Here is a 71,870-nt window from a genome sequence, read left to right on the forward strand (position 1 = left end):
AGAAGCCTGAAGTGCCCCACATTTCCTTAACTGTGTCTAGAGAGAGAGAGCCATATCCCCCAAAGAGTGGTAGGTGTGTCTTTGTTCACATGATGCAGATTGTAATCAAATACTTGGAAAATTCACAAAGTTTTTAGGAGGGCTGTGTTTGCAAAAGGTGCCTCACAAACCCAGAGTATTAAAAAAAAAAAAAAAAAAACAACCCCGAGGGTGTTCACAATGAATAAGGATCTGTGAGCCTCTATATTTTAGAGGCAGGGAGCAGGTTGAGAAGGCCACTCTGCCACCAAGATGGGCATGTTCCCCTATGGCCTCTTCAGAAGAGGCTAAGGAGAATGATGGAAAGTGAAGGACCTCCCAGAGTGTGGAGCCATAGTGGCAAAGGACATGAACTTTGGAGTCACTCCCAGAAGCAGACCCAGGGCCTAACCAAGAGACATTCCCAACCCCCCAGGACAGTGAAACCTGACAGCACTTGCCTATCAGAATTGCCTTTCAGAATTGCTATAAATATGACTGCTCAGCCTCTCACTCCTCCCTCTTTCAAATCAAAGTGTGCACTGTGGTTATCCTGTCCCTGTGCTCTCATTCTATACAGGGTGTGCAGAGCTGGGGAGGAGGATAACTTGCCATCTTAGATCACAGGTCTCCTGATCAAGCAGACCTGATGTAGTCATGAAAATCTGGACTTTGAGCCGATGCTGTGATTAGATGAGACTTGGGGGTGGGGATGGATCTTGGAATGGGTGTGACTATATTTTGCACAAGGGAGGGTCATGAATAATTTTGCAGATTGAATTACTGTTTCCAATTATTTATCCCTTGTGGTAGTATTATACAGTGATACCTACTGTGGACTGAATTGCCCTCTAAAAATTCATATATTGAAGCCTTGCCCCTCAACATGACTTTATTTGGACATGGGGTCTTTGGGAGGTAATTACGTTTAAATGAGGTTGTAAGAGTGGGTCCCTAATCCAATAGGACTGGTGGCCTTATAGGAAGAGGAAGAGAGAAAGAATTCTCACTCTCTTTCCACATGCAGCACTGAAGAAAGTGCATGGGAACACACAGTGAGATGGCGGTCTCCTACAAGCCAAGAGAAGAGGCCTCAGAATGAAACCTACCTTGCCAGCACCTTGATCTTGGACTTCCCAGACTCCAGAACTGTGAGAAATAAATGTCATTTGTTTAAGCCACCCAATCTATGGCATTTTGTTAAGGTAGCCTGGGCAGACTGAGACAACACTCTTACCATGGCCTCATGGTGGAGAGAGAGTATTTCTCCAGCTCTTGACTTCGGGCCTGGCCATGTGACTTGCTTTGACCAACAGTATGTTAGTAGTTATAATATGAGCAGAGGATTGACTTGTACTTACACAGTGGGGCTCGCCTCTTATGCTCAAGTGATCAGCCTGGTCCCATCTCCCAAAACCCAGTGGTTTATGTAAAACGTATTTATTTTCATGTTCACTGGTCTTTAGGCCAACTATGGATCAGATGATCTAGGCTGGGCTCCACTGGCAGCTCTGCTTCAAGCAGTGAATTGGTTGGGCTTGGTTCCAGGCTGCGGGTTGAGTTAAGGTCAGCTCCACATGTGGTCCAGAGACCAGGCTCAAGGAGCAGCTACCCAGGGAACACTCGTCATAGCCAACCATTGGAGTATCAGAGGCGAGCCCCACTGTGCAAGCACAGGTCATTTCTCTGCTCACATATGTCCACTAACATCCCATGGTGCAGCAAAAGCTGACAGCTACATTATTTGAATTTTGAGACTACATTTTCTCAAACAATGTTGTTGAGGACAGTATTATGTCATTCAGTTTCCCTTATACAAGACACATGAGAAACTGACCTAGCATTCACTGCTAGGGAAGAATTTGTTTTTTGGCAAAGAACTAGTTTGCTTTTTCCTTTCCAGTAGAAAGACTCTTCTGAATGTAGAAAGAAAACTAAATACACACAAAAATATATGTGGGAAAATTACTTTGAGGATTATGGTATTACTAAGATCTCAGGAAAATCCTGAACTACAATAGATCATAAGTAATCTCAAAGGACAAGAAACTTGAAACCATGCCCTATGAGGAACTATTGAAGAAAACAGGAACATTTAGGGGAGATTTGAAGGAACAAAACAGAAGTTTTTAAATATCGACAAGGCTGTTATGTTAGATTTGTTTTGTGGCACCTCAGAGGCTGAGACTAGGAGCAATAAATGAATATTATAGAAGGGAATGAGAGAGGGTTGTAGACATAACATATTAACTGAGAGATAAGAAGAACCAGCATGAATGGGCTGTACTGAGCTCAACTCCACTGGTGTAAAGGAAACTAGCTATTGAATTGTGTCATCTCTGAGGATAAAGGTAAAGTAGGAGATTTGCCATAGCCTTATCTGCAAGTTAAAGATAAGTAGCTTCCTTATTTAAAGAAGCCCTAGCCAGTCTGACATGTGAAGAGCTTGGAAGTCATCACTCCTATCCTCACAAAAAGAAAAAAAAAAAAAAAAAAAAAAGCTGAACAAACTGAAAATCAACAAGTCTTAGATACATCAGGGAATTGAGGTTTCAGGACAAACTGTCACCCTGAAAACTGGAGAGACAGACAAATATGGAGGATTATAGTTTATTAGGAGCAGAGCTGCAGCTGGAGCCTTGCAGGAACATGTAAAGGGCAATTGACTAATTATTGGCGACTGGGCCCAGACTAGCTTAAGAGAGAAATTTGTCTGGGGGCCCCCACACTTTCCTGAGTTTTATGTCCAGGAGCCTCACCAGGTTCTCAGGGTGAATATGTGAGAAAAATCCCTTCATACATCCAGAAGGGGAAGGGGAAAACTAACCATTTTTAAATAAGCCCAGCATGCTCTGTTCTCCTTAACAAAAGCCTGCTTTTAAGGAAAACTTATTTTACCAGAACTTAACCAACTCGGGTTTTACCAGAGCCTAACTGACCTGGGGGAAGGGAAAAACCCAAGTCCAACTTCCTCATCGTGTCTCAGTTAACGGGGAAGGAGGAAAAAACTGAGAAGTACTTGTGAAGGTCATAGCTCAGGAACACAGGCTAAACCAATGAGACTTAATCATAGATTATGAGATGCTTATCCTCCCCCAAGAGTTTTCAACATATCAAAGAGGCCCCTATGTAATAACATGGACTTACAGCTAAAAGAACTGCAAGCCTCCAGTCCTGTTTAAGAGAGTCTCTAGGGAAATCCAAAGACAACAGGGGAGACAAAAACAAAGACACTGTAAGAAATTTTAGCCTCTAACACCTCAGCTAGAGCAAACAGTAAACACAGCCTAACTCCTAGCCCAATAAATATTAAACCTCATACTAAAGGTCCATTTACCTCAGTTCCTTTTACCCAATAGCTCATTTCTGGCTTTTAACAAAAAACTACAAAGCATGCTAAAAAGAAAAAAATACATTTTGAAGAGACAGAGTAAGCATCAGAACTAGACCCAGATATGGCAGAGATTTTGGAATTTATCAAATTGGGAATTTAAAATAACTATGATTAATATGCTAAGGGATTTAATGGAAAAAGTATACAATGTGAAAGAAAAGATGGGTAATGTCAGCAGAGAGATGGAAACTCTAAGAAAGTATCAAAAGGAAATTCTAAAAATAAAATACACTGCAATAGAAGTCAAGAATGGTTTTGATAGGCTCATCAGTAGGTTGGACACAGCCAAAGAAAGAATAAGTGAACATGAAGATATGTCAGCAGAAACTTCTTAAACTGAAAAGCAAAGAAAAAAATAGGGAAAAAAATAACTATGAAAAGACTACAACAGGTATAACATACACATAATGGAAATACCAGAAGAAGAAGAGAGAGAGAAAGGAACAGAAGAAATATTTGAAGTAATAATAGTTGAGAATTTCCCCAGATTAATTACTGACAGCAAACAACAGATCCAGGAAGCTCAGAGAATACCAAGTAGGAAAATATCAAAAAACTACACCTAAAAATATAATTAAACTACAGAAAAACAAAAACAAAAAGAAAATCTTGAAAGAAGCCAAAGAGGGAAAAACTATCTTTCCTAAGGAGAAACAAGGATAAGAATTACATTGGACTTCCCTTTAGAAACCTTAAAAGCAAGAAGAGAGTGGAGTGAAATATTTAAAGTGTTGAAAGAAAAAGCATCCCTGTGGCAGAGACAAAAATCCAGGTCCCCCTTTTCAGTGTGTGGAGCTGTCACTGGAAAGTGACTGCCTAGATATACTCTATATTTCCCAGCCCCTTCTCATATAAATGTAACTGATCCTAACCAATGGAATGTAAGCAAAAGAGATATGTGTCACTTTAGGGCTAAAAAAAAAGGGGGGTGTACATTCTCCATTTTCTCTTTCCTCTTCACTCTGATGGTTGAAGAAAATCACAAGGCCTGAGGGTGTGGCAGAGCCACAAGATGGAAGGAACCTGGGTCTCTAAATCACAGCATGGAGGAGAGTCACCTGTGGACCAGGAACACCCACAGAGGACTGTTACATAAATGAAGGATAAATTTCTATTGTTTGAGCCTTTAAACATTTGGGAGTCTGTCTGTAGTCTCTACAGTATGCCCCCCTTATCCATGGTTTCACTTTCCACAGTTTTAGTTACCCATAGTCTACCATGGTCTGAAAATATTAAATGGAAAATTCCAGAAATAACTCATAAGTTTTAAATTGTGCACTGTTCTGAGTAGCATGATGAATTCTTGCACCATCCCCCTCCATCTTGCCTGGGACAGTGAATCATCCCTTTGTCCAGCATATCCTGCCCATTAGTCACTTAGTAGCCATTTCAATTATCAGACTGATTGTCTCAGTATCTCAGTGCTTGTTTCAAGTGGTACTTATTTTACTTAATAATGGCTCCAAAGTGCAAGAGTAGTGATGCTGGTAATTTGGATATGCCAAAGAGAATCACAAAGTGCTTCCTTTAAGTGAAAAGGTGAAAGTTCTCAACTCAATAAGGAAAGTAAAAAAATCATATGCTGAGGTTGCTAAGATATGGTAAGAACGAATCTTCTATTCATGAAATTGCCAAGAAGGACAAAACCCATGCTAGTTTTGCTGTTGCACCTCAAACTGCAAAAATTATGGTCACAGTGTATGATAAGTGGTCAGTTAAGATGGAAAAGGTATTAAATTTGTGGGTGGAAGACATGAACAGAAAATGACTCAGTACTAACTGTGGTTTCAAGCAGCCACTGGGGGTCTTAGATCATGTCCCCTGCGAACAAGGGGGGACTACTGTACTACACTCAGTATTACAATTCTCTTTGCTTTTTTTCTAGAGGAACTTCTACCTGTTCCTTAATCCTCTGAGTTGCTCTAACAACACACTGCCTCTCCAGGAACCTTCTAACCCTTCCAAGAACTGTCCGGAGCAGGGTTTTCCTTACCATTTTATCAAGATCTCCCAGGAATAGTTTCAGGCTTTACTGGGAATATGAATGTAGACCTCATATCTTGATCTTCCTCTGAAGTGCCAGAATCCCAGGGAAGAGAAAGATACAGCCAGCAGTTACATGCCCTCCCCCCATTTGGTTCTTTATTTCTCCACTCCCAATCTCGGATTCCCTTGTCCACATATCTGAGGATTTCCACCATGAAATGGCAACTCTCCTTTCCCCTCCCTCAGAGCATCCCCAGGAGGGCCAATGATGGGAGCTCTGAGTCCAAGGTTGCCTGTTGTCACTGTCTCAATTAGCTTTCACCACAAAAATGCTACCTAACCAGCCACCTGAGGACTCAATAGCTTAAAACAAAACAGTGATCTCTTCTCATGTTCACAGGATGGCTGTGCAGCACAGGTCTAATTCTGGAGCCCAGGCTGGAGGGGTAGTGACTAACTAGGCATGATTTTGTCATGGCAGAGGACAAAAGCTACCAGAGATATAAGTGAGAATATGTGAGACCTTCTATGACCCATGTTCAGGATTCACATGTAGTCACTTCCACCTACATTCAATCGGCCAAAGCATGTCACATGGCCATGCCAAGTGAAGGGGCATTGAAGTACATTCTGCACAACTGAGACCTCAGCAAGGTGTGCTATGTAACAGCAGGGTGTACTACCACAGAAACACAAAGAAGCAAGACCATTAATTCAATCTACCACAGTCCCTGAGAGATGGAGCAATGGGGGCCAGTAGCTATGCTGTCTGAGGGCCATGGAGCCTGTACTGAAGGTCAGAAATGTGTATTAACCAGCAGACACTACAGTTCAAGAGGTATTTTGTGGGACTTGGGCTCTTTGGAATCCCTATGGTTTGTGTATTGCAAAAATTCAACAGAAGGAAAGATGAAGTCAGACCAATCACATCATTAAAGAACTATCATGTTGATTCCATAGGTGTTCTGTTCATAATTATTAACCACTTACTAACAGATATCCATCCTACCAAAGTACCAAAGCCATGCACCATTTCAAAGACTAGCTTCAGTCACTCCCCTTTCAGACTAAGCCAAAGTCTTACGGAGAAAGGAATCACTGAATGATAGAGCTGAGGGGAAGCTCAGACAATTAACTAGCTCAACCCCCTCTTTCTGAAGATGAGGAAACTCAGGCAGAGACAAGTGATGTGACTTAGCCACAAACATGAATGTCTTCAGTGTGTTGTGCTGACCCCAGCACTTTGTTCCTATGAGTAAGTCGTGTTAGCAGTTGTGGACTTCTACAAAGGTGGGCCTATGACAATAACTGAGATCATGGGGCTGTGGGTTCAAAGTCAAGAATTCAGGTGGGACACTGTTGGTTGGCCTCTTCCCAGGGAAAACCTAATCAAAGCTGCATGAGAACAGTGGGGCTCTCAGAACCTAAAACCCTAGCATAATATTCCTCTTTGGTTATCTCATAACCTGTATCAATACTTTTTTTGTAAGAAGGTGAGCTGTCAGCAGTGCCCCTAGCACCCTTCTCCTTCCTGACTCCCTCCTCACCTTTCCATTTGAACCAGCCATTTTCTCAGAAAAGATGGGAATGTCAATCAATTTGAGCTAAGATGTCACACTTGCTCTAAAAATGTTAACTTTATACACAAAAAGAATTGTGCGTAAAAACAAACAAAAAATCCTAATATCTACCTCTCTCCCAATATTTGAATCTACTGTTCTCCATCGATTAGACCTCTTTGGTCTTGGTCTTTGGTTGTCCGCCATAATTACACTTCAAAGACGCGATTGTCATACTACATTTTATATATTGAGAGCTCCACAGTTCCACTGTAGCCTCTCCATGGCAGACAGAAATCAAAGTCACATATAAATAAATACAGGAATGGCGACAAAAACTCGGAGAAATCTTTCCCTGCAGGCACTCAGGTCTCAGGGACAGTCTGAAAATTTTGACAAAATTCTCTCCTTGACCAAATTTTAGTCAGGCTCCTCTGAACCCTCTTTTCCACTAGGCCTCTGCATGGGACACATACACACCCCCTACGGTCCTCAGCCCTCCCAGCCCAGTTTTAGCAAGAATCCTGCTAAATCAGTTTAGAGAGAACCCCCCACCCTGGATATCCGATCAACCTGGCTTGCCATCAGCAAGCATCCCGTTAAATCGGTTTAGCAACAGTCCCTCTACCCTTCTTGTCTCCTCTTAGTATTCCATCCACTGACCTCCTCACTCCGAGGTGGGTGCTAATTCCCCAACTAGTCTTTGCTGTATTCAGAGTTGAGCCGGAGAGCTCAGCTCTATTGCGATAGTCTTGCCAGCTATCTCAATAATCCCGAATAAAGTCCTACTTTTCCGCTTTAACAATTGTCAGAATAATTTCTTCTTTAATGAGTTCCCAACAAAAAACCAAACCCGGGATCTTTTTCTGGAATGAGAAGAGATTCAGGGCTTCTCCGCTCACTTTTGTTGTATTGTCCACAGAGCTGCACGCAAATTCTTTGAACATTTTGGAGAAGATCCTTCTATACAGTTACTTCCTCCATGGCATTACACATTTGGGATTTAACACGCAACAACTACAAAAATCAGGAAGTTCCTTCCACATGTATATTACGTACGAAGTTCTGCCAGAATATGCATATGCATGCTTCCCGAAAGATCCTAGACCCCTCCTCACTCCCCCCAACCCCCTCGCTGGTCTACTCTTCATAACACATTCCTTGCAGCATGCCTTAGCGTGCCTCGAGTGCTCGTCCAAGCAAGTGCAAAGCAGTGGTTCATGCAAATAAGCGCATGAACGTGTGCACCCTGGCTACATTCAGTTCAAACATAAATCCGGGCTCTTCCTGCCTCATCTATGCTGAGGTCGCACATGGTGCACAGGAAACTGCACCAGGGGGAGCGGAGAGGGCAGAGAGCACCACTACTCAGGCCAGCGAGGCGGAGCCGGGCGGAGGGTCGGGAGCTCAGCCAGGAGGAGCGCGCGGCGCGGACCGGCCGGAAGCCACGCCGGGAGGAGGGTCGGGAGCTGGCGCGGGCGCCGTCCCCCGGCGCCGCAGCGGCCCGCTGACATCAGCCGCGCTCCTCCCCTCGCCTCCCAACACCCTCAGCTCCCGGCCGGACCCTCCCTCCTCCCACCACGTGTCCTCCCCGCTCCCTCCCGAGGGGCCGCGCGCACGGGAAGCCGGAGAGACGGGAAGGATGGCGCTGTGACAGCCCGGCCGGAGCCCTCGGCGTCTCCACCGCGGCCCCGGCCCACGCCCCGGCTCTCGGCCCGGCGGTGAGTGCGCGCGGGCCGGCGGGCGGGCGGGGCGGGGGCCGGGGGCGACACGGCCCCTCCCTCGGGCCCCCGGCGGTTGGGCCGCGGCGGGGGCGGGGGGTCCCGAGGCTGCAGCTGCAACTGCCGCCGCCACTGCCTTTGTTGCGGGCCCGCCGGGGAAGGCAGGCGGCGCCGGCCCCGGCCGCTTGGCAGGTGCGCTGGGGCCGGGAGCGGGCCAGGCGGGGAGACTGGCCGGGCCGGGCGCGGGCAGGGGGGCGGCAGGAGCGCTCCCGGCGCGGGGCCGCGGAGAAAGGGAAATGGGACAAGATGGCTGGAGAAACCGGAGCGCGCCCGGGGGCGCGGCAGCGGCGGCGGGCGGGGCGCCGGGCGGGTGGGCGGTGGCGGCAGAGGATACCTCTTCGCCTGCACCTTCGCCGCGGGGCGGCGCCCCCATCCCCCCATCTCCCCATCTCCCTCCCGGGAGCCGGCGGGGGAGGCCGCGGCCAAGTTCGGGCCCCAGCTCCAGGGATCTGAAGCCTGTTCCACCCGCCCCAGACCTATCCTGCCGCATTCGCCCGTCCTTTTTGAAAATATCGAAGCAGACTTTGAACTCCGGAAGGATCTTTTCTTTGGAAGCCCGGGAGGATGCGGCCCACAAGATGCACGCTCACTCCACACCTAGGAATTGCCCGCGCCCCTAGAGGGCAGGAGCGCGGCCCTTTGTACTGGCCTAGGAGCTGGGCGAGAGAATTTGCAGAAGAGAGGGAATTTGCGGCCCAGAGGCAGCGAGTCTTCCCAGTGGCGGTGGGCCCCAGAGCCTGGCCCCAGCTGATTTCTGCACCTTCTTGGGTGTCCAGGCATTACCCCTCACTAAGGATCACCGACTCCTGGGCTTGGAAAGTCGCTTAAGGCAGAACACTCTTATTTTCTGACCTGGCTCATGGACAGAACCTTTGAATCTGGAAAATCCAGGCACTCTGGGCCAACCAACCTCCTGATGCTGAACTGGCCCTGTAGGAACAACCCAGTTGAGCGAGTGCTCTATCTGTGTTCAAATGCCTTCACTGAAAGGAAGCCAACACCGCTGTCTTGCTGCCAATTCCATGTTTGGGTGGCACTGGCTGTGAGAAAGTTCTGCCATTTGATGCACTCTTTAAAATCTCTTCCTGGAATGTTTACTCAGCGGCCTGTTCTGCCTTTGGGTCTCTACAGAACCAGTCTGGTCTCTCTTACACAGATAGCTTTTTAAATATTTGAAGGCAACCAGGTATGCTATCTGCCTGCAACCCTCTTCTTATCATAATTAAATATGTCACCTTCCAGCTTCCTGGTGCTTTCCCTGAAACCCTTCCTCCCCAGGCCTGGCCCTGTCCCCTTCCATTGTTGCAGCTGAACTGTGCTTGGGGCTAAAAAGGTTTGTGTAGCCTGAGCTGCCCCCATCACAGGCTTTAAAGAGTTCACACTAGCACCTGATTTTTCTGAACTGAATCTTGCTTGCAGAGATGGAGTCCACAGCCTACCCTCTCAATATGACCCTGAAAGAAGAGGAAGAAGAAGAAGAGATTCAGAGCCGGGAACTGGAGGATGGCCCCACAGATATGCAGAAAGTCCGAATCTGCTCAGAAGGCGGATGGGTAAGTAAGAAGGTGTGGAGTCCACACATAGCTGTGAGGGGCAGGCCTGGGAACCAGGCTTGTATTAAGTCTCTTCCTCAAGCAGACATAGGAAGTAAAAATAGCCTAGCCCGGTGTGTTTGCATTCCTGAGAAAACAGTTCTGTGGCTTTAAAAGGCACAGTGAAGAATGGAGGAACTGGTTATGGGAACAGTCCCTTCAGGCATGCAGCTTCAGGCACGCCATCAGGATCCGAAGTCCAAGAGGCCACGACTGTGTCTCTCTCCTGTACCCATGGGTTCCCTATGTCCTGCTCAATGCCAGGCACCTTGTAGACACCAACCAAATCTCCGCTGACCTATGTGAAAGAAAAATTGTTCTGGCATTTGTTAAGATGATAAGGAAGACTATTCAGGACTATTGAGATAGGTTTCAAGACTGTCACAATAGGGGAGAGAGATCGGGCTCAGCAAGTGGGGATTTATAGCCAAGGAGCAGAGCGGAGGGCTCAGTGGATGGAAAATTACTAAGGGGAGACATCCACGGTGGGGAGTTCTTTCTAAACTGACTTAGCAGGATTCTTGCTAAAACTGGTCTGGGCAGACTGAGAACCGGAGGTGGGTATGTATGTGTCCAAGACAGAGGCCTAGTGGAGAAGAGGGCTCAGAGGAGCCTGACCAAACTTTGGGTGAGGAGAGAGTCTTTATCACCTACCGCTGGTTGAAGGGAACCATTTAAACCATTTAAGTAAGTCTTGGGGCACTGAACTGACGTGAGGAGAGCTTTATGAGACGAGGCCAGTTGGTTCTGTGTGAACACCTCTTACAGTAGTTGACACAGGAGAGAGCTGCATTTCCAGCTGGTCCTGGATGGAGGGATTGGGATGGTAGGCAGCAGTGAATAGGGAGCATATCCAGACAGCATAGTGTGATAGCATTAGAGTAAACTTATAAAAGTGTAAATGCAATAGATATTTATAGTCATCGTTATGTACATTATTCACAGTACTTACTGGACTTCATGATAATTGGGCATGAATGGTAAACATTTTAAAGAAGCAACAAAATGACATTCCTTTTCTCTGCTTAGTTTTCCACTGTGTATGAATGTCATCGGTATACATATCCTTTGTTTCCAATGAGAGATCTGTATTCATAGAATCATGGTCCTTCCAAACCATCCAGTCCCGCTCCGCTCCCACTGCACGGGGTGCAGCAAGGTTATCTACCTTGCCCCTAGGATACACATGTACGCTGACATTTGTTCTTAAAAACACCTCTTGAGGTGGAACCTTAAAAGTAGTGCATTTTGTTGTATGTATGTTATACTTCAATAAAAACAATTTAAAGCAATACAACACCAGGCTCTGGGTTTGCTTATCTAGCTGTGGAGGCTGGATTGCATTTGTCTCTTCGGCCCACCCTGGCCTCCTCCCCAGTTCAGATCCATGCAGCTGGGGAGATTTTGGAGAGCAGGCGTCAGTCCCATCTAGCCCTGAGCAAGAACTCATGGCTTTGAGGCTGCACTGGCCAACTGAGAACATCTACACAGAATGGAGAAGTGCGCAAAACAGGTGCGGTAGAAGCGAACATGTGAGTGTATTGGGACAACACAGAGAGGAGCAAGGTGAAGCCCATGCTTGGCTGGGAAAGAAGGAGGTAACCAGAGGAGCTGGAGGAGGGGGACTGGCATGTGTGGCACCCAGGCAGTCTGCCATCCTCCGCAGCTACTGAGCTCAGTGCTGGGTGTTATTAAGGCAAGATCCCTAGTCTCGCGGGGGTACTAGTCTTGTGAGGAAGATAGGGAAGTAAATCTAATTAACTGCACAGTATCTGGAGTTCTGTGGGGGAAGTCAGCTCAGGACGGGCTCTGCTGCAGGCTGGAGAACTGGAGAAGGCAGGCAGGGACCTGGTCTGGAGCAGTAGGCAGTTTTGCCCCCAGCCCCATCCCTCCCAGGGGCGTCTGGGTGGAGACGTTTTTGGTTGTCATGACTCGGGGTGGGGCCTGGGGAGTGGGAGATCCTACTGGCATCTCCTGGGTAGAGGCCAGGGACGCTGCTACCCATCGGTGATGCACAGGACAGCTCCCACAACGAAGAATTATCTGGCCAAAAATGTCAGCAGTGCTGAGGTGGGAAAAACCCTGCTCTAGAGCATTAAAACTAGGGGAAGAAAAGAATCGAATATGTATTTTGGTTGTTTGGGATTGTGTTAGAGTGATCAGTAAAAGCTTTTCAAACCAAAGAGTCATGCTGTATATTAGGGTAATATTTCGTGGGAGAATTGGAGTAGAAATCCAATTTCAAGTAGAAAAAAGGGAAACTGTACTTCGAACCAAGGCTTAGGAATAGGTGGAAGCAGCCAAGGGAAGGGAGGGTGTTGCCCTCCAGGCAGCCAGAAGCAAAAGCACTGGAGAGGAAAGCTGGTGTGTGCAGAGTCAGGAGCAGCTCCTGCAGCTGGAGCCTGCAGTGCGTGTCAGGGAGTGGAGGGGATGGGCGAGAGAAGCAGAGGCGGCCAGGGGACCCAGCCAGCCCTGCGGGGGAGTGTGCTGCGCCCAGGAGTCTGAGCTCCCTCCCTAGCAGCTCTGAGGGAGAAGTCTTCGGCTCGTCTTTCTAAGGGACCCTAGGGTTTGGCTCCTCTTTCTAAGGGACCCTAGGGTTTGCTACCGCCACCAGGCAGAGGCCACTTGGCCTAAGTGGCCGGCCGAGAAAGCACGGGCTTGGGAGTCAGACTTGCTAACTCTGTGACCTTGGGCAAGATACTTATCAGCCCTGTTTCCTCACCCATAAAACTGGGGTGGTGATCCCCGTATCCCTGTATTATTTAAAGGATTCAGTAAGATAACACATTTAACCACGTAAGAGGGAGCACCCTACACAGTGCCTGGCATACAGCAGGCACTCAATCAGTGCACCGGTCCCAGCCCTCTAAGTGCTGTCTTTGCTGGGTGGTCGTGCAGCTCTGTCAGCGAGCCTGGGCAGCGTGTAAGTACTTTAGGACGGTTACCCTTGGAGATAAGCGTTGGAACGCCAGCTCGTGGGACCGAGTGAGGCAGCGCACAGAAGCTGAAGGAAGAACACCTGTCTGATGAGTCCTTGACCTTCTGAGGGAAGGGAGGAAGGCGGGGATCGAGGGCCTCTACCTGTGAGGCCAAGCAAGGGTGTCCAGGGGTTGGATGCCGGCTGCCTGATTTCTGAGTTTGGCCCAGGGCTGGCCCTGTTTACCTTCTGCCGTGCTCGGCTAGATAAAAGGCCTCTGTGGAGAGAGGGGAGGCCTGCACAGCAGGGCTGGCTGAAGGCTTGCTCAATTCTCACAGAAGGTTGCTGTGAGGAGGATTCCTAAGCCACTGCACTGTGCGCCTCTGGAGCATAATGTGGGCTTGTCTGAGGATCCTCCGGGGCTCAGTCATAAATGGGAGGAGATGACTCCAGCCCCAGCCTCCAGCTGCCTTCTCACCACTCCAGGGCTGCTGATATTTTTACCAGGCCCAGAACGTGTTACCTTCTACAAGGATCGATACGGGTAGCCCCTCTGAAATGACAGGCATAGCCAGTCCTGTGTCCTGTTTTATCAGCAAAGGGAAAGGGACTATAAATAGGTATGGCCTAGATGTGGAATTTCCTAGGGAGAGAAAAGGCCAAAGGGAGAGTTGTTTAAAAGCCTGGGAAGTGGGATGGGGTGGGATGGAAAATTCCTGGCTGCCTGGCTTTCCAGATTGATGAAGCCTGAGCGGAGCCTAGAGACCAATCCGTTTGTACCTCCTGGTATTTTACACTAGGGATTTTTGTCCATTCTTACTCCAAAGAGTAAGTTCAGTTTTGTGACAGATAAATTTTAACGATTATTTGAAGCTATTCCAAGTGGAATAAGAGAAGGGAAGTCCAGAGGTTATTTGCTTAAATCTTTGATTCAAGAACACATTTTTAAGGGATTACTACCTACAGGAAGTGTTCTAGGCTTAGGGAAACAAAACGGAATAAGCCCAGGTTCTGCCCTCAGTGAGCCAATATTCTAGTGGAAGAAGCAGACAGGTAAACCAAGAGGACTCTGCAGCGTGATAAGTGCCACCAGAGCCTTGAGCCCAGGGCGTCACAGGGCACACAGCCTGGGTTGGGACCAGTTCCCCGGGGAGCAGGACGTCTGGGCTGAGTCTTGGAAGGCGGGTGGGTGTCAGCCAGGCCAAGAATGGGGAGGACCTCCGAGGCAGCGGAGCACCATGTGCGGGGACACGGAGGGTCTGAGGATGGTTTGTTCAGGGAACTGCAGCAGCTGAGTACCGCTGAGCGTGTGCGGGGTGGGGGCGGAGGCCTGCAAGCTGGTTACCTGGGAGGCCCCTCTGCCCTCTGTAAGGGCGGGAGCCTCGAAGTCAGACAGTGCTGTGTCCCACTCTCAACCCTGCCGTTATTGGCTGTGTGACTTTGGGCCAGAAACGGGGCTGCTCTGAGCCAGTTTCCTCCTTAATTAAATGGGGCTGTGGGGGGAAATAAGGGAAGCAGTTACGGGGCCTTTCCTAGGAGGTTCTCCCTATGTGGAAGAGGCTGTGAGGGTGGGGAGGGACGAGGTGGGCTTCGTGAATAAGGAAGAAGGGCCAGGAGATCTAGATGATTGATTGATGGCCGGGTGCCTGAAGAAGCTGCAGGCGGTGCAGACACTGAACTTTTCTAAGCAGATGAAAAACAGTACTCTGATCCCCCAGGCCCTAGATTCAGCTATGGGGAATAACTGTGAAAGCAGCAGCCCAGATCCCTTACCACTGAATACGATGAACTTTGGAGTAGGATTTTTAATGACTGAAAGAAAACACATAGTAAAAAGAAAAGCAGATAGTTGAACAAGATGGGGTCGGTCTGGGTGGCTTGGCTGCGTTTGGCTGCTCAGGCACCCCCTGTCCCACTGGCCCATGGGGGTGGGGAGGTAGGTGAGCCGGGAGCAGGAGTAGAGCCCTCTTCTCTGTCCTTAGGGCTTCCTGCTGCGGGTCTAGGCATCAAAGCAAAGCAGTCTGCTCTAGTATCTCATTACATAAATTGAAGCTCTAATTAGCCCTTCTGTCCTCCCCCTCCCCCTCCTCCTCCTCCCCCTCCCCCTCCCCCTTCTCCTCCTCCCCCTCCTCCTCCCCCCACTGGCCCCTCCCTGGCAGCTTTGGGTTCTGAGTCAAAAACTGGGGCTAGTGCCCTGCAGATGGAGACTAGTGCCCAGGAGGCCCCCAACACCTTCCTGGGCTGAGGATCTGTGACCAAGGGAGAGCAGGGTTGTGTTGAGGGGGCAGCTGTCTCAGGGTGTTTCCTTGAGCGTGGTTGGTTCTGGCTCTGGGTGGGGGCTGAGCCGTGATCAGCTCTCCCTGCTGTATGTGAGGATCCAGTGTCTCCCAACCAGTACGGGGGGCTTTTCTTCTCAAGGCGCTGCTCTCCTTATCTGTGGATGCCGGGGGAGGAGAGCACTCAGCAGGGCACGGAAGACCTTGTTTTTGTCTTGGTTTTGCCTCTCGGAGGAGCCGTGTGACTGAGGACAGACGTTTCCCCGGGCCCAAGCCCTCGCCTGTGAGATGAGGGTGTGTGATCTGTGTGTGCACGTGCCTACTAGTCGTTGAGAAAGGCCTGTTCACTGTTCCAGGTGCCAGCCCTATTCGATGAGGTGGCCATATATTTTTCCGATGAGGAGTGGGAAGTTTTGACGGAGCAACAAAAGGCCCTCTACCGGGAGGTCATGAGGATGAATTATGAAACTGTCCTGTCCCTGGGTAAAGCTTTGTTTTCCTTTGTTTCCTAGAAGCTCTGAGCCCAGAGAATTGTTTCCATGTCTCTCTTCTCTGGTGTATCCAACATGCCTCTCTCCTGAACTTGGAGTCTGTCCCCTCAATGCCTGTGCCCATTTAATTTCCTGTTTTTGATTTAGGCAGGATATAAATATTGTGTCCTTCTACTCAGCAGCTTGTGCCAGCTCTCAGAACCATCCTCATTCAACCCAGGCATTCTCATCAAAAAAAAGAAAAAATAAGATATAATCTAAGAAATGTCACCATGGGTCTGGGCCTGTGCTTCATATGTTCCTTAAGAGGGAAGACAGGTCTCATTGTTACCCTGTCAGCCTTAGAAGCTTGGGGACATATTCTCAAAGAATCCTTGCTCCCTTCCCAGCATTGATATCCATATTATTAGAATGTAACCATATTATTAGAATGTAACCATTTGGAGGGATTTCCCCATTTGCTCATCAGGGTACCAGAGTGCTCATTAGATCCATGGCTGCACTCACCCACTTCCCTGCTAAATGCAGTTCCTTTTTGTTGTTGCTAGTACATTAGCAGAGATTCATAAATCCCCTTGGACAGACCTATTTCCCATCATATTTTTTCTTTAAGTATCCCTGAGCCCTTTCCCCCCACCTTTCATAAATCTGCATATTGAGAAGACTGTGGTGGGGTGGGAGTGGAGGGGAGGGTTTCTTAAGTATTATAAAGCACTTATTTTGGCAGTGTTCCAAGACAGTAACACACAGCTGTTACCTGTTTTATTTCCTATAAACAGAATTCCCATTCCCTAAGCCCGACATGATCACTCGGTTGGAAAGGGAGGAGGAGTCTCAGAATTCTGACGAATGGCAGTTCCAGGGAGGAACCTTTGCAGGTACTATGATTAACCCAATTCAACATCCGTCCAATGGGAGAATAATGAAGACGAATTTTAAGTTTCCAGGTACATTCTGTGGGGTATTTAAGAGTAAGGCAAGGTTGTGAGGCAGAAAGATTATGGGCTTTGGAGTTTCAGAATCTCCTTTCCTATGCTATGTGACCTTAGGCGACTTCATCCACCTCTCTGAGCCTCCATTTCTTCACCTGTCGACTGTCAGTAATAAATCTCAACATGCACCTTTGTATGCAGGTGACCCAAATTGAAGTTTGTATGGCTTTGGTCCAGCGCACATCCTGGGTGCCTTGGTGGCACACCACACACCTCTGAAAACGAAGGAAAATAGTGTGACGAAGCATGCATCCAGGGTTATTTACTTGGCTTCCTGTCTACTTAATCTTGAATAGAAAAAGCAATAGCAGCTGTAGTACATATTTGAGCAAGTATGTCTAAAGAAACACTTGGTCTTATATCAAGATACATAGTTAGAGGGCAGGAGTTGGATAAATACAGCTTCCCAACAGCCAGAGTGGTTTGATTTGCCTTCTCTCTGTAAGTAATAGTTTAAAATGCTGTATTTCATTGATTCCAAGACACGTTTTTCCCTCATCACTTTAACATCTCTGCAATTGAGAATGCCTCTTAAAATTGATGGCATGTTATAGTTTCACTAGTAGCTTTTTTTTTTTCTTAATGGCATATAATGGTGCATCTTGCAATTGATGGCATCTTAGTTTTGGTGAGATATGGTAATTTCTGTGAGTCGTATTCAACTTCTGTGGCCACCTTCTAAACAGAAACATACAATGAAACCCAGTTCTGACATTGGTATGCAAGAACCATACTTCTGCCTTATAAGCTTAACTTTGCTAAGTGTGGTATTGCTATAGATTTTCTTGGTTTAAAGGATATGATTCAGCCCATGATGATACAAATTCTGTAATATTATGTGGTAATATGGGTTATAATTGGCTTCTCGTCCAGGTAAAGATTATTTTGACCCAAGCATGGCCCACACAGTTAGTATGTGATCCAAGCTTGTTGCCTGTATTCAGTTTCCAGCTCTGCCACTTCCTAGCTCAGCTACCTTGATGCATTACTTAATTTCTCTAGACTCACCTGCAAAGAAGAAATAAACAAAATAAATAAAAAAGTTATTGTGAGAATTAGATGTGGTAATCCATGGGAATTGGCACGGGGGTAAGGACTTTGTAAGTGTTATCTGTTATTAGAGCTACTGCTTTTAGTGAATTTGAGATTAAGGTATTCTTGGTATTTCGACCAAAAAAAAAAAAAAACCAGGGAATGAGCCAGAAATCATTTTACTTACGGGCACTATCTTTGCCCCTCCCTGTCTGTCTGCCAGAAAATGAAGAATCTGACGTGAAGCCCCCAGATTGGGTGGGCCCGGTGAACACGGCCTCCCAGTTTCCCCAGCCTCAGCACCTGGACAGCTATGGCCTCCGTCTGCCTCGGGACATCACAGAGCTGCCCGAGTGGGGCGAGGGGTACCCCTTCTACATGGCCATGGGCTTCCCCGGCTATGACCTCTCGGCAGACGACCTGGCCGGGAAGTTTCAGTTCAGCCGGGGCATGCGCCGCAGTTACGACGCGGGGTTCAAGTTAATGGTGGTGGAGTACGCCGAGAGCACCAACAACTGCCAGGCGGCCAAGCAGTTTGGGGTGCTGGAAAAAAACGTCCGCGACTGGCGCAAAGTGAAGCCGCAGCTGCAGAACGCCCACGCCATGCGGCGCGCCTTCCGGGGCCCCAAAAACGGGCGCTTCGCCCTGGTGGACCAGCGCGTGGCCGAGTACGTTCGATACATGCAGGCCAAAGGGGACCCCATCACCAGGGAGGCCATGCAGCTGAAAGCTCTGGAGATCGCCCAGGAGATGAACATTCCGGAGAAAGGGTTCAAGGCCAGCTTGGGCTGGTGTCGAAGAATGATGCGAAGGTATGACTTGTCTCTGCGGCATAAGGTGCCGGTGCCCCAGCAGCTGCCGGAAGACCTGACCGAGAAGCTCGTCACCTACCAGCGGAGCGTCCTGGCTCTGCGCAGGGCACACGACTACCAGGTGGCTCAGATGGGAAATGCTGACGAGACGCCCATTTGCTTAGAGGTGCCCTCGAGGGTGACGGTGGACAACCAGGGAGAAAAGCCCGTCTTGGTCAAGACGCCAGGCAGGGAGAAACTGAAAATCACAGCCATGCTTGGTGTCTTGGCAGATGGCAGGAAGTTACCTCCGTACATCATTCTGAGGGGCACATACATCCCCCCCGGGAAGTTCCCCAGTGGCATGGAAATCCGTTGTCACCGGTACGGATGGATGACGGAGGACTTGATGCAGGACTGGTTGGAAGTGGTGTGGAGGCGGAGGACCGGTGCAGTGCCCAAGCAGCGAGGGATGCTGATCCTGAACGGCTTCCGGGGCCACGCCACTGATTCGGTGAAGAGCTCCATGGAAAGCATGAGCACCGATATGGTCATCATCCCGGGGGGCCTGACCTCGCAGCTGCAGGTGTTGGATGTGGTGGTCTACAAACCCCTGAATGACAGTGTCCGGGCCCAGTACTCCAACTGGCTCCTGGCGGGGAACCTGGCACTGAGCCCCACGGGGAACGCCAAGAAGCCGCCCCTTGGCCTCTTTCTGGAGTGGGTCATGGTGGCGTGGAATAGCATCTCAAGCGAATCCATCGTCCAGGGGTTCAAGAAGTGCCACATCTCTAGCAACTTGGAGGACGAGGATGACGTCCTGTGGGAAATCGAGAGCGAGCTGCCAGGAGGAGGGGAACCGCCCAAAGAATGCGACACTGAGAGCCTGACAGAGAGCAACTGAGGGATAGCCAAGGTAAGCAGTCGGGAGGAACCGCCCAGCGCCTACCCTGAGGGACGTGTTGGGTTCCGCAAACACCTTTTCTCTTGCCGTTATTTTCCTCTGTTTCCGAGAACTCTTCGAGCCCACAGTGCAGTGCTGTAGGTAACAGGCCATCAGCATTTTCTCCTTTATGTGAAACTTTGGTTGCTTGGCTTATTTCGTGGGTATTTTGTATAATGCATGAAGTGAACAAGGAGTGAGCTCCCAGAACATTTAATCTGAGAGCCGTAATTATCGCTGAAATTATTTGGGCCTGAAAGAGTGTAGTCTGACATGGCTCCGATAAGAAAAAGTTTTGTCTGCAAAACCAAAATTTTTCTTCCCCTTATAAATCGTGCTGAACATTTAGGGCCAGTGTGTGTACCTGATTCACTTGGAGCGGCCGTGCTCGCCTTGGCTAGCCTGTAGGGCTGGGACGTAAGGACGCATGTGCCTTCGGACTGTGTCCCCTGGGCCTCGGGTCTCCGTCCTGGGGTGGTGTGCAGTAGCCCAGTGGGGAAGGAAAGAAATAGCTTATGCCTGCTTCTCCCTGGGAGTTCAAAAGTGTGTTTTAAACCATCATCTTATTCTCATGACATTCACATGGAGTGAACAATTATAATAATTTCACAGACGTTTGAAGGGTGATATTTTTAAATTGAAACTGCACCAAAAAATAAAAAAATAGAAAAAACCAGAATGCTTATCTCGGACTACAGTGAGTAAAGTCTAAGGACTGAGGACGACAGGCCCGAGAATTTTCAGTTGAGTATAGGAGGGCAACAGCTTTAAAAGGAAGTGGGGAGTGGGGGGGCTACCAGATATCACTAGAGGAGTGAGCCTCCCCACCTGGACCCCTTAAGAGAGGAGAACGACCACCTACAGTGGGCAACGTACAGAGAGAACAGACATTTCATTTTACCTTCTTGTTCTCATTTCCCTAATTGTCAGTTCATTTGTTCCTCCAGACAGTGTTTAATATGAAGAGAGCACTCCTTTTACAGAGGACCTAAAAGTATCTTGACGGTTTCTTTTTCTTTCCTTTAAAGTATAATTAGGTATTTCCACCCTACTTGCTTCTTTCTCCAAATGAAATGCTAAGAGAAATCTTCTGTTACACCGCCCCCCTTCATGCTGTGTAAGTTGAAGAGTGACTTATGTCTCCTTCCCTGCCCCCAAATCAAACTGTACTCCTAACATTGAACCGCAGTGTTATTCTGAGACCCCTAGAATTACAGAGCCAAGGAGAAGTTCTTACTATTACAGCCAAAATCACCAAAATTGCTTTTTTCCCCTCATGTTCCCTTATTCTTTCACTCTGTGAATTCAGCCTCCCTTTTCTGGTAATCATTACACTGCCTCCACTGGATATCAGGCTTTGAATTATAGTGACTTTTTATCCTTTTTACCTTCCCGCCCGCCCCCCTCCCTCCTTGTTAGATAACATTTTTGTGCATTTTTAATTTTCTAAGCTATTTGCTACCCAAAGGACTGGATCAAAAACTGCCAGAAGAGGAAAGGGAGAAAAACAATGCCGGGCTACAGCTATGTACGTAGGCATTTATGTCCGATCCCAGCCATGAGCTTTGGCTCATCTTGACAGCCACAGTTCTCTTCTGTACAGCTGCCCTGTTTTTGAGCTGAGGAAGTGCTAGAAGTAGACAGGGATTTTCATCGAACAAGACATTTTGGAGACAACATGGGCATAAAACGGCCTCTTCTCATCTGTTTGGCAATCTAATGGAATAAATATGTTCTTGAAAAGTTATACAATGTCTAAAATCCAAGGGTTAACTCACACTTAGGTTCTCTCTGTTTTCCAGCAAATGAACTGTATTTGGGACAGTTGAGGAGGAAGATCCTCAAGAAGATTCCTCACAGCGTGGATACACAGGGAGCAGCAGGAAGAGGCCACGGGGCTCAGAACAGCCCAGGTCTGGACAGCGGCCTGAGCATCCTGTCCTGGGACACCGCCCACCCTCGCCCCACGTCCATGAGGTGGCAGAAAAGTCTAGGACCCTTCACTTCATCAGAGACATGATTAGAAAAGAAACGGCCTCTGCCTCATTTCTTGTTTTAGAGATTACTCCATGTGTCCACCAAAAGAAACCTGTAGATAGATAGGAATGAACAAAGGTATTTCCTGGAGAAGAGGCCATTTGTTCAGCACCAATAAGAGACTCATCATATGGGCCCAACTCCACTGGTATTCTTTCTGTGGAGAAAACCTCAAGTCAATGTTTTTTCTTCTGCCTTTAAAAATGCTTCCATTAGTAGAACCTGTCCCCACACAGGTCAAGACTGCAGAGAAGGCTTTGTAGAAATGGTCATTTATGTACACCTGCTACTTACACATTTCCTCTTTTGGAAAAATGAGATGCTAATAATAACAACAAAATTCAGACATACTGGCCTGGTGCCAGCAGATGGCTTTTCTATAGACAAACTAGGTTAGTGTGGAAGATACAGATTAAAATAAACTATGCCGTTTCATTTATCTTCCCAATCTGGTCGGCAGCTAGACTTTTCTAGGGTCTCATTTAATGGCCCTATTTTTCATTATTATTATATTTAATGATAGGGTAGCATCTAGTACACAAGCTCTTCTGTTTCTCAGGCTGCCTGCAGAAGAAGTCACCGTAAATTATCTGCTGTCTACATGGTACAAAGCTCACTGACTCATCTGATACTTGTTTTGTTAATTCCTTTAATATTTTTTTCACAAGCGTGGTGAGAGGGCGTGGCCCTTTAGCCACAGCTGTTTGAAGACTTCTTCTATCCTGCAGAAATAGGTGGGAGGTCTTTGAATTTCTACACTAAAGTAATTTGCATTCCCACATAAGTTGAGTGTTATGAAAACATTCCTTCAAAGCTACCTGTGCTACGAAAAATATGCCAGAACCTCATAGACAAAGCCATTGTTAGAAATGTCATTCCAATGTCAGATCTGGTTAACAGGCTACCATAACCACTTTTCCTTCCTGTAGACCCAGCTCATTTGTATATTATACTGTTCCTGGCATTTTGAAACACCTATTTCTACTCAGGTATTCAATTTCCTATTAGTGATTCACCTTCCCCATTTTTTAAAACCAGTTTTCCTCCAAGAGGGGAAATTTCACCTAACTTCTGATATCTGAATAACTTTCAATGTTTGAATCATTTCCCCATTTGCTTTTACCTGTACTGTATTGTCATATCAAACGGCATCTAAATCCAGCTACTTTTCATTCCAGAAGTTTTCATTCCCTCCAATTCCACTTAATTTATCCTCCACTATCCTGGTTCCTAGCCCTTTCCTCTTCGTGTCCTACTTTACTTGCTTTGGGAGCTTAAAGGATTTTATAAGACCTAATTTTTGGTTCTTGCATTGGAGCCATAGTTGTCTTGCAGGGAAGAGTAGAAAATGGGTTCAACTCCTGTTTCATTCCACCAACACCTCCTTGAGTCTCATCGTCAGCTGATAGATGATGCCTTACAGGTTGCTTAGCACTGGAACTTCCCTAGAGTAATGGCTCTACTGTCAGGGTTCTTCTGGGCTCATTCTTCCACTGACTTAATTATGATCTATGCCTAACAGAGCCCCAGTACAACTATTTTGCAGAATGGCTATTACCCTAGAGTTACTATAGCACATATTGAGACATAGTTGTACTCCCCAGTAGATAGGAACTGACTCCGACAATAAACTTTGATAATAAAGACGATAGGCTCTGGTGGTTTTATTATCTGCTAGCCTTATGAAAAGTCACATTTCAAACTCTTCATTTACACTTTATTCTCCACTCAGTTTGGTACCAATATATTACACCCTTGAAATGAAAAAGTCTGTTCATGGGATGGCAGTGTAAGTAACGTTGGTGTCTTTAAAGACAAATGTTACGTGTGGTTTTAAACTGGCTTTTAAAGGTGGGGGAAAGGGCCCTGGCAAAAATAGCTTTTTCCCTCAATCAATCAGTCATATTTTGGATGCTCTCAGGAAAAATCACACGAAGGAAATTCACAAAGGGATATTAATTTTAAAAGGATGGAAACATGCTAGCAGCTTGATGAACAGAAAACTTGTGTCCTGTTTTCATAAATTTCTCTACAAATGAAAGTACGATGAACCTGTATGCCCTTTCACGGTGTGCTTTTAGTCTTGACAATTTACCATGCCCGTAGATTCAATTAAATATTAATCTACTCTCCAAGAATAATCTAGACATTTTTCCTTTTTTAAGCCGTGAGAATTAAATGCTGAACCAATCTGTTGGCCACAGCATCTAAGTCTGACCCCTAAAACCAAGCTTCCTTACCATTATTCAGGCTGGAGGCATTTTGGTCTGAGTCAAAAGACATGATGAAACACAGGTATTTATCTACGGTCAAAGTGAGCAATCATTTAGAAGACACTTTGTGAAATTCGATCAGGAACGTCGTGATCACTTCAGGCAATGGGAGAAGTGTTAGAGAAATTGTGTGCTTGGTTGATCCCAGCAATGGGTGTCAAAGGTGATAAGAATGTGTGCTAAGCCAGCACTCTGGTACCTGGTAGAAAATAAGGCGGGCCTTATCAAACCTGGTTTTGCACAATGATACACCTACAGCTAAAAGACAATTAATTACTGAAATCCCTACAGGAAAACTAAGCTCTATTCTAAGCCTGAAATTATCTGGTTTCTAGTAGCTTTTTTCCTCTTTGTAATAGTTATTTTTCTAAATGATGCTTGATAATAAGCACTCGTGATTTCTTAAGAACCTAATTATAGAAGAGACTGCACTCAGGATCCCACAGTTGACCACGGTGCTACGGCTGGAGGCCACCTTTGGTGGAACAAGGCCATTTGAACTCGGGGGCTCTCTTGAAAAATCCTAAGAAGTATCACTCTATCTACCTGACTGCCTTGCCCTCAACCCAATCTCTCCACTGTACAAAATGATGCTTGAGGAAAACTGGCATGCAAAGCGTATCTTGGGGTGTAGGCCCGAAACTTGGGAGGCGAAAAGAGTCCTCTGGTGTCCTGTGGTCCCACCAGAGTAGGCAACTAGGGATTTAGGCCAGGCCCTACCGAGTAGTGAGGGATTTCTCTGTTTGGAGGTCCCCCTGCTACACGGACTCCTATGGAACCTGCCACTGCAATGGGCAGCAGGGCACGTCCGAGGCTTCCAGCTGCCGCGCCATCTATGGAACACATGAAATTCAACACACACTTAGCATTAAGGCTCACATACATGGACAGGCCAAACCCAAACCACTATATGCAGTTAGGTACCAGTTCAAATTCTTACAAACCCTAAAAATTCTTGAGTTACCTAAAACTCTAAAGGACTTTTCAGACTTGTGCCGAGAACCGAAACTAGGCTGTTTTTTCTTTTTAGTCTTAACCTACATATCACAAGAGGAAGAAATGACATGCCTTAATTGGAACCTGCTTTTAATCTTTCTCATCTAGTACATTCTTTTGAAAAGTCTCTGCTAAGATCTCATAAAGCGAGGTTCTTCATACTTCTGTAGAAGGCAGTAGTCCTTATGTGTTTACTTTAATAAACAAACAAAAAAATTTTTCTCCCAAAAGGTTTATTTGTTGCATTTAAAGTACAAAACCAAATACACAGATCCAGATATTGAACCATATATACGTATCTATACATATATTATTCAGACCTACTTAAACCCATCTGTACATTCTAATGTATCCACCAATAACACCTCTTGACTAAAAAGCAACATATCTCTAAAGAAACAAACAGTTATTCGTAACACTGCCATTTGAAAGTATAGAAAAAGGTATCTCATAGGAATAGGAGAATTACCAAGTATAAATCCAATATGTTTACATGGACTTCTTAAAACAGTCTATAGGAATAATTAATAGATGAACCTGCCAATCAAAGTCTTTGGGCAAAACAACTCTATAAAAGAAATGAGTTATGAGAAGATATTTTATAAGGTTAATTACATTCTAAGATTGTTTTGATTTGGTTTTTAATTTAAAGAAAGGACTTTATTTTGTCTAATAGCACAGCATTTCTAAGTCTTATTTTCTATGGAGTTGTAATGAATCTTTAGGCAACTACCTATACCTGTTAAAAATTAAACTGGTCACAAAACATACATATATATATATATATATATATATATATATAAAACTGGTCACTAAAAATGATAACCGATTTTTAACACTGTGTTAAAAGCACAGTTCTTTCTTCAGGAGGAAAGCAGAAATTTTAGACTTGCCAGATACAGAATACGTGACGTCTCTAAACACACAGATGTCCTGCTGATCGTGGGGACTAAGTTATAACAGCTTCTTTGTTCTAGAATGTCACCTACCTCACATGCAGACCACAGGATAGGCCTCAGATGTCTAAACAGCACCATTCCAGGCACAGAACTTTCTCAGTGCCTATTCCCATAACTGGGAACACACACACACATACATACAGAGATATGGGTCATTATTAAAATCAGATTTGTTAATGGCTTCACAGTAGCAACACAAAATGTACTATCACATTTCCATAGGAAAGGTTATATTTACTCTACACACTTCAGTCTTGAAATGTGGACCCCCAAAACATTCAATTCTCAATAATCAATGAATTTGCTGAGGGTCCCACACCCTCAAATCCTAATTCAGCAGAGCAAAAGCCCCTCCTTGGCTGCCAAGCGCTGGCAGTGGACTTTGTCTTGCTGCAGCTCTTCATGATTTGGATGCCAGAGTTTCATAATGATCCTTTCAATGTTGAGAGCATATACAGTGTGTGTAGGAATGACTTCCCTGTGCACCTGGGATTAAAAAAAAAATCAGCACGTCTCCAATTATACTTCAGTATACTTACTTTTCCAACACAGAAAATGAAAGTAAGGTTTATATCAACAAAACACTCACACAAAAGACACACAAACCTGTAAGTTTTAAGCCAGAACCTAATTAATCCCAAATCAGATAACAAGAAAACAAGGAAATAACAAGGCTCTGAAATAGAAATAAGGGGACAAGGAGATTTTTTTTCTTTCACTGGGGAGGTGAGGAATGCGGAAGGTAAGTTAGGAAGGACTCTTGAGCCCGGGGTTTGAAAGATTAGGTTACTATTAATGGCTTTAATAACAAACAATAAAAACTGAAAAACAAAAGCCAGGAAATGGAAAAGCTAGCGAGTATCTTTGTAGACTTGAAGAAACTTTGAACCTATCCATAGATCTAGGTGAACCTTAAGGAGGCAAGAGTTACCTGCAAAGCTTCAAAAAGGTCGTACATGTTCACCGGCGGCAAAGATGTGGGCAGCGTGTCCCCCGAGCACGCCAGCAGGAGTGCAGCCTGCTGCTCGGCGTCGTCAGGGGGCAGGTGAGACGCTGGGTTCTGGCCGGCACAAGGAGCAGAAAAGGCTGGCGGGCTGGAAACAAAACATTTCAGAAATATTCCCAGTAAGTAAGATGGACACACCTGAACAAACAGAATAGGGATGGGCTGCTAGAATACTGCTTATAAAATATATCGCAACGTGAATCAGAAATCCAATTATCTTTCAGGCAGTGTATACACGAGTAGTCTATAATTTTAATTTTTAAAGGCAGCCCATCTGCTGGGCTGGAAATAAAACGCAGTGCAACTGCATTTACCCTCCTCCCTCCACAGTGCTAAAATACTAAGTCAGGATACTGAGTCAAAATTGTTCCCTGCCCTTAAAGAGCTTCTAGTTGGAAAAAAAATAATAGACCTTCATTAAAGGAAAATGAGATTGGAAACAACCAACTTGGAGAGGTAGGTAAATGATACTGGAGACAACAGGATCAAAAATAACAAGAAAATAAAATAAAGCACAAAAAAAGCAACAGGCAAAAATGGAGGGTGGAGAAAATTCATCCAGATCTTGCCAATTTCCCAAAATAGAACCCAGATATAACATCAGCTGGGAAGTCAGACATAATTTTTGTATGGTAATACAGTAGGAGATAACCTATGCAATTTTGGAGAGCATGCAGGAGGTGAAACAACAGTGCGGAGGGAACTAGAACGAAAGCACGAGTGGAGCGTGAGCGTGGGCTCCGGCAGCAGACAAAGGCAGCGCTGATAGAGAAACAAGCGGCCGACGGTGAGACAGGAGCCTCACAGGGACAGGCTGGCAGGGGGGGAGGGCAGCTGGAGGCCCGGCAGGGTCACACACAGGCTCACACACCGCTCCAGCGCTCACCCGCTACGAGGGGCCACTCTTTTACTCTTTTTGGTTTGTTTTTCTCTAGAGAAGAATGACTCACAAATGAGAACAAATAATCCCAAACAGATATGCCTGAATGAGATTGAGAAAGTAAATCTTCACCTATGGCAATCTAAATAGTGAACCCAGTTTACGCCAGTGATCTTCCAAATGAGCCCTGTGAGCCGTCTCTAGGTCTTCAGAACCATGAAACAGGCACCAGTACCACGGCCTCCCCATGGTGTCAGCACTGTCTGCTCTGTTCAACTCCCTGCTCAGCTTTCCCGCCCCACATCCCTCACCATCACTCCTCCTGCCTTCCCTGCCCATTACTTCTTCCCCAGCATCACTCCTGCCAGCCTTCCCAATCACACTTTTTTCTCTGAAGTTTTATCTCCCTTGTCATCTCTTTACCTCTCTTCTCCCTGAAAAGAGACAACACAGGGATGAAGGTAATCCAGGTCATCTCAGAGGGATGACTCAGAACATCAGAGAGGTCCTGGGAGCCCACAGTGGAGTGCAGACAGAGAGGTTCCAGAGATCGGAGCTGAGAGACCAGATCTGCACAAGAGGATGCCAAGAGCAACCTGATGACACCCAGCACAGGCCGCTATTTTGAGCTACAGCTAAAAAAGCCAAATAAGGACCTGGAGAATCACCTACTGCTCCTCCTCCCACCACCAAGAAACCCAACCTTGACCCAACAAGCACAGGTCACGTTCCTGAGTGAGAGCCGGCCCACTCCCCCCACCAGTCAGGTGCTGCCCCTCAGGAAGCATCCAGACGCACTGCCCCAGGGAACGACTCCACTGTACTTCGGAAAGTGGGGGGCACTCACTTTAAACCGCATGCAGCAGCCAAATTCTGCAACTTCACTTCCAATATAAAGAGTACCAAAAGAATTCACTAGTTATCACACAAGGATGCAACTTAAGAAAATAAAACCATACTGCTCTCAGAGGTACCTTAGACGCACAGAGCCCCAGTAACCAATTTTAACAGTGGTCTATTACAAAAGAGTAGTGTAACCAGTTAGGAAGGATGGATGCAAAAATCACAAGAAACTTCATATACCTTTCTATTAAGTTGTTGTAAGCTACTACACTATTCTTCAGGTATGGTTGTGGGGTCACATTACTACCAAAGGCATATTTAAAATGACCATCACGTAGTCGATAAGCTTTCCTTCTTGACACAACTGATGTCAGTATATCTTTAAGGTGATTCTGTAAAAACAAGAAAAAAAAGAGAAAAAAAAGCATGAACTCCTCTTTAAAAGCAAACCATAAAACTTCCTTTGACCAAAAAAATGTTTATTGGCATTTAGTGGATGGAGATGTGAGACAGGCAAACAAGTGCTGAAACCAAACGAATGTTCACTAAAGAGCCACAGAGCCATACATACCAAGGCAGGAGGGTATAGAAAAGAGCAAAGGGAGACATGCTATTTTTATTTAGTTCTATTTAGGATGGGCTTGCTCTACCTGAAATTTATTAAAGTTTTTATTATCTCTGAATTGGCTCCTCTCTCTCAAAAATGATGTTCAGATAGCTTTAAATAAAAGTACAAAAATAAGTAATTTTTTTAAGCAGCAAACTACCTTGAAGCTTGGTTTAAAATGGTACAAAATGTTTCACGATCAGGAACATATTGGTTATAGTGCCCAATCTACTAAAATCCTTGCATAAAAAGAACCTTGGCTCTCTCAAAAGCCACATAAACAAAAGATATATAGGAAATAAACAGAAAGTTAGGTATTTAATATCTCTTCACCTTTGTGAGAGCCAAGTACCTAAGAGAGGGTTAGAGAATGTCTGCGAAAACAGAGACAGAACCAGTCCCAGCCTACCCTTATTAACAGGGGTGTGGGGGTCGGGGATGATGTTTCAATTCTACCAATAAGATCAGCTCATGTCAGGACTTCATGGTACAATTTATGATCCAATGTTTATAACTTCATGAGACAGCTATTATAATCTCTGAGGCACCGGCAAGGAAACGGAGGCCCAGAGAATTGGAAGGAATGACCCAACGTCTCCAGTTAGTACCTGTGCACTCTAGAGCCCAGTGTATGTTCTGTCGAGTAACTAAATGAGTAAAATGAATGAATGAAAGAGTGTGCTGAGACAAGAATCCCACAGTTCAGACGCCAAGTCTAATAATGCTCTTCAAATGCCGTACCCACAGCAACATCAAGTGATTTTAATCTTTAGGATTCTCAATCTCATTTTGTTTTTTATTTTTGCTTAAAAACTGTCCCCTTGTTGAGAAATTAAACATCCAAAGTGTATGTCGCAAGTAACCTTTCTGAAAAGCTTAGTCTGTTAACTGAAAGCAATTGTTTGGATTGTGATGTTTCTCCCCTCTAAAGAAAACAACTTTCAACGATGACAATTCTGAGATCAGAGTCATATTTTAGTTCTTTTCTTGCAGTACCAACTTTGAATAACTCACACAAGCTTGTCACATTCAATGTGTAAGAGTGTTTCTGCCACCAGCAAACCAACCTCCACCGCATAGACCACAGCTGAGACAGCCTCCTCGGTGACGTTGTCCAGCCCATGCTCGTAAGCAGTCACTATCATTCTCCCTTCAAGCTGACCCCGGGTGGGAAGCATCATTGTGTGGGAACAAAGTTTCAAGTCATCATCATCTTGGGGATCCTTTGCCACAAACTGCTGGGCTCCCGAGAGAGGATTTTGAGGCTGGAATCTATGCTATGGGTAAGAAAACTTTTCAAAATTATTCATTATGTGGCAAGTAATAAGACACAAACAAAAGTAACCTATGAATTGGACCTGAGATCCCACAAATTAATGCCACCAAAACTATACCACAAGAGTTAAAAAAAAAAAAAAGTAACTCATGCACAACTAATCACAGATTCACACCCATTACATAGTAATAATGAGGACGAGTTATGGGGAGTAACAGTACTATGCATAGCAGTTTATTCTATTCAATTAGTACCTCGGTAATCACACAATATACGGCTCTGTGCTAAAAATAACAATTGGGGAGAAGGAGAAGACATAAAACTATTTTCAAACAAGTCAGAGTATTTTAAGTATACTTGTAAGTAAGCAGATTCTGAAAGTAAAAATATATAATTAATGCTTAAATAAAGCCCTAAAAAAAACCTAGCTAACCAATATAACAGATCTAATAACAAATATTCCAAGATAATGTAGGGCAGTGTAACTCTTGACTTACTATTATCTTCTACTAACAATTCTCAACACAGAATCTTTCTAAGACACAGTCGTTAGTTTTTTTAAAGATAGTTTTTCCCAATCTTTTCCACTCATAAAACCTCAGCCTTCCTCTGGGAGATGCTGATAGCTGAATTATATTCTCCATAATCAGTGGGAGATATGCCTCAGTAGCTTTTGCTTAAGCCCAACTCACAAGATTTTGTAGCGAATATGGCTTGTCCTGTTTGAAGTTTGTATTATAAAAGCAGTACTTGTTGTTTTTCCATTTTCCAAGTAAGTATAAAACTGTATTTTATATCAAACATGCTTTTTTAAACCAAGCATACCTCTCTGGAGATATTGATGCCCTCCAGATCGAATATTCTTGACTTAAAACATAGAGCCAAGGTAGAAATAAATAAATGTTTGTTGATGTTAATGAATAAAGCTATCAATACCCAGTCAAATCTATAAAAGGGATACTTTTGGGAAACTTTGTTCCCTGGATATAAACCAGAAAAAAAAAAGCGAGTTATTCTAAAACGTTTACAAATTTTATAGCCCAATGCCTCCAAGATTTCTCTGAGGATCCCCAGAAGGCTCAAGGCCTAGTGGGGCGTCAGCAGCATCCTGCCAGAGGCCTCTGGGCCTCCTGGACCCTTGGAACAGAAGTCTTCAATCTGAATAATAATGAAAAATTACTCATTCCACAAAGATATTTAAGAGGAAAAAGAGCACAGGCATAGTTGTTGAATCACTGAAAAATCATTAGGTACTAATGATAACATATTAATAATTACACAATAACAAACTAGAATAAAAATTCAGACACAATCTTTGAAGCCCTCTTCACCAAATTCAAATATAATAACACCGTTTTCTCCCCAAATCATGCCTTTTTTCAACTTTACTACCAGAATTGTAATATTCATTAAAAAACTAAAGCCAGTTCCATCACACCAGTGCTTAAATCAGTTGTTACCAAGATCTACTGAACAACCTACGTCAAATTTCTGACGAACAGAAGAAAGCTTTTTCTTTCCCTTTGGTTTTCCAGGTTTGGCTGCAGAACCCCCTGTCCAGGGTAAAGATCCAGCACCCTCTATAAGACAGAAAAATAACAATCATAAGAGAAAAGAACGACAATTGATAACTGCTAAGTTTGTTTTCACTTTAGGCTAAAAAAGTATGAAATGCTCAAATGACGAAAATGAACAAATGCTTAAATTCAGATCTTCTCATTCTCCTTCTCTAAACAAAACATTCTCCTTCTCTAAACAAAACTTCTCTCAAATCACATTTTTTTTCTAGCTGTAACCAAAATTGTTCTTTTAGGAAGACAAATTTGTTTTTCACATTTTTAATTGTTTACTGGGTGTTTGTCTGCTTATTAGTAGCAGTAGTATTATAAAAGCAGGACAGAATTTTCTAGTTCAAGATGGTGAAATGAGCACATGTATTTGTCTCCTCTCTCTTCCAAGACCCTACTAAAAATGATAGTAGAAAAAAGTAAATGGCACACATCCACAACACAGATAAAAAGGAAAACGAGTGGCAGACCAAGATGAGATCTCAACAAATTTCAAAGATGGGCTAAAAAGGAGCCAACTTACAAAGCAGACACTTGGAAGCTATGACCTAAGCTGGCAAGGTTGGTAAATAGGTGGAAGTGAATAAGCCTGACTAGTAGATATCCACAAAGAATCTGGATTTGGAGAAGGTGAGTGCAGTGGAAACCAGAAGGGATAGTACAGCTAAAAACAAGATTAATGGAAGATCTATATTGAAAAGTCATCCATACAAACCCCTTCCCTCACCCCCAGGACTGAACTCAGTACAAAACAAAAATGCAGGGTCCCTTGCTCAAAAGTTAAGAATTTCAAGATAACCACAGTACAGCACTAAACCAAGTGCAGGCCCTTCCAAGTTCATGGACAGTTCCTGGCCCCATGAAACCAGCCCCACTCACTCCTGTATATAGTGCAGTATAAACAGGTGGCAAGGACAGGAAAATGGAAAACTCTTCTCTAGTTATATAGAATAAAATGTCTGGGATTTACTGAGGTAGCTGGTATGAATGTTGGTACCCTAGAGCACAGTTCTCTGCAGGCTGGCACTTGAGGAACCTCACTGTAATGGCTGGCCTCCCGTCAGCTCACTGTAAAGCACAAGCTCCAGGTTTTATGCTTCATTCGTAAATGTGGATTCTCAGACATTTGATGATAAGCTTAACATGGTAAGAAAGACCAAACTAAAAAAATAAATAAATAAAAATTGAGATCCTAGAGATACAGAATTCAGGCAACACAAAGAACTTGAATAATTTCTAATTCAGATCATCAGAGAAGTTTGAGAAGATGGGTATCCATAAAACACAAAGAAGACGCTACAAAAATTGCTGAATTAAAGAATGCACTGGACAGAAAGGCTGAAAGAATTGAGGAAATCTCACAAAACACGGAGCAATAAGGCAAGACAGATGTTTACAACCAGTCAATCCAGAAAGACGTTTCAGCACACTCTAAGGAGCCACTGAGGTCCCATAAGAAGAACAAAAAACAAAAGCAGCTGTCTCTGAGAACAAGCTGGTCTAGGAGTGGGAGGGAGGCTTTTCATTCTAAGACCCTCTGTACCACTTTTTTTTAAACCATGAACATATATAGTTTAGTGTTAAAAAAAAAAAATCAAAAGTTATACAAGCTCATTACAGTACACTTGAAAAAAATATCCCAAAGAATTTTTTTAGGAAAAGAAAAAAAAAAAATCACCCATCATTCTAGCAAAACATTATTTCATCTTGATGTTTTTGGAAGAATGAGTTTGTAAAGCTTTGAAAAAATATTCCTGGTTCCTCAGCTAAAAAAGAACTGTTTGGGAAGTCAAGTTCCTCTTCTCCATCACTTTAAAAAGAACTGTTTGGGAAGTCAAGTTCCTCTTCTCCATCACTTTAAGTGTCTTTGGCACACCTAGATCACACCTGGTAAGGCCGGTCAATCTTAGATGATTTCCCTGATGAACGGAACTCGATGTTACGCAGTGCTGCTGCTGAGTGGCCAAATACCTCGGGTGAGGAAGCAAAGCACAGCAAGGGCTGACTCTGACCCCAAGGAAGGAGGGCTTCACAGCAGCACTCAGATTTTGGTTTGGATCCAACACTTCTACTTACTAGCTGAAGAGGGCCTCAGGTAAGTTTTTATTTTGTTTTGTTTTCTCTCCTCTGAAGTTTGTTTCCTAGCATATAAAAAAGAGGCCAATACCTCTGAAGAGTTGTTGTGAGGATTAATGATAATGCACGTAAAGCGTCTAAGGCACTGCAGTTACAGTATTCAATAAATAACATTATTAAAATCATCCTTCCTGCCTGACTTAGAAAAACAGTAACCAACCTAACCACAATTATTAAAGTACAAAAAACTGTATTTCTATACTTTACTTTTAATAGAAATCTTTGTTGCAAGCAAATATTAATTTCATTTTAAGGGAAGATATTTTGGGTGTTTGAGAAATAATCTCTAAATTCCAATGTTTCTCCATTTATTTTTAACCAACAACAAACATTCAAGAATATCAAAGGCTTTATTTAATTAAAATCAGCCACCTATACTAATACCACTTTGTATTTGTTTGGCATTTTTTATTTTTAAGAGCACTTTTTGCATATTCCTTCATCTGTTTTTTTTTTTATAATCCTGCAGGGTAGATATTACTGTCTCTATTTTATAAATGTGGACGCTAAGAACACTCAATAATTAACTACATTATCTAAGCTAGTGGCAAAACCTAAACTTGAACCCAAGCCCCTTGACTCCTATCAACCAAGGTTTTTATTTCCGATCGTCCCACTGAACCTTCTGGGTGTGTGTCACTTTAGAATATACCTACCTAAAAAGTAAGATCTAATCCTCACAATGCTGGCTTTTCTGATCAAATTAAACTTTATACAATGAAGTGGATTATCTTTATGATCTAACTGGCAAAAGTCCACTTCTATTTAAATTAAATAAAACATTAGAAATGTGACACAGTGTAGGATGTGCAGTGAGGGGTGTGGTGAGGGGTGGAAAACAGCCTTCCCTCTCTAACAACAATCTCTGTAAACAAACGCTCACTGTTTATTATTCATCACACCAATGGCGACTTCTTTGAGTGTGGAGAACAGGCCTTTAGGAGATCTCATCTGAATTCTCTATCTTACAACAGAGCTTAGCAGAGCGGGATGATACAAAATACTAGTCATTTCTAGATAAACATGGGCTTTTAATAAATGATCATCAGAATCACCACAGGCCCTTTAAACAACAAAAAATTCAATTTAATCTACAGTAAGAGGTACCTGTAAATTCAAGTTTTTAACAAGAGCCCAGGATAAGCTTTATCATGAGGCAAAGTTTTAACGTAGTTATTTGTTTTTGACTGATTAAAATAAAACTGAAAGAGGTGACTTGTACCACTTAAGCTCCAAAAAATTAGGGACAAAGAAATCATTCTGTCTATACCTATTTATTTAGGTCGAAGTGACAGACTTCGCATCCACATACCTCCCCAACATGCTGCTATTCACTATCTTTGTTCTTCACCAATAGTTTGCCAAACACATGCTGAAGCTCCAACCTTCCAGGTGCTAATATCTCACTTAATTAAGAAGAGGGCAAAGTCCAGGTTCTCAACATATGCTGTGGTTTCCCCTGCACGTACTTTACCTTCCCTATATCTATGGAAACGCTCTCCTAACCACCAAATTCCCTCTCTTCACTCCTCAGCTTCTTCCTCCTGACCACCTACCCTCCTCCTCACCTCTCATTTATTTAAGTAATCTAAACCCAGCTGAATGGGGGGTAAAGACCAAAAGTCAATGAAAGGACAGAGAAATCACCTGCTTTAAAAAGGTTCTATAGAAGAATCTGTATTACACAATAAAATGTTTCTTCTGAGCAGTTCAAAGAACATTTCATTTGCAAACAAGTCTGTTAAAGGAAGTGAAAGTCTAGTAAGCCCAGCATTCTGTGGTTTTACTGACTGACATCCCTGGAGGTATTTCTACTCCCTTACCTGGTGTAGACACCAAAATCTGACAACGCGTGAGAATAGCCAGGAGGAAATCGTTGTGAGAATGGACTGAAAAAGGGAAGATTGTCACAAGTCAAATACAGAATATTTACAACATAAGGAACCCACTGTTTCAGTCTAGCTTTTAAGGACTTTGGATATCCCCTACTCTGCCATTCTTTACATTTAATTTTAAATATCCACATTATTTAAATGACCTTACACACCAGTAAAACCAAAAAATTTTTTTTAATTTTTAATAAATTTTTAATTTATTGTAAATCTGGGAAAACTTCAGAACAGTAAAATAACTCCCCAGATAATTATTTTACCATTATCCTGTGTGAGAAGTCTATGAGCTTCAAGGTCAAACTCTTCTTTGCTGATCTTCTGCTTGAACCACAACTTTAAGTTAGCCCAGTATCTGCAGAGGCAGAAACAATATTAAGAACCTCAGGTTTTGCTTCTTCCCCAAGTTCACCTTATCTGCCTCAACTCCCAGGGAAGGAAGGAAATTTTGCATTCCCTAGTGTTATGGACTGAGTTGTGTTCCCCCCAAATTCATTCGTTGAAGCCCTAACCCCCAGTGCCTCAGAATGTGACTGTACTTGGAAGTAGGGCCTTTAAAGAGGTAATTAAGTAAAAATGGAGTTGTCAGGGTGGGCCCTAACCCAATGTGACTGGTGTCCTCACAAGAAGAGATTAGGACACAGAGAGAGAGACAGCAGGCAAAAGCCAAGGGGAGAGGCCTCAGAAGACAACAACCCTGCTCACACCTGGATGTCAGACTTCTAGACTCCAGAACCGTGAGAAGATAAATCTCTGTTGTTTAAGGTACTTAGGAGTCAGAATACCATCAGAAGAAAGAAAGTCCTCCCTAAAAGGGACTGAGCAGTAGTCACAGAATCAGACTCGTGAGTCAACCAGCCAAAAACCACTGCTGTACCTTTCCTTTCTCGCTGTTGCCCTTCCAAAAGACCTGCTCACCAGAAACCTACACTTAATATTTATATTTTAAAGTATTATTAAAATTATCAAATATTGCATATTTGAAAATTGCTGAGAGGAGATCTGAAAAGTTCTCATCACAAGAAAAGAATCTTTTAAACTATGTATGGTGAGAGACGTGAACTAGAGTTACTGTGGTGACCATTCTGCAATATATACAAATACTGAATCATTATGTTGTACCCCTGAGACTAATATAAAGTTAAATGTCAATTACACCTCAATTTTAAAAAAGATTTATATTTTAAAATGTGTATGTGTTTTATGGGCTGAGGAGTGGACATTAATACCAATTCTGGGTGACCTCTTTCCTTTCAAATGAACTCAAGTTTTAATCTAACCTGGCTGAATGGGATTCTAAAACAGCTTGCCACAAAGAAAAATACCTGAGCATATGAGAAACTTAGTGGTTTTTAAAGTGAAAACCAACCACTAATCATAAAAATTTTTAGTTAACTAGTAGGAAAAAAGGATCCAATCTTTTATACCTTAACAACATTATTAGAAACAGGAGTAAAATACTTTACTTTTCACATCCACACCCCTTGTTTCGGTGCTGAAGAAAGCTACTCCTCCTTCAAGAAACAGGGCTAAAAATTACTTAGTATGTTTTACAATCACTTTCAATTCACCATTAGCTACTTTCTAATGCTCATTTGAGTTTCTAACAAAAAAGAAAAAAAAAAAGCAGCGGTTCCTAAATGAGATGGTTTAATGCTCTTACTGCCCTATTACACCCATGGCAGGGTTTCTCCTGTTCTCCCATATGCAGATTAGCTTAAGTCTGGCTAAGTACATATGTAATTGCCTGGGTTCCTGTGCTTTGACCTCGTCCCCCCTTCCCCCCACACTGGAGGAAACCCGTAGCTTTAGTGGCGTCTTAAAGCTTCCCAAGACCCATTTCATTCAACAGCAAAACATGTTAGTTCTAGAGCCTGGCACCATGTTTCACCTGATAGTCACACCCAATAGTCAATAATAACTTCCCAACAGCAAACACTTAAATGCTCCACCCCCTGCTTTTTTTTAAAGAAAACTAAAAAATGAAATAAAGCTCCACAGAAAAACAGAAGTCTTTTCCTATCCCATTTTATACAACAAAAGAAGATAGTAACATGAGAAAAACTTCATTATTTTAAAAGCCCTGTGTTCCTATTTTATAAGAAAGAGGCAAATATATTTATATTTGGAGTGTCTGAACTTGTTCCAGAACTAAGGCAAGTCTCTGCCAACATGATGCTGTCTATCTTTTCCAGTGGCAAACTTTCTAGCCCAAATAGACAGCACTGGCTATCAAGTTGAAGACTCGCTCCCCAATCCTGGTCCCTGTATTAACTTGCTGTATAGCCATGGACAAATGACTGCTTTCCTCAAAAATACCAAAAACAAAGTTAGTCAACCTCTATGTAGGTGAGAATGATGGGTGATGAGTATAAATGGGTCAGACTAGGAAGCACTTGAGATACCTGGAGAAAATTAAATAACATTATGGCTAAATCATCCAAAAAACTAGGCACCCATTTGAACCCAGAACTCTACTGGGTACTATACAAAGTGAGTTAGCCAGCAAAGCTCATTTCTTTCTACAAGCTGACATGGGCACACAACCTGACATAAAGGACATTAGGACCACTGCATAAATAGAAAGCAACTCATATCTGAGTTCCTTAAACACCTTATTATATATTTTACCTACGAACAAGGACCACATTTAAATGGTCACGTTGTACAAACCTAAGCAAACTACTCATGGAGGAAATGTGAGAAATTACTGTATAGCAATATCACAGACTGTTCAACCAAGAAGCGCTTTTCAAGGAGCAGAAGGGGGAAAAGACAATGAGAGAATGGAAAAAACTAATAAAGAACAACACTGTACCATTAACTGTTCCTGGCACAAAAGCATATTTTGATTGCATTGTTAGTGGAGATTCAGCTAAAGATGCACCAAATTTAGCTTTGGCAGCTCTATTTGACCAACGTTTGATAGCCAGTGTTGACCTTTAAAGACCAAACAGGAAATGCTAACTTCAACATTTCTGGCGACCCCAAGCTTGTGTGAGGAGTGTGGGATCACAGAGTTCACCATCGCATCTAATCAATCAATTATACACACAAGCCAGGTTTATTTTAACGTGGAAACATTCACTTTCAAATATTTGTAAGCATCTTAGATGTAACCGAGTGAAAAGTCTTTTGTGCTTAAAAAGTGTAAATTTTAGCTGTCAGTATTACAAAAATAAGCTATAGAAATTAATGAAGGTAAAAGCAGTCAATTTTACTCATTAAAATAATTAAGAATTTTTAAATAAGTAAGCAAGGAAAGAGACAAAGTCAACACGAATATTAAAATATAACTTTAGGTAGAACATTTTATCTTTGGGAATGAATGTTTACAAAAAATTAAATAATTATGCCAAAATAACAGATTAGATGATTAAATTTTAATTCTAGTGTTTGTAGTTTGATTTATTAACGTTCCTAATATTAAAATAATTTTTAAAAATTATATTTTGTTCTTAGTTATTCCATTTAGACCATGAGTGTTCCAAGAAGTCTTACATGGGAATTCTGTGTATCTATCTTGTTAGGACGAAAAGTAGACTCTGCCACCCCAAAATTTCACAAGAAGGAAAAACTCCAAAAATCACGTATGACATCCAAGTTAAGTAACTTCAATCTCCAGCCATAATGAAAAGTAGAAAGATGAGAAGGAGAAAGTGTTGGAGAAAAAGAAAGATCCCCCGAACACCTTGCTCCTCCAGAAACATCATTTCAAAGTGAGTGTCTGTTGAGTAATGCAAACATGTAGAATGTCACAGAAACCATCTAGCAGCAACAACACAAGACTTATACTTTTAAACGTTTAAAATTTGCTTCTTATATTTTACAAAAATAAAATTGTAATAACAATGTTTTGAAAATTTCCAAACTCGACCTTGTACCTCGGAGGGTTCCTTCTATGACTTCAGCCTTGTATTGAGTTATTGATTTTACACTCGGCCATTTCAGCATCTGACCCGACTGTGTACTCGGTCCCCTGCTATAACCTGGGTGAAAGTCTGTCAGAGTCTCTGGGGTCCTTTGCAACCCTCTGTAAGGTATCACAGCCAGAAATCAGATGCGAGGGCCCCAATCCTGCCATGACTTTGAAGAGTTACTTAACCTCTCAAAATCTCAGTTTTCTCATCAAACGGGAATAACTGCACCTACCTCACATCTCTGTTGTGAGGATTAGATGAGATAGTACATTTAGAGCGCTTAAAAGGTGTTCAGCAAATGTCTGCTACTGCTATCATCATTATAACTGCAGTAGTGTTCGGAGACTATTTCACCGGAGGGTCTGTCTGCCTTCCGAAATTGCTGTCCACGCTCTTGCCGACAGTGCCTCCACAACACCCGCGCTCAATAAGCCTCCGCCTCCAGGAAGCCCTCCGGGAGCGGGCCGCCTGCGCGGTGCCGGCTCAGACCAGGCCGCTAGTCAGCCACACGCGTTCCGCACCCTCGCACGGGCCGCAGTCGCCCAACAGGCCCTTGGGCGTGAAGGCGTGGAGTTAGCTTTTCCCGCCCCACCCAGGGCAGAGCCTCGGACGAAGGCGCCCGCCAGGTTCCGCAGGGAACCAGGGAGGCCCGGCCCCTCCAGCCGGGTGAGTCGGGGTTGCCCGCCGGCCCCTTCCCGGGCCCGAGAAACCCAGAGGCCCCGCCACCCGCTACGCGAGGGCTGCACAGGCCTCGCGGCCGCGGGGGACAACTCCATGGTGGGTCGGCCGCCCAAAGCTGGGGGAGCACCCGCGCGGAACCCCGGAGGCTGCGTCCGTAGAGTTCTTACTGTTTCACGTTGTCCCCCAGGGCCTCGCTCAAGTTCTTCTTGGCCGCCTCCAGCTCGCTCACAAAGGTCGCCATTGCTCCCCACGTCTCAGCCCGACCTCAGACCTCTCGGCCACAACGACCAGCAACCGAAAAACCAACTCCGCGAAGGCTTCGGCTCTGGAGGCTCCGTCTGCTCCCGCCTGCCCCGCCCCCAAGCTCTAAGAAGACGTTTGTTTGGTTTTCGGCTCCGCCCGCCTTTCTGGAGAGAAAGTGCTGAGCCAAACTCGGTGTTTTCGTGGTCCTCCTGCTCCCGCCCCCTCACATCACGTGACCCGCTTCACCTCGCGCTCCCGCGCCCCACCTAAACCCGCCCCGCCCGGCCCGGGCTGCAGCGTCACCTGCAGGGCTGGCGTATCCCGGGCTCTCAGTCTTACCGCTGCGCGAGTTCGGAATTCGGTCCTTTTACCTGGATGAGTATCTTCCCCCTCCAGGTCAAAAAGTAAATGCAGTATTGACTTTATTCTCTTTCTTTGCCTTATTTTTTTTGCCGATCACTTATCATCTAACATGCCACTTAATTGACTTATCTTGTTAATTTTCTGCCTTCTCCAAATAAAATGTGTAAGTTCCGCGAGGACAGGATTTGTGTTTTGTTCACTGCTGTTTCCCCAAGTTCCTAGAGCAGTGCCTGGAACATAGTGGACTCTCAGTAAATGTTTGCTGAGTGAATGAAGTAATTTTGAAAAACAGGAAAATACACAGAAGGATAAGAGGAAAAAAAAGAAAACAAAATGTTACCACCCCGGGAAAAAACTCTTTTAAGTGAGAGAGATTCCCCGTTCCCATAATTTATAATCATACTCTATCTTCAATTGTGCATCTTGGTAGAGTTTTGTTATATTTACTTAATATAATAACGAAATGTTTTCCTCTGGTATTACATTGTCTTTATAATCATAATTTTGGTGACAGCATATTAAATACCCCACAGGAGGAAGGCACACAGTAACTTGTTTCCCAATTGTTAGGCTGATTATTTCCATTTTTTTCTATTCAAATCAATACTGTAATACATTTTATGCATAAAGCTTTTCCTCATTTAGGATTATTACTTTAGAACAGAGTCCCATAAATAGAGTTACTGATTTAAAGACAGGAGTATTTATAAGAGTCTTTGTGCATATTGTCAAATTGCCTCCCCCAAATTTGAAATAATCCTAAGTGGCTTTTAAATCTTGCGTAATTTCTCCGCAGAGGCTCCTGCAAGCTTCTCCATTCCTTCAGCAAATATATAGTGAATTCCTATTATGCGCCTGGCAATCTTTTGGGTCCTGGGGATACAAAGATGAACAAGGCAGGTAAAGTCTTCCTATCTGTGTCATAAAACTCTACAGAAAGTTTGACTTTTTAAAAAGTAGTTACCCACTTATGCTTTCCATGGCTCCCACTGACTACTGAACAAATTCCAGACTCCCTAACCTGGCATTCAAATTTTCTTATGACCTGGACTCAGCTGACCTGTCCACCTCACACACACCCAGGCCTGTCCCCATCACCCCTTAGTGTGCCCTCCGCATTCTAGTTACTTCGCTTTCTATAACAAACCACATGACTCAGTCCTTTTATGTATATCTCCCTCTGCTAGTTTTGAGACCTATGGGTGGCCACCTACATTTTTTGCAATCAGGTTCAAGTATTAAAGGACCCATTCAGTAGGACTAGGAAGGGGCACAGATGTTTGGGTATATCTTCCAGGAACTGTCCCCACTGTATGGCTACCCCGTCTCTATGGCTACCTGTCCACTAAGAAAAACATGACTCTTATCTCTTGGAATCGATGCTTGAAAACATGCATACCTCTACACATCTAGCTCAATTAAATAGTCCATTCTCCTTCAGCACTTTGTATACCAATTAGCATTAATTTCAGTATAGTGATTCAGGTAAATGTCCATTTAAACTGTAGTGTTAGACGATATAACAAACACAAATGGACATCTGACCGAACAATATACTTAATAGAAATCAATATTAAAACCATTTGTAATTTGGTAGTTTACTTTAAAGAAACTAATTTTAAATCTTTTAGTTATAGACATGCTTATAAAAATGTATACCACATATAGACAACTATTAAATAGCTTCAGAGAACGTGTGTGAAAGTCGTTTATAAAATGTAAAGAATTCTACAAATGTTAGTTTAATCTAGTTTTTTACATCTTTTTAAAATTATTATTCTATAGCAATTTGCTCTTCCCCAAATGCAGGCTAGTCTGAGAGTAACTAGTAAAGTCAACTCAATAGGATATTGGGCACAGACTATATAAAATAAGAGTTCCCTTTATTTATATTATCCATATTTTTTCCATGTCGTTAGGATGAACTGTTGAAGGTTGGTAGTATTGTTCATATATTGCCTATTCTTATGCAACATCTTTCAAAATATAATTATATAAATTATAATTGTGTACAAATACAATGCAAAGGAAAACCCCTCAAAAAGGCTATTTTCATAGCTATTTTACTTGCATATCCATGAAAGCTTGGCCTCTGCTTGCTTAATTCTTCCCAATTCTTTATTTTATAAAGCACTAGTTTGTTTTTTTTTTTTTTTTTTTGGTGGTAGGATTTGATGTTGATGGAGTTGTGAGATATCTCAGCTCTGGAGATGACGATGATGATGATGATAATGATTTCTCCCAGATATGATATGTAGGTTCCTTAGACCTGTATATAAACCACTGACTCATTCTTTATTCTGGCTAGCGCCTAGTACAGCAGAAATATTTGATTGACTTTCCTAGTCTGCTCATTGGCATTGATTCATTAGCTTTATTCTCAAAGCACTGACTGCAAACGTGTGAGTTGTTTCCATTTCAGACATCAGCAGCGCTGCTTTATTGGAAGGACTCTTACAGTTCAGCTTTAAAATATTATTGATAATATTTTAGTTGCCCTGTTGAAATTACCCTCATAATGTTCACAACAATTTGTAATACTTATTATGTAGTATACTATAGTACGTATGGTACACACATATGGTACCTATATATACAGTTATACTATAGAACATAGTGGCTCACACTCAACATATCTGGTAGAATTAAATATTTTAGAAAATTCTATATAATAGTCTTCCTCTTCTATATCTATGTTGATCTACAGATATTAATATAGTTAAAGGTTATAGACTAGCGTGTACTAGGTCCTAGTAAAATTTATGGTTGAAAACACTTGGAGAGGCATATCACACTGACACCACATATATTTATTTTATGTCTGCCCAAATAAGATATAAAGAGGTTCTTAATCTTTTATTTTGCGCCATGGGCCTCATTGGCAGTCTGGTGAGCCCTTCTCAGAATAATATTTCTAAATCCATAAACTACATATGATTACATTTAAAACAGTTTTATGGAAACACAGTTCTATGCATGGGCCCCAGCTTAAAATCCTCTGAAGCTTTATAGGTACTTAGTTTGCTCAGGCTGCGATAACAAAACATCACAGACCGAGTGGTTTAAACAACATAACTTTATTTTCTCACAGTTCTGGAGGCTGGAAGTCCATGATTAAGGTGCCACCAGCAAGTGTGGTTTCTGGTGAGGACTCTCACCTGGCTTGTAGACGGCCACCATCTCTCTAATGTCCTCACATGGCCTGTCCTCAGTATGTGTGTGGAGAGAGAGGGGGATTGAGAAGGAAAGAAGGGAGGGGCAGAGAGAGAGAGTGTGTGTGTGTGCACGCGCTCTGGTGTCTCTGCTTGTAGGGACACTAATCTGTTGGATCCGGGCTTCACCCTTATGACCTCATTTAACGTTAATTACTTCCTTAGAGGCCCCATCTCCAAATATAGCCACAATGGGGTGGGGTGAGGCAAATATTCAGTCCATAATAGTACTACAGGGAGTTAATTATAGTTTCTCTTTCCTTTTCTCAGAAGCTCTTGGAGATTAAAGTTTTAGGACTCTGAGAAATGGAAGGCATCTAGGGATTCTAGTGATAAAAGACACCTAAGCAACCCCTAAGAATACTGAAAAGTGAGCACTGTTTTTACAATGTGTCTTGGCACTATCATGGTTGAAATTAACTTGATGAAAGCATTTTCCCTGGAGTTAGTGAGTCTTACAATAGAGGAACAGACGTTTAAGGAATAGAAAGAAGAGGCATGATCTGTAATGTAGATAGAAGATAATTAGAAGCCAGTCAACTGTACAGTACATTAAAAAATGTAAGCTCTACAAATATTAGCTTAGTCTAGTTTTTTAAATCTAGTTTTTAAATTATCCTAGCAATTTTTCTTTCCCCAGTTAGAGGAGTATAAGTAAAAGTATAAGTATTGTTGCAATTAAAAGAAGATTTAGAATTAGGACAATCAACTGAGAATAGAGATACAGTAGAGTTTACCTTTCAGCTAAGAGGGCAGACTACGTGGCCGAGCTGGATGACTAATTAGCTTCCGAGGACGCAAAGAGGCAGCCAACCTTGAGCACAGTTCCATAGGTCTCCCCAGGATATTTCTATGCCTTGAAGGGAATTTCAGAAGCTCTCTTCATTCTGTTGCCTCTTCTTACTCTGGGAGCCTGACAGCAAAGACCCCGTTGGTCCTATGTTAGTAGTAAGAATGCTGCAGACAGTCTGTTATGAAACAGGGTCCTATTAAGGATGAAGTTAGTCCTGGGCATAATATCAGAGGTATTTATGGGATCATTCTTTAAATTTTTCAGAACATGAATTATTAAACTATGTATGTTGAAAAAGAAATCTCTGTAAGCAACCTGCCAAACTGAAATTTGGAAAACTTGGCTGAAGTCTTTGGCCAGGCTTCTTGTAGATAAGAGCTTCTCCAAGGTGCTAAAAGATATTTTTGTATAGTGATGGAGGTCAAGCTTTGGCGACATCTTTGGCACTGGGGGCAGGTGGAGGTTCCAAACTGACGCACTGTCTCTGGAGTTGCTGATAACATAGGGAGACTATGCTGGATGGAGACTAGGCCCCACACGTCACCCTCTGGAAGGAGGGAAAGCCACAGTGCTGATCCAGAAAGAGGAACTGCTCTCTGCTGTTGCCCTGAAAAGTCAGACCCCAGGGATGGAACTTGATAAGTGAATTTTAGAAGATTAGGCCAGGGCTCATCGTTTGAAATCCAGGAGGTGATTTGCTGACGGAAGTTACAGCGGCAGTTGTACCACACAGAGCATCCTATCTACTTGCAGGAATCTTGAGCCCACTCTTTACCCCTGTCAGAAGCCGCAAGCCTGCTGGAAGCCAGGGCTTCCTCCACAGTAAGGAGCTCTGTCTTGCATATCTTTTGTTAGCTTTATGCCTAATTTCTTTGAAAGTTTTTGATGCTCTTGTAAAGATATCTTTTATGTCTGTTACTTATTTCCCTTATTATGTTATCTAATTTCTTTTGTTCATGCATTGGAATGCCATGGAGGCAAAATAGCATAGTGTTAAAGTACAAGCTCTAGAGCTAGTCTGCCTGAGGTTTGAATTCTGACTTTTCCTATTTCAGGTGTATGACTCTGAGCAAGTTACTTAACCACTCTGTCTCAGTTTCCACATGTGCAAGGTGGAAATAGGAATAGTACTTACCTAAGAGTCATTGTAAGAATTAATTTTAGAGACAAGATGGTGATAAGGGAAGATGCGGAGTTAGCATCTCCCCACAACTAGGGCACCTGCCTGCCACTGGTGGGGAACTCTGACCCCCAAGGAGGCGGGAGGAACCCCAGAGTGAACCGGTAGGATGTAGGGGGACCGAGGAGGGTGGAGAAGTGGAGGCCAGACAAGATCGGTGCCCCTGAGGCTGGGGAGATCAGAAGAGGCAGGCGGGAGGGGCACTCCAGGAGGAGTGGAGGGGGACTGCCCCACCCACTCAGGCACGGGGAGCCTGCTGAGCTCCCAGGCCAGTCCCCTGCCCTCCAAGGCCCCCCCTCCCCCCACCACCCCCCACATTGGTCCTGGGGGCATAGGAGGGAGGCCTGGAAGATCAGGAGAGGAGGCGGGAGCGGCCCTCCCAGACCCCCAGACCAGAGGAGCAGCAGAGGAGGGCGTTTGCCCCACCCACTCGAGCCCAGGAAGCCTACTGGGCTCCCAGGTGAGGTCCCCTGCCCTCTGAGACCAGGGGTGGGGGTCACGCCTGGGCCCCTTATGTTCCTTGAGCCTAAGCCCCACCCCCCACAGCCCCCAGAGCCTTTTCCAGCCCTATGGGTCCTGAGCATTGGCCCCGCCCACCACCCAAACCTCACCCTTGCTTAGGCCCCATCCTCCACAGCCAAGGCCTTCCCCTCCCCCCCCCACCCTTTTTGTTTTTTTTTTTCTTTTCCCTCCTCTTATTTTTTAATATTGTGGTACTGATGTACCTTCCAGTTGTTGATTCATCTATATTTTTATTTTTACATTCTTTCTAACATATGTTAGTTTCCTAGTCTAAGTTTATTTTTTACTTTGTTATTGTTCTTTTTTTTTTTTTTTTTTTTTTGCTGCCCCAGGCAGCTTGCAGGATCTTGATTCACAACCCCGGGGTCAGGCAGAAGCTCCTGCAGTGGAAACTCCGAGTCCGAACCACTGGACTAACAGAGAACCTCAGACCCCAGGGAATATTCATTGGAGTGAGGTCTCACAGAGTTCCTCATCTGAGCACCAAGACCCAGCTCAACCCAATAGCCTACAAACCCCAGTGCTGGGAGCCTCAGACCAAACAACCAGTAAAACAGGAACACAATCCCACTAATAAAAAATTAAAAAAAAAAATGAGACAGCAAAAAAATATGTCACAGATGAAGGAGCAAGGTAAAAACCTACAAGACCAAATAAAGGAAGAGGAAATAGGGAATCTACCTGAAAAAGAATTCAGAGTAATGATAGTAAAGATGATCCAGAAGCTCGGAAATAGAATGGAAGCACAGATTGAGAAAATACAAGAAATGTTTAACAAAGATCTAGAAGAACTAAAGAACAAACAAACAGAGATGAACAACACAATAACGGAAATGAAAAATATGCTAGAATGAATCAATAACAGAATAAGAGAGGCAGAAGAACGAATAAGTGAGCTGGAAGACAAAATGGTGGAAATAACTGCCAAGGAGCAGAAGAAAGAAGAAAGAATGAAAAGAATTGAAGACAATCTCAGAGACCTCTGGGACAACACTAAATGCACCAACATTCGAATTATAGGGGTCCCAGAAGAAGAGGAGAAAAAGAAAGGGTCTGAGAAAATATTTGAAGAGATTATAGTGGGAAACTTCCCTAACATGGGAAAGGAAATAGTCACCCAAGTCCAGGAAGCACAGAGTCCCATACAGGATAAACCCTAGGAAAAACACACCAAGACACATATTAATCAAACTAACAAAAATTAAATTCAAAGAAAAAATATTAAAAGCAGAAAGGGAAAAACAAAAAATAACGTACAAAGGAATCCCCATAAGGTTATCAGCTGATTTTTCAGTGGAAACTCTGCAGGCCAGAAGAGAGTGGCAGGATATACTTAAAGTGATGAAAGAGAAAAACCTGCAACCAAGATTACCCAGCAAGGATCTCATTCAGATTCAATGGAGAAGTCAAAAGCTTTTCAGACAAACAAAAGCTAAGAGAATTCAGCACCACCAAACCAGCTCTACAACAAATGCTAAAGAAAATTCTCTAAGTGGGGAAACACAAGAGAAGAAAAAGACCCACAAAAACAAACCCAAAACAATTAAGAAAATGGTAATAGGAACATACATATTGATAATAACCTTGAAAGTAAATGGGTTAAATGCCCCAACCAAAAGACACAGACTGACTGAATGGATACAAAAACAAGACCCATATATACGCTGTCTACAAGAGACCCACTTCAGACCTAGGGTCACATACAGACTGAAAGTGAAGAGACGGAAAAAGATATTCCATGCAAATGGAAATCAAAAGAAAGCTGGAGTAGCAATACTCGTATCAGATAGAACAGACTTTAAAATAAAGACTGTTACAAGAGTTAAGGAGGGACACTACATAATGATCAAAGGATCAATCCAAGAAGATATAACAATTATAAATGTTTATGCACCCAAAATAGAAGCACCTCAATACATAAGGCAAACGCTAACAGCTATAATAGAGGAAATCTACAGTAACACAATCATAGTGGGGGACTTTAACACCCCACTTACACCAATGGACAGATCATCCAAAATGAAAATAAATAAGGAAACACAAGCTTTAAATGACACGATAGACCAGATAGATCTAACTGATATTTATAGGACATTCCACCCAAAAGTGGCAGAATACACTTTCTTCTCAAGTGTACATGGAACATTCTCCAGGATAGATCACATCTTGGGTCACAAATCAAGCCTCAGAAAATTTAAGAAAATTGAAATCGTATCAAGCATCTTTTCTGACCACAACACTATGAGATTGGAAATCAATTACAGGAAAAAAACTGTAAAAACCACAAATACATGAAGACTAAACAGTGCGCTGCTAAATAACCAAGAGATCACTGAAGAAATCAAAGAGGAAATAAAAAAAAAACCTAGAAACAAATGACAATGAAAACACGATGACCCAAAACCTATGGGATACAGCAAAAGCAGTTCTAAGAGGGAAGTTTATAAAAATTTAATCTCACCTTAAGAAACAAGAAAAATCTCAAATAAACAATCTAACCCGACACTGAAAACAACTAGAGAAAGAAGAACAAAGAAAACCCAAAGTCAGTGGAAGGAAAGAAATCATAAAGATCAGAGCAGAAATAAATGAAATAGAAACAAAGAATACAATAAAAAAGATCAATAAAACTAAAAGCTGGTTCTTTGAGAAGATAAACAAAACTGATAAACCCTTAGCCAGACTCATCAAGAAAAAAAGGGAGAGGATGCAAATCAATAAAATTAGAAATGAAAAAGGAGAAATCACAACTGACATTGCAGAAATACAAAGGATTATAAGAGACTACTACAAACAACTATATGCCAATAAAATGGACAACCACGAAGAAACAAATTCTTGGAAAGGTACAATTTTCCAAGACTGAACCAGGAAGAATTAGAAAATATAAACAGACCTATCACAAGTAATGAAATTGAAACCGTAATTTAAAATCTTCCAACAAACAGAAGTCCAGGACCAGATGCTTCATAGGCGAATTCTATCAAACATTTAGAGAAATGCTAACACCGATCCTTCTCAAACTCTTTCAAAAAATTGTACAGGGAGAAACACTCCCAAATTCATTCTACGAAGCCACCATCACCCTGATACTAAAACCAGAACAAGCTATCACAAAAAAAGAAAATTACAGACCAATATCACTGATGAACATAGATGCAAAAATCCTGAACAAAATACTAGCAAACAGGATCCAACAACACATTAAAAGGATCATACACTATGATCAAGTAGGATTTATCCCAGGGATGCAAGGATTCTTCAATATATGCAAATCAATCAATGTGATACCCCATATTAACAAACTGAAGAATAAAAACCATATGATCATCTCAATAGATGCAGGAAAAGCTTTTGACAAAATTCAACACCCATTTATGATAAAAACTCTCCAGAAAGTGGGCATAGAGGGAACCTACCTCAACAAAATAAAGGCCATATATGACAAACCCATAGCAAGCATCATACTCAATGGTGAAAAACTGAAAGCATTTCCACTAGGATCAGGAACAAGACAAGGATGTCCACTCTTGCCACTCTTATTCAACATAGTTTTGGAAGTCCTAGCCACGGCAATCAGAGAAGAAAAAGAAATAAAAGGAATCCAAATTGGAAAATAAGAAGTAAAACTGTCACTATTTGCTGATGACATGACACTACACATAGAAAATCCTAAAGATGCCACCAGAAAACTACTAGAACTAATCAGTGAATCTGGTATGGTTGCAGGAAACAAAATTAATGCACAGAAATCTCTGGCATTCTTATACACCAACAACGAAAAATCAGAAAGAGAAATTAAGGAAACACTCCCATTTACCATTGCAACAAAAAGAATAAAATACCTAGGAATAAACCTGCCTAAGGAGGCGAAAGACTTGTACTGAGAAAACTATAAAATACTGATGAAAGAAATCAAAGATGACATAAACAGATGGAGAAATATACCATGTTCCTGGATTGGAAGAATCAATATTGTGAAAATGACTATACTGCCCAAAGCAATCTACAGATTCAATGCAATCCCTATCAAACTACCAGTGGCATTTTTTCACAGAATTAGAACTAAAAATCTTACAATTCATATGGAAACACTAAAGACTCCAAATAGCCAAACCAGTCTTGAGAAAGAAAAACGGAGTTGGAGGAATCAGGTTCCCCAACTTCAAACTATACCACAAAGCTACAGTAATCAAGACAGTATGGTACTGGCACAAAAACAAATATAGATCAATGGTACAGGATAGAATGCCCAGAGATAAACCCACACACATATGGGCACCTGATTTACGACAAAGGAGGCAAGAACATACAATGGAGAAAAGACAGCCTTTTCAATAAGTGGTGCTGTGAAAACTGGACAGCTACATATAAAAGCATGAAATTAGAACACACCCTAACACCATATACAAAAATAAACTCCAGATGGATTAAAGACTTAAATGTAAGACCAGACACTATAAAACTTTTAGAAGAAAACATAGGAAAAACACTCTTTGACATAAACCACAGCAAGATCTTTTTTGACCCATCTCCTAGAGTAACAGAAATAAATACAAAAATAAACAACTGGGATTTAATTAAACTTAAAAGCTTTTGCACAGCAAAGAAACCATAAACAAGACAAAAAGACAACTCTCAGAATGGGAGAAAATATTTGTAAATGAAACAACAGACAAAGGATTAATCTCCAAACTATACAAACAGTACATGGAGCTCAATATCAAAAAAACAAACAAACAGTCCAGTTAAAAAATGGGTGGAAGACCTAAATAGACATTTCACCAAGGAAGACATACAGATGGCCAAGAGGCACATGAAAAGATCCTCAACATCACTAATTATTAGAGAATTGCAAATCAAAACTATAATGAGGTATCACCTCATGCTGGTCAGAATGACCATTATCAAAAAAGCTAGAAACAATAAATGCTGGAAAGGGTGTGGTGAAAAGGGAACCCCCCTATACTGTTGGTGAGAATGTAAATTGATACAAACACTATGGAAAACAGTATGGAGTTTTCTTAAAAAAACTAAAAATAGAACTACCATATGACCCAGCAATCCCACTACTGGGCATATACCCTGAGAAAGCCATAATTCAAAAAGAGACATGCACCCCAATGTTCATTGGAGCTCTATTTACAATAGCCAGGACGTGGAAGCAACCTAAGTGTCCATTAACAGATGAATGGATGAAGAAGATGTGGCACATATATACGATGGAATATTATTCAGCCATAAAAAGAAACAAAATTGAGTTATTTCTAGTAAGGTGGATGGACCTAGAGTCTGTCATAAAGAGTGAAGTAAGTCAGAAAGAGAAAAACAAATACTGTATGCTAACGCATATATATGGAATTAAAAAAAAAAAAAAAAAAGGTACTGATGAACCTAGTTGCAGGGCAGGAATAAAGAGGTAGACATGGAGAATGGACTTGATGACATGGGGTGAGAGGGCGAAGCTGAGGTGACGTGAGAGTAGCATCAATGTATATACACTACCAAATGTAAAATAGTTGACTGGTGGGAAGCAGCAGCATAGCACAGGGAGATTGGCTTAGTGCTTTACAGTGACCTAGAGGGGTGGGATAGGGAGGATGGGAGGGAGGCTCAAGATGGAGGTGATATGGGGACATGTGTATGCATATGGCTGATTTGCTTTGTTGTGCAACAGAAACTAACACAGTATTGTGAAGCAATTATACTACAATAAAGATGTATTTTAAAAAAAGAATTAACTTTAACATGTAAGAGTATATGAAAGCTCTTGGCACAGTGCCAGACATATAGTAAATGTCAATATGTGCTATTATTATGTTGATCCTGTGTATAGCAACATTGCTAAACTCATTAATACTAATAGTTTATCTGCAGATTCTAATAGTTTTCTTAGATGTCCCGTGTAGACAATCGTATTATCTGCAGATAGGGGAAACATTTTTTTCTTTCCCATCCTTAGGCCTCTTATTTCATTTTCCTGGTTTTATTATATTGGCTAGACTAGCACTAGCTAATAGAACTTTCTATAATGATGGAAACGTTCTATAGCTGGGTTGTCCAATACAGTAGCCACATATGGCTATTTAGCAGTTGAAATATGGCTAGAGAGACGCAGGAACTGAATTGTTAGTTAAATTTAAATTTGAAAAACCACCCGTGGCTAGTGGCAACCATATGGAACAGCTCAAGGCCAGATCCTCTGTTACAGTGCAGAGCAGTGGTGCTAATAGTGGCCATCTTGGCCTTGCACCTGGCTTTCATGGCACTCCTCACATTTCACCAGTAAGTATGATATTTGCTGTACACTTGGAAAGATACCCTTTATTCCTAGTTTGCTGAAAGTTTTACCATGAGTTATCACTGAATGCATAAATGCATTTCTGCATCTATTCAGGGGATTCTGTGGTTTTTCTCCTTGAATTTTATGGTGTGGTAAATTACACTGATAGATTTTTTATCTGATGTTAAACCACTCTTGTATTCCTGAGATAAATCCTCCTTGATTGTGATGTATTTTTAATATACTGCTGTATTTGATAATATTTTGTTTAGGATTTTTGCATCTCTGGTCATAAACAACAGTAATCTAAACCTTTTGAGTACTGTCTTTGGGTATAAGCATTGCATCATGACATGAGTTGGGAATTTTCCCACTTTTTCTATTCTCTGAAACAATGTTTAAAAAGGAGAGCGGGGCTTCTCTGTTCTTTGAAAGTTTGAGAAAATTCCTCCTAAAACTATCTGAGCCTGTTTTGGTGGAGAAGAGGACGGTTTTTTTTTTTATTTCAAATTAAATCCATGGTTATTGGGGATTATTCCATGGTTATTTTTTCTTGAGCTATTTTTGTTAAGTGATGTGTTTTTCTGTATGCTTTTCCAAAGCGGCTCAGCGTTGACCCGTGCTTATCTTGCTGGGGGCGGGGGGGGGGGGGGTCCTGTAGGTGGATGGGTACCACCATGATTTAACATCGCCACCCTTCTTTGCGTATCTGTAGACACAAGATACATTGTTACTATTTTCCTGACGCCTTAAAGAATGGCCCCCACATCTGGCCTAATTTGCAGCGACTTTATTCCAAAGAAAACTCAGGAAGGTCACTTGATGAAGGAAAGGCCGGATTCCTAATATTGCGTCCCAGCTTTTCCACCACTTCTTGGTAAAGAGGCAGTTTCGATTCTTGGATTTGCAAATCCAGTTGGGTGCCGGTCTCCTGCGGGCAGCCTGAGCTACCCTCCGCCTGGGAAGTCGACGTCGAGCCCCACCAAAGTGTACCCCGCCAAGGCCGCTCTAGAGCAGCCCCAAATAATTTCTGCGCCTAAAACGTGGATCCCCCATCCCGGGGCCGGTCGCGGTCCTGCCTCTCCCCGAGAAGGCCTAACAGTGGTGGCGCGCGGGCCCAAGGACAGAAAGCGACATCGAGCAGGTTTCCGGAGCAGAGAGCGATGTGCCGCCTTTGGCGCGGGCAAGCACACCTGCTGGTTTCGGTCCTGGCAGCCTCCGCCTATGTTGAATCTCTCGGGCGGTGACCAGATGCGTCCTGCGCTCGCACAAGTTCAAGAACCCACCTGCGCAGGCGGCCCTTGTACAGCGGGAAGGACCTTCCGTGCTGTCGCCCAACTCCCGAGCGCGCCTGGAGAGAGCCCGGGGTCCGGGCGGCCGGCGCACGCCCCTTAGATTTCAGATCCCGCCTGCGGCAGGAAACAGGGGTGGGTGAGGCGGCTAGGTGGGTTTGGGAGGAGGAATCTTTATGCGAGGCAGTGCAGTGCCGTCACAGCACCACAGCAACTGTCTCTGAGAAGCAAAGAGATTTCAGAGCTGGTCCCCACCGCGACCGAGCGGTCCCCGCAGCAGCGCCAGCCGCCTTCCCGAGACGAAGAAGAGACAGCCCCGGGAGCCCTACACCACCTGGCCCGGCTGATGTCTGCTCCACCGCCACCAGGGGGTGATGCGCCCTCATCCTTCCTCCAGGATGCTGCGGTTGACAGCGAGGACCGTGGGTCTCAGGCAACCCAGCCCGGAGTCTCAGCTCGGGATGCTACGGTGGGCCATTGGCGGGGCTCAGGTGGTCACCTAACCTGTGCGCATTCCTCCTGCAGATCAGAAGGAGGCCCTGGGAAGTCCTGGCATTCGGACTCACACATCCTGGCCGTCCAAAGGTGGGAGTTCTCAGGCCCTCCAAGAACGTTGGAGGTCAACGTCCTCTGGTGTGTTCAGGCTTAACTGGTGGGCAGTGACTGTGGCATTAGGCCACCAGAAGGTTCCTGGCAGCGATGGGCTCAAAATCATTGCCAGATTCCGGACCAGGTTGTCATGTACAGGAAGAAATCGTTGAATTTCCGCATTTGGGAACAATCTGAGAGCTGAGGACAAAACGGGCCTTACAGCAGTGGTGAAGGCAGGGGCATACAGGGACCCCACAGAGGTTACCCAACCCTGAGAGCTTGAGCCCAGAAGAAGAGAGAGCAGAGAGTCCACTGTGAGATGGCTTCCTCATCAGGTCCTAGTCAATAATGATAGCTGCCCTTGATTGACTGCCTGCTGGGAGCCAGCTGGAGCTGCTACATTACCTCCTTTAGTCCAAACCGTAACCCAGTGAGGTTTGAGCTCCTGCTATCCCCAGGCCATGGCTGAGGAAACCGAAGCTCAGGAAAGTTAGGTTGCCCTAGGTTACACAGTAAGTGGCAGAGTTAAGACGGAAACCCAGGTCTGACTGACACCAAATCCGTGTGTTCTCCCCTTTGCCATAATAACCATAAAAATCAAAGTTAACTCCACTGAGCATTGAATATCTGCTAAACAGTGTGTGAAATGTTTTTGCAATGCTTTATTTCATCCTCACAACAACCCCATTATTAGCACAGTACCTTATACAGGTATCCCTTCCTTTTTGAAAGTTTGCTTTACACTTCTTGGCTTTTACAGAAGACCTGCATTAGTACCTGTTTTCACTAACTGAAAGAAATTGGAAGAGGGATTTCGCCTTTACCCAAAAAGCAACAATCAAGTTCAACAGGAGCCCTTGTAGAGGCAGCACACTCCGCAATCTGGGAGAGTAGCACCACCAAACTCCTTCCCTGGGAACTACACTCAACATCTCAGCATCAAGCCTCTAAGCTTTGAACTGTGTCTGTGAGCATCTGTGCTTTATCTTGATTTGTTTTGTGCATCTGTTAGCAAGATGTGTCCTAAGGTAATTGCTTTTCCCCTTTACAACATTTCAGCTTACAAAAGGTTTCATAGGAATGCTCTACGTTCAGATAGTGGGAGAAACTTGTATTTATATAGTACTGTATTATTACTGTAGTACTCTGTTTAATCCTCACCAAAACCCTACGAAGTAGGTACTATTATTATCACTCTCATTTTACAGGGAGGTAAACTAAGTCATAGAGGGCTAAGAAACTTGCCCACAGTTACACAGCTAATAACTGGTAAAGCTGGATTTGAGCCCAGGCAGTCCCACTCTAGAGCTCATCACTAGCTACCATGTATTATTGTTCACGCTATTATAGGTGCTCCATCCCACCTATTCTCAAGGATTTCATCTGAGACAAGCTGAGAAAGTGTGAAAACTCATTGTTGCCCTCAAACCAGTGTGGCTGATGCCATCCCTTCAACCATCTGTGTTATATATTATATTACGACTCCATGCAACCCCACAATTCCTGTGCACTGTGGTGGTGGAGCTCAGGCAGGCCCCATGTCCACATTATAAGAGACCCTCTACAGAATACACTGGTCTCTCATCAGGTGCATATCAGCTAGGTTAAGAGATTTAGGCAGAATAATCTCTTTCCTTCCTTCCTTCCTTCCTTCCTTCCCCCCTCCATCCCTCCCTCCCTCTCTCTTTCTCTCTTTCTTTCTTTCTGTCTCTTTCTTTTCTTTCTTTCTTTCTTTTCTTTCTTTCTTTCTTTCTTGCTTGCTTGCTTGCTTGCTTGCTTTTTCCACAAATGTCTGATGCCTGGGTTTATTGCCTCCCCCAGTTACCAAGCGTATTGAAGAGTCCAAATCTAGAAAATAATATCTGAATGGTTGACCCAAGTTCAAGAAGATGAGGCACGTCCCACCAGTCTTCTTCCATACAGAAGTAGGACTACTGCCACTTTGCTGCGTTGTTTGAAATGGATTTTGCAGGATTGTATCTGTATGGTAGATCCTGTTCCAGTTGGCTTTACTCTTACTGTTTCCCAGTAGGGTTCTGAAGGTTTAGGACTTAAAAATGAAAGAAAGAAGAAAGAAAGAAAGAAAGAAAGAAAGAAAGAAAGAAAGAAAGAAAGAAAGAAAGAAAGAAAGGGAGAGAAGGAGGGAGGGAGGGAAGGAAGGAAGGAAAGAAAGAAAGAAAGAAAAAGAGAGAGAAAGGAAGGAAGGAAGAAAGGAAAAAAGGAAGGAAGGGAAGAAGGAGAGAGAGAGATAAAGAAAAGAAAAGGAGAGTAGATTTTTTAAAATGCCAGAAGTGTACCTTTTGCTACTTCATCATTATGCTCTGTTGGGAACCTATGACTAAATTTGTGTGTGAAGAGGGTTATAGCCTGTGTAAACCAGATTCATGAATTGTCTGCTTCCATGGCAGTGACTTTAACCTGAGGAATGCCTGTCTAATACCAAATGAACAGTAACTGGAGGTCACTTTTTTACTCACTATGATGGACTGCTGAGTAACCTCACACCCCACAGTACCTATTGTATTGCTGGGAGGCTGGGATGGCAGGTTTTTGTTGTATGCCAATAACGAGTGCCTCAGCCTTTTCTGCTATGTGTCAGTGGAAAGAGGACACTGTCTGAGTGTGTTCGAATGCCCAGCAGAGCCAGCTTCTGATCAGATAATAATGTTAATAGTTTTCCCCCTAAATGTTAATAAGTGATTCACAGTGCAAGGCACCAACAGCACCAGCCAGGGTAGAGGCCTGTGAGTTGGGAACCCCAAACATTCCTGGTGAACCTGAATGTTGACCTGACTGAATTAAAGGTGTCAAGTTCCAAGATGTTTGCTAAGCTCACATCAGAAATCGATTTTACAGGATCACTTTATGAAAAGAAATAGAGACATGTTGAGGGCATTCCAGAATGGAGGCAAACGGGCCTCTGTCACATAGAGGAGGTTGAGCCTGGACCTTGGCTCCAAAAACCAAGTCTCATCTGGTAACCAGGTTTAAACTTCCCTTTGGTTATCCTAGAGCTTTAGGAAAATTCACGCCCACCAAAGCAGCTCCCGTCCTGCCCCACCTGGTGGGCTGCCTCGGCCAGCACAGGTGCCCCTCCAAAGAGGCTCCCACTCCAGGGGGCCAGCCCTGCCCACCAGCCCACCCACAGCAATCACAGCCCAACCACAACAAGAGAGCACATGAAGCCCACACAGGGGATACCACTGGAGCACCTGACTGATGACCAGGAGGGTTGTGCCACTGAGCCCCACAGGACACCTTCTACATAGGACCACTCTTTCAAGATCTGGAGACAGAGCCAATATACGTAATAAATAGAAACAAACACAGAGAGTTAGGCAAAATGAGGAGACAAGGGAATACTTTCCAAACAAAAGAACAAGACGAAACCTCAGAAAAAAAAGAGCTAAATGAAACAGACATAAGCAATTTACCAGATAAAGAGTTCAAAGTAATAGTCATAAAGATGCTCACTAAACTTGGGAGAAGAAGAAGTGAGAACTTCAACAAAGAGATAGAAAATATAAAAAAGAACCAATTAGAACTGAAGAATATAATAACTGAAATGAAAAATATGCTAGAGAATCAACAGCATATTAGAAGATGCAGAAGAATGGATGGGTGATCTGGAAGACTGGGTAGTGGAAATCAGAACCACACAAAGAGAAAAGAATTTTTTAAAAATGAGGACAGTTTAAGGGACCTCTAGGATGACATCAAGTGTACTAACATTCACATTGTGGGAGTCCCAGAAGAAGAAGAGAGAGGGAAAGGGACAGAAAACCTAGCTGAAGAAATAATGGCTGAAAACTTCCCTAACCTGGTGAAGGAAACAAATATCCAGGTCCAGGAAGCACAGAATCCTAAACAAGCTGAACACAAAGAGACCCACACCAAGACACATTATAATTAAAATGTCAGAAGTTAAAGATAAGAGACTCTTAAAAGGATGAGGGAATTCCCTGGTGACCTAGTGGTTAGGATTCAGGGTTTTCACTGCTGTGGTCCAGGTTCAATCCCTGGTCAGGGAACTAAGATCCTGCTAGCCTTGCAGCACAGCCAAAAATAAATAAATAAATAAATAAATAAATAAATAAATAAATAAATAAAAAGCAGCACGAGAAAAACAACCAGTTACATACAAGGGAACCCTTGTAACATTCTCGGCTGATTTTTCAGCAGAAACTTTATAGGCTTGAAGAGACTAGCACAATGTATTCAAAGTGCTGAAAGGGAAAAATAAAAATTACAACCAAGAATACTCTACCCTGCAAGGTTATCATTCAGAACTGAATGAGAGACAGAGTTTCCCAGACAATCAGCAGTTAATGGAGTTTATCACCTCTAAACCAGCCCTACAAGAAATCATTAAAGGGACTTCTTTAAATGGAAAGAAAAGGCCATAAGTAGAAACAAGAAAATTATGAAAGAAAAAAATATCACTGGTAAAGGCAAACATATAGTGAATCAACCACCTATAAAGCTAGTATGAAGATTAAAAGACAAAAGTAGTAAAATCACTTATATCTAAGTGATATACAAAAAAATGTAAAATATGATGTCAAAACTTAAAATGTGATGGGGGAGTAAAAATTTAGTGCTTTTAGAATGTGCTTGAACTTAAGCAACTGTCAATTTAAAATAAACTATGTACATAGGTTGTTATATGTGGGTCTCATGGTAACCACAAACCAAAATTCTATAATAGATACACAAAAAATAAAGAGAAAGGAATACATACATAATACTAAAGAAAGTCATCAAATCAGAAGAGAAGCGAGGAAGAGAAAGAGAAGAAGAAACAGAGAAGAACAACAAAAACAATCAGAAAACAACAAAATGACAGTAAGTACATACTTATCAATAATTATCTTAAATGTAAGTGGACTAAGTGCTTCAATCAAAAGACATAAGGTAGCTGAATGAATACAAAAACTATATATATATATATATATATATATATATATATATATATATATATATATACTGTTTCAAGAGACTCACTTCAGATCTAAAGATACGTACAGTCTGAAAGTGAAGGGATGGAAAAAGGTACTCCATACAAACGGAAATAAAAAGAAAGCTGGGGTAGCAATACCTTATCAGATAAATGCAACGCTATGTTCATTGCAGCACTTTTACATTGGCCAAGATATGGAAGTAACTTGTGTCTGTTGATAGATGAATAAAGAAGATGTGGTATGCATACATATATATATATATATATATATATATATACTTGTATATATATATGTATATATATATGTGTGTGTATATATATGTATATATATATGTGTGTGTATATATATGTATATATATGCGTGTGTGTGTATATATATGTATGTGTGTGTGTGTATATATATATATACACACACACACACAATGGATATAACTCAAGCCATAAAAAAAGAATGAAATCTTGTCATTTGTAATAACATGGATGGACCTAGAGGGTATTATGCTAAGTACAATAAAATAAGTCAGACAGAGAAAGACAAATACTGTATGATTTCTTTTATATGTGGAATCTAAAAAACAAAACAAACAAAGCAGAAACAGACTCATAGATACAGAGAACAAACTGTTGGTTGTTAGAGGCGAGAGGGGTGAGGGATTGGGAGAAATAGGGGAGGGGGATTAAGAGGTACACACTTCCAGTTATAAAATAAGTCATGGGATGTAATGTACAGCATGGGGAATATTGTCAATAATTTTGTTATAACTTTGTATGGTGATAGATGGTTACTAGACTTATCATGGTGATCAATTTGTAATATATATATATAAATGTCAAATCACTATGCTGTACACTTGAAACTAGTATAATATTGTATGTCAACTATACTTCAGTTTTAAGAAATTAAAAGAAAAAGAAAACTCACACCCAAAGTGCAAACCTGGTTTGAGCTGTGCTGTGGGGATCAGGGAAGTGTCTAAGGGACTAGTAAAAGAGGAGCAATAACCTCTTTTAGGCTGACATAGTGGCTGGGCACTTCAGGAAGGGGTCAGCTGTGGCATGAGCAGTGACCACAGGCAGAGCAAGAAACAGCGTCCTGCCAGGTAGGGGCAGAAATACAGTGGTGTCACAGACTGACTTGGACCCTATATGAAGCCCTCTGACCTCAAGACTGCCCAAGGTCCCAGTTTCCCTGATAGTGAGGCTGGAGGTTCTGTGTGAAAGGATGGGCAGGACAGGCAAAAGGCATTATTATTTGGACATGATGATAAATTTGACCTCACCTGTACTGATGAGCAGGTGAAGCCTATCACAGATTGGCTATAATCAAATAGCTCAAGGGTATAGCTCAAGCCCTGGTCGAATAGTCCATTCAAACTAAGCCTCACTCCCAACCACATGTAAGTTCTCTTTGGCTTTAAGTGTTGGACAGAAGTCTTTATGTTGCTGCAGAGAAGAACGTGTGTCTGAGCAATCTCTCCTACAACCAAGCAGCCTGGTGATCAGAGGTCCAGCATGCCAGGTCACTTTATATGTAATGCATGTCATATTGGATAGCAACTTCTTTGAATAAAAGGCTCTTCTCTGGCTGGTGCATTCATGAGTAGCAATGATCAAATAAACGTGTGTTTTGTCTTAGTCTATGTTGTCTTTGAAATATTTTATCTCTAGCCTCCCTGAAACAGAGCACTGGGGAAAGCGAGGCAATAACCTCAACTGAGCAAGAAACAGTGTCATTTTGAAACATCTGTAAATACCTGTTCTACCTTTTTCAAAATCCTCACCAACAGAGTCACAGTATCCCTCTAGTCATAATTTCAAGCACCGTGTCTCCATAGTGATGATTCAGGCTCCTGTTGCCATGGTGATCGTTCTATGAGCTGAAATACTTCCATCAATCCTTTCCCTCCTTCCCATTACCATTGTCAAACTTTCAGTCTAGGCCCTTATTATGTCTTCAGGACCTAGCACCGGGCCTGACAAATAATAGGTGGTCAGTGTATTGAATGAACGTGTCTGACCAAGACTATTAAAATAGTTCTTACCTGGTCTTTCTGTCTCCAGGCCTTATCCTCTGGGTTATTATGCTTTATCTTCTTTCATTTTTTCCTTTACTGCAATTTTTAAATTACTGAATCAAATACATGCTCAGTTTAGAAAACTCAAACAGTGTAGATGTCTACAAAGTTAAATAGTCCTCTCTTCACCAAAATAAATTCTAGCTGCATCATGATTTAAACATAAAAAATTAAAGTTCTAGAAGAATTTATAATTTGTGATAAGGAAGGCCATTTTAAGTAAGAACAAAATCCAAAAGCCATTAAGAAACAGAATTAATGTATTTGACCATATAAACAATTTAAAAAGCTGCATGGAGGAAAATGCCATAAACCAAACCAAAAGGCTAATGGCAAACTGGGAAAATGTATTTACAAAGCAAATGGTAAAAAGTTAAACTTCCTCAGTTGTCAAGGAGTTTATATGTGTCAGTATGAAAAAAAAAAAATGACTAACCCAGGAGAAAAATGTTCAGAAGAAACTAGTGTTAATAGAAAAAGGCACACAACCATCGAGAAAACAAATGACAAGATGTAAAACCTCACTCATAATGAAATAAATGCAAATAATCAAAACTACAGTGACAAAAAGATAAGATTTTTTTTTTTACTTATCTGATTGGAAAATAGAGATATTTGATGACACCTAGTACTGCAAGCCTGAGGGGAAAATGAGCAGTCTCATAAATCATTGGTGGAAATGTACATTGGTGCATTCTTTCTGACAATATCTGTCAGAATTTAAAATGTCCATCTCCTTTCACTAGTAATCCCTCTGCCAGAAATTTACCCAATACATATAGTTGCAAATGTTTAGCAAAATGTATGTACAAGAATGTTTATTGCTACATTGTTTTGCAAAAGCAAAACAATTGTTTTGCAATAGCAAAAGGCTAGAAATTGTTTTGCAATAGCAAAAGGCTAGAAACATCCAGCATTCAAAAGAAGGGGACATGTTAACTAAATTACTGTAAATCCATAAGATGGAATAAGGATGCCTCTGTGAAAAGACTAAGGTAGTTCTGTGTCATCAAAAGCAAAAGAACAAGTAGCAGTACAATGTGTAACATTTTTATTAGAACCAATAAATAGATGCTTATATTATGTGACTATATGTATTAAAACATTTTTCTGGAATGAGTTACAGGAAACTATTACCCGTGGGATGGGAGCTGGTGTTAAGGGAAGGAAAGAAGCTCTCACCTTCATTTTGTATCTTTTACTCATTAAATTTTTCATCTTATACATGTTGAATATATGACATTTAAAAAACTGTCAGCCGCAGTTTCCTTTTCTCTACTTCTCCCAAATGCAGTGCCCAGAGATACTTTTAGGGTTTTTTCTATATGTATATAATAAAGATGCAAATATGCACGTTTGCATATGCACAACTATAATTTTTGTTATTACAAAAATGGTATTATATAGAGTTCTACAATTTGCTTTTCTTATTTTATATACCATTCACATCTCTCCATGTAAAGACATACTGCATAAAATTTCACAGTAAGAATATACTATAACTTATTTACCCATTCTTCTATTAGGTTCCTCCCAATTTTTTGCCTTTACAATCAATTCTACGATGACCATCGTTTTGCATAATTATTTGTGTACATGTGTATTTCTGTAGGATCAGTTCCCCAAAGAGGAATTCTAGGTAATAATATAGATGACAGGAACACAGGAGGTCAAGCCAAACTATGCAAGTGATTTAAAGCCTGTGCTCCCGTCATATCTTTTAACTTTCCATTGGACAAAGGCAAGTCACATGGCCAACCCTGTCAATAAGGTGGGAGAATTACACTCTGCCCATCATTCAGCCATGGCAAGGATAGAGGAGGAAGGAAGACTTTTAGATATATGTACAATCTGGCTTAGTCTGACGAATAAATAGAAAGGATGTCTGTATTTTTGGTTTTGTCTTTTTCTTCAAGGATATTCATTTCTTTAGCAGATGCTATTCAATGCCCCACGTATAACACCCTTAATATTTACCTCTACAAGACAAAGCTGCTTACTGCAAGTATCCACAACTCTGAGGACTTGTCTTCAGCCCAGCAAGGAGGACAAGCAGGAAACGCTGGAAAGTTAATGCCCTGGAAGAAGCTCAACCAAAGATGGGAAGGGAATTGAGGGGTAAATATTCTAGATTCCTCATGTCTCAATCAGGATGATGCAGGCATTCCTACACAATCATCCGGAATCTCCCATCAGGACTGAGTGCCAGTGGCAGGAGATGGTAACTGTCCTGAGAATGAACTCTTTTTGGCTTCCTTCCTCTCCCTGACTCACTTCCCACTCCCCTGCCAGTGTTTTCCTAGGACCACCTCTCCAACAAAGCACGTGTTCTCAAATCCTTGTTTGGGGAAACAAAACTGAGACTGCTCTACTCCAAAGGTTCACAGATTAATCTCTTGTGGTTTGAAAGTTGAGTGTAAAAATACCTAGAACCTGTTAATGGGGGTTCTAATTTAGCAGATCAAGGGGAAGGCACCAAAGCAATACTTTTTAAAAACATTCCAACATATTTGACCTAAATGTCCTTTTGGAGATGACATTAATTTCAGGCAAGTCCTTAACTTAAACTTTTTATAACTTCTTTTTTTTCATGCTGCACTATAACAATGAACTCTGAAAAAAGACTTGGAAAAAAATGAACCAAATATAAGATGGTTGTTCTTTAGAGAAAAACATAAAATTCACCCTTTACCTTCCGGCCTAGCTTGCATCCTTATGAATTCTGTGCAAGTTCACTTTTACTTCTTGCCAGTTATTTTCCAGGAATACAAATTTTATTCCCACATTTTTTTTTTCTTTGGACTAGAAGGATATCCACTAACTCTATCCCTTATAATAGGGTCTCTGAGTCCAGCCAATAATGAGACGTCATTACCACTCCTAGAGTGAAAGGGACAAGGAGAAGAAATAGTGTGACCAAGGAGAATCAGAATATCTCTCCTCCATAAGTCTCTGCTTTTACCTGGGGCATGACATCAGGGCAGGTGTAGGGGGTTAAACTGTAGCTCCCAAAAGATATTTCCAAGTCCTAATCCTTTGTACCTAAAAACGTGACCTTATTTGGAAATAGGGTCTTTCAAGGATCTCAAATGTTTTCAAGTATCTCAAGTATTTTCAAGGATCTCACGATGAGATCATTCTGGATTTAGGATGGACACCAGTGACTGGTGTCCTAATAAGAGATAAGAGAGGGAGATTTGAAACCCAGAAATACACAGAGGAAAGAACCATGTGAAAATGGAGGCAGAGACATTTGCAGCGACATGGATGGACCTGGAGATTATCCTACTAAGTGAAGTCAGTCAGACAGAGAAAGACAAATAACATGTGATATCACTCATATGCAGAATCTAAAAAAATTATACAAGTGGACTTATTTACAAAATAGAAACAGACTCACAGACTTAGAGAACGAACTGATGGTTACCGGGGGGAAGGGTGGGAGGGAGACATAGTTTGGGAGTTTAAGATTGACGTGTACACCTACTGTATTTAAAATAGATAACCAACAAGGACCTACTGTATAGCACAGGGAACTCTGCTCACTATTCTGTAATAACCTAAATGGGAGAAGAATCTGAAAAAGAATAGATACATGTATATGTAAAACTGAATCACTTAGCTGTACACCTGAAACTAACACAACATTGTTTTTTGTTTTTTGTTTTTTAATTTTTTTTTAACTCCACCACCCATCCAGTTACTTTTATTTATTTATTTATTTATGGCTGTGTTGGGTCTTCATTTCTGTGCGAGGGCTTTCTCTAGTTGTGGCAAGTGGGGGCCACTCTTCATCGCGGTGCACGGGCCTCTCACTATCGCGGCCTCTCTTGTTGCGGAGCACAGGCTCCAGACGCGCAGGCTCAGTAATTGTGGCTCACGGGCCTAGTTGCTCCTCGGCATGTGGAATCTTCCTAGACCAGGGCTCGAACCCGTGTCCCCTGCATTAGCAGGCAGATTCTCAACCACTGCGCCACCAGGGAAGCTGCTAACACAACATTGTTAATCAGCTATGTTCCAATATAAAATTTTAAAAAAGAAAAGAAAAGAAAATGGAGACAGAGATTGGAGTGATGCTTCTACAGGCCAAGGAATGCCGAGGATCACCAGCAGCCACCAGAAGCCAGGAGAAAAGCATGAAACACATTCTCCCCAAGAGCCTCAGAAAGAACTAACCCTGTTGACACCTTAATTTCAGACATCTGTCCTCCAGAGCTGTGAGAGGGAATAAATTTCTAATGTTTTAAGCCACACAGTTTGTGGTAATTTGTTTTGAGAACCTTAGGAAACTAAGATATCAGAGAAGGAATGGGGAAGAAATACCCTGGTCTCCTCCTTCTCCGGCTCTCTGATCTTGGCCAGTGCAAAGCACTGGCCAAACTCAAATGGCAAGGGAGCTACAGAAGACACAGTCTGCAGAAAACGGCATAAAGAGTCCTTTAATCTAGGGTGGGGTGTGGGTGAGGGCAAACTGAGAATATGAGCACCATACATGAAATGAAGATTATTATAAACAAGTTGACAAATGGAAATATAGCAAGGATAGCTGGTAAATTGCTTCAGAGAAGACATAGACCATGAAGGCTAAAAGTACTTCCTTTGCTGTTGGGCTGTACTTAATCACTAAGGTAAAAGAGAGCTTTGGGCTCATCCAACCCAAGGGTGTGCCTGTTCTATGCTCAAAGAACCAGGCTCACAGATGTGTCCACCTTCACACAGTCAGTAAGTGAAAGAGTTGGGCCTGAAACTAGGTCAGCCAGATCCTAGTCAGTTTCCCATTTGCTGGTGTAATATTTTCCTCATCTAGAGAGTTTTCTTTCAGTTAAGAAGGCCAGCCTGGTGCTTTAACTTTCTCTGTCTTTGAGATATTTTCAGAAATAGCAGCTTTTTGTTCAGATGGCCACTCAAGCAGAACTCAACACAGTACCGCCAGAAGCAGTTGCCCCCTTTTCTCAGGAGAGACTGTTGCTGATTCAGAGGCTGCTTTCCCAGAGGGCTGTGTTGTGAGGCGTCCAGAGGTACGGCTTCGGTCAAGCGTGTTTTAGGGCAGCTCCGTAGCTGCCCACACTCTCTGATTCATTGCACACGTGCATTAAGCATCTAATAGATACCAGGCAATGGGGATGCAACACTGAATCAAACACAGTTCCTGCCCTCAAGGGTCTTGCAGTCTAGAGAGGAGATGAGCAAGTAAAGGCATGGGGTGGGGGTGGTCCATGGTGTGAGTACCTACCTCACCCAGCATGAGATCCAGGAAGGCTTCTGAGCCTTGAAGAGTGTAGAAGGCTGCTTTTTCCTCAAGCACCATAGAAGCTCATGGACAGAATTTTCCTCATTCTACAGTGTTTGTTTGTTTGTTTAACAGACTTTATTTTTAGAGCAGTTTTAGGTTCACAGCAAAGCTGGGCAGAAAGTACAAAGAGTTCCCACATATCCCTTGCCCCCATACGTACACAACCTACCCCAGTATCAACATCCAGCCTTAGAGTGGTACATTAGTTACAATCCAAGAACCTACACTGACTCGTTCCTATCACTCAAAGTTCATAGTTTACATTAGGGTTCACTCTTGGTGTACAGTCTATGGGTTTTGACCAATGCATAAGGACATGCTTCCATCATTATAGTATCATACAGAATAATTTCACTGCCTTAAACAACCTCCATGCTCTGCCCATTCACTCCTCCCTCACTCCTCCCATGCCCCAGCCCCTGGCAACCACTGATCTCTTAACTGTCTCTATAGTTTTGCCTTTTCCAGAATGTTATGTGTTAGGGATCACGCAGTATGTAGCCTTTTCAGGTTGGCTTCTTTCACTTAGTAATATGCATTTAATATCCCTACATGTCTTTTCATGGCTTGATAGCTCATTTCTTGTTAGTGCTGAATAATATTCCATTGTGTGGATAGGCCACAGTTTATTTATCCATTCACCTACTGAACAGCATCCTGGTTGTCTCAAGCTTTTGGCAATTAAGAATAAAATTGCAACAAGGATTCGTGTGCAGATTTTTGTGTGCGCATAAGTTTTAAACTCCTTTGGATAAATACCAAGGAGTGTGATTACTGGAATGTATGGTCAGACTGTTTAGTTTTATAAGAAACTACCAAACTTCAAAATCAGCTATCCTATGGTATATTTTTTAAATAACTTAATCTTTTTTTTTAATTTTTAAAAACATCTTTATTGGAGTATAATTGCTTTACAATGGTGTGTTAGTTTCTGCTTTATAGCAAAGTGAATCAGCTATACATATACATATATCCCCATATCCCCTCCCTCTTGTGTCTCCCTCCCACCCTCCCTATCCCACCCCTCTAGGTGGGCACACAGCACCGAGCTGATCTCCCTGTGCTATGCGGCTGCTTCCCACTAGCTGTCTATTTTACATTTGGTAGTATATATAAGACTTAATCTTGAATCAAGCAGTACCTATATGAGGTGCACTCTCAGAAACTCCAGAAAACTTCCCTGATCAGCCTCTAGTTGGAAGATGCCGCTCCTGCCAAGCTTGTTTCATTTTTTTAGTCTGAGTCCTTGAACTCTGTCAAAATTGCAAACCTTTGTATAATTGGTAACAATTTTCATTGTCATCAATTATGTATAACTTGAATAGGAACAAACGTTCTAAGAGTGCTTTGATTAAGCAAAATGCAGTGAAGGTTAAGGGAGAGAACAACAGTATATATAACTAACTGGTCTGCATACTACTGCCCCCAGGAGTATTTGCTGTATCCAGGGAGAGAGACCTGTCCTGTTTAATCTAATAAGTGGGGAAGGAGCCAACAGTTGGCAGGCACTGAACTAGAACTGGGCGTACAAAGGTGAGGGAGAGCAGTCTGTGCCCTTGAAGAGCTAACCACACAGGCGTGTACAAACAAAATTTCAATATAACATGATAAGTACTATAATCCCAAAAAACATTTATCCTTGATTTTCAAATAGTCTGCTTAGTTGTCAGTTGATGTATCAAATCATGTGTTGCAATCTTTGATGCAGAAAATATGGTTTGCTTGAATAGAGGCTTTAAAGCACCACAGAAGCTCAGTGGTGAGCATGACTGACTCAGCCTGGAGGGTCTGAGAAGTCTTCACAGAGGAGGCAAAATTGGAGTTTAATACTCAACAGTATATGTGACATTTCCTGGCACAGGGGAGAGACAGAGGTTTTAAGGCAGATAAGTCAGACAGATCAGACAGGTCAGCGTGTGCAAAAGTGTGAAGTGGGAAAGAGCTTGGTCTGTTTTGGGGTGGTGATTCGGTGTGGCCAGAGGAAAAGGTACCCGAGCTGGGGGCAGGAGGGGTGGGTGGGAGGAGACAGGATGAAAGGCAGGCATGAGGCAGCACGTGAAGGGCTTTTACATCATGGGCAGGAAGCTGACCAGTAGGATAGCCACGAACCGTATATGGCTCCTGAGTATGTGAAATATGGCCAGTGCAACTGAAGGGCAGAATTTTTTGTTTTATCCATTTTATTTATGTAAATTTAAAAATGGAAGTAGTCTAAAATAGACAGATAGGTAGATAGATAGATAGATTACATGTTGAAATGATAATATTTTAGATGTGTTGGCTAAATAAAATATATTACTAAAATTAACTTCACCTGTTTCTTTTCACTTTTTAAAAATGAGACTACCAGAACATTTAATGTGTTAAGCTCACATTATATTTATGTTGGGCTGTGCTGCTGTAAGCAGTTGGGAGCCATTGAGAGTTATTGTGCAGGAAAAGAATGTGATTGGGTTGAGGTTTTATAATTACAGTTCTGATAGTAGAGCAAAGGCTGGCTTGGTGGGAGAGTGCACCTTGCAGTAAGGTGACCAGTTAGAAGGCTCTTGCTATAGTCCACATGAAAGCCGATAAGGACCTCAAAGAGGCAGTAGAGATGGAATGGGGGAGCTGAATTGAAAAGATATGTAGGAGGGGAAATTGGTATGGCTTAGTAATGGATTGGCTGTGGGGGTATGTTGTACAGTGAAGAATTTGACTTTTGTCCTTGGTTTCCAAGAGGTAACCTTGAAGTCTTTGGACTTTCCCAAGTGTGTTTGTTATTTATGATGGGCCCCTTGGATCACAACTGAGTTTATGCTAATACGGTGACTCATGGTGGGCCACTGAGTTTCGGGATAGGGACTGGCCATGCCAACCATGGTCACATGAAAGACCAACCATGTGATTAGGAGGTTGGGGCTTTGAGCCAAGTGATATCAGCTAGACCTCTGAACTTTGGGGAGGGGAAGAGAGGTTAGAGTGATTTCAGTCACATGGCCAATGATTCCAGCAATCATGCCTCTATAACGAAACCCTAATAAAAACTCTGGACACTGAGGCTTGAGTGAGTTTCATGGTTGGCGATGCACGTTGATGTGCTGGGAGGGCGATGCATCCTGAGGACACGGAAACTTCACATTTGGGACCTTGTCCTGTGGTTTCTTCTTTGAGCTGGTCCTGATTTTTATCCTTTTATCATGAACTATAACCAGAAGCACAACACTTTCCTGAGTTCTGTGAGTTGTTCTAGCAAATGATCAAACCTGAAGCGGTCATGGGAGACCCTCCAATTTATAGCTAGTTGGTTAAGAGTGCAGGTGAAGTGGTTACCCCTGAGCTTGTGGCTGGCACCTGAAGTGAGGACAGTCTTGTGGAAGAATGTGCCCTTAGCCTGTGAAATGTAACCTGTCTAGCTAGTGTCAGGATTGTATGGCAGGGTGAAAGAGAACAAGTCAAGGATGACTTCACAGATTAAAAATATAAGGAACCCAACAGGAGATGCAGGTCTGAGTCAAAGCAGGGGAAAGTGGATTTGGTGTTAACACCTGTCACCTTTGAGGTGTCTATTGTCTTCAGGGTTGAGATGTCTATAAAGCAATGCAGTTGGAATCCAGGAACGAGTCTGGGCTGGAGGTAAAGATTTGGGGGTGCTCCATTGACAGGAGGCTGAAATAGGAATTTTTCTGCTTTGTTGTCCTCTAAGGCTCCTTGTTCCTCCATCCACTTCCCTCCCACTCTACAGATCTTCCTGTGCCTTTGTTTTTTCTACCCCACCCCAGTTATTCCTTCCTCTTCATGCTCTTCCCACTCTGGCCTGTACTGGCCCCCAGAACTGCCTTCCTGCCCTAGTGTTGAGCCAATGATCTGTAGAAGCTGGATAAACAGGTAGCTCTAAGCACACCTTCCCCCGCCCTGTGTACAGTTCATCCTCTTCTCTCACTGATTTTTATCTGATAATCTGCCTACATGACTCTTGCCCTTTCTACCTTTTCTTCTGGATGCAGAGAGCACAACTGTGAACCTTTGCAGGTGGAGTTTGTCTTATCACTCAGGCATAATATAACATGGTGAGAGTTCATGTTTTTAAATGCCAAAGACGTTCATTTTTCTTCCCAACAAATATCTGAGCACCTAGTATGTGCTTAGTGTTAAGGATATAAAGATGAAAAGACATATTTGTTTACAGTCGGAAGGAACTTGAACATTTACATGTTAACCAAATTCTTTTGATCATGTGA

The 71,870-nt window shown here is 42.7% G+C and overlaps 2 protein-coding genes across 4 annotated transcripts; one reads left to right on the forward strand and one right to left on the reverse strand.

Annotated features, from left to right (window-relative positions):
* Positions 1-8,406: 8,406 nt before the first annotated feature.
* Positions 8,407-23,456, forward strand: POGK (pogo transposable element derived with KRAB domain). 3 transcript variants are annotated; one of them, XM_059935424.1, is made up of 6 exons: positions 8,407-8,678; positions 10,158-10,291; positions 15,880-16,006; positions 16,794-16,892; positions 18,262-19,745; positions 21,575-23,456. In XM_059935424.1, exons 2-5 carry the CDS (start codon positions 10,160-10,162, stop codon positions 19,731-19,733), a joined length of 1,830 nt encoding a protein of 609 aa, XP_059791407.1. In that variant the 5' UTR covers positions 8,407-8,678; positions 10,158-10,159; the 3' UTR covers positions 19,734-19,745; positions 21,575-23,456. The 3 variants fall into 3 exon arrangements, with proteins under 3 accessions (XP_059791407.1, XP_059791418.1, XP_059791429.1); XM_059935435.1 differs by lacking the exons at positions 8,407-8,678; positions 15,880-16,006 and having other exon boundaries at positions 10,210-10,291; XM_059935446.1 differs by lacking the exons at positions 8,407-8,678; positions 15,880-16,006; positions 16,794-16,892 and having other exon boundaries at positions 10,219-10,291.
* A 1,851-nt stretch (positions 23,457-25,307) lies between these two features.
* On the reverse strand, positions 25,308-41,295 carry TADA1 (transcriptional adaptor 1). Its single transcript, XM_059903289.1, has 8 exons — positions 41,011-41,295; positions 36,506-36,597; positions 36,177-36,242; positions 32,132-32,229; positions 30,441-30,650; positions 29,007-29,158; positions 26,969-27,131; positions 25,308-26,523 (listed from the first exon to the last, which is right to left on the reverse strand). Exons 1-8 carry the CDS (start codon positions 41,082-41,084, stop codon positions 26,371-26,373), a joined length of 1,008 nt encoding a protein of 335 aa, XP_059759272.1. The 5' UTR covers positions 41,085-41,295; the 3' UTR covers positions 25,308-26,370.
* Positions 41,296-71,870: the final 30,575 nt, after the last annotated feature.

The sequence above is a fragment of the Balaenoptera ricei genome, chromosome 1, assembly GCF_028023285.1.
Source record: "Balaenoptera ricei isolate mBalRic1 chromosome 1, mBalRic1.hap2, whole genome shotgun sequence".
NCBI classification, from domain to species: Eukaryota; Metazoa; Chordata; class Mammalia; order Artiodactyla; family Balaenopteridae; genus Balaenoptera; species Balaenoptera ricei.

Excerpts from the sequence above, each read along its gene's own strand:
- POGK (XM_059935424.1), top strand. The coding sequence starts at position 10,160 with ATGGAGTCCACAGCCTACCCTCTCAATATGACCCTGAAAGAAGAGGAA. Across the intron at positions 16,007-16,793 it reads TGAAACTGTCCTGTCCCTGG|AATTCCCATTCCCTAAGCCC; the intron begins GTAAAGCTTTGT and ends TCCTATAAACAG. Across the intron at positions 16,893-18,261 it reads CCAGGGAGGAACCTTTGCAG|AAAATGAAGAATCTGACGTG; the intron begins GTACTATGATTA and ends TCTGTCTGCCAG.
- TADA1 (XM_059903289.1), bottom strand. The coding sequence starts at position 41,084 with ATGGCGACCTTTGTGAGCGAGCTGGAGGCGGCCAAGAAGAACTTGAGC. Across the intron at positions 27,132-29,006 it reads TACAACAACTTAATAGAAAG|CCCGCCAGCCTTTTCTGCTC; the intron begins GTATATGAAGTT and ends TTTTGTTTCCAG. Across the intron at positions 26,524-26,968 it reads ACCTTTTTGAAGCTTTGCAG|GTGCACAGGGAAGTCATTCC; the intron begins GTAACTCTTGCC and ends TTTTAATCCCAG.